The 72,089-nt window shown below is 34.7% G+C and overlaps 2 protein-coding genes across 11 annotated transcripts; one reads left to right on the forward strand and one right to left on the reverse strand.

Moving 5' to 3' along the window:
* Nucleotides 1-17,826: 17,826 nt before the first annotated feature.
* Nucleotides 17,827-52,156, reverse strand: LOC139971883 (uncharacterized). Of its 10 annotated transcripts, none has more exons than XM_071978688.1 (10): nucleotides 51,797-52,156; nucleotides 50,205-50,271; nucleotides 49,660-49,732; nucleotides 49,076-49,142; nucleotides 47,097-47,163; nucleotides 46,932-46,951; nucleotides 46,121-46,187; nucleotides 45,624-45,652; nucleotides 44,805-44,874; nucleotides 17,827-20,115 (listed from the first exon to the last, which is right to left on the reverse strand). In XM_071978688.1, exons 2-10 carry the CDS (start codon nucleotides 50,266-50,268, stop codon nucleotides 19,976-19,978), a joined length of 597 nt encoding a protein of 198 aa, XP_071834789.1. In that variant the 5' UTR covers nucleotides 50,269-50,271; nucleotides 51,797-52,156; the 3' UTR covers nucleotides 17,827-19,975. The 10 variants fall into 10 exon arrangements, with proteins under 10 accessions (XP_071834789.1, XP_071834788.1, XP_071834796.1 ...); XM_071978687.1 differs by having other exon boundaries at nucleotides 51,711-52,156; XM_071978695.1 differs by having other exon boundaries at nucleotides 49,704-49,732; nucleotides 51,797-52,153.
* On the forward strand, nucleotides 28,440-37,422 carry LOC139971856 (uncharacterized). Its single transcript, XM_071978630.1, has 2 exons — nucleotides 28,440-29,054; nucleotides 30,362-37,422. The coding sequence occupies exons 1-2, from the start codon at nucleotides 28,784-28,786 to the stop codon at nucleotides 34,972-34,974; spliced, it is 4,884 nt and encodes a 1,627-aa protein (XP_071834731.1). The 5' UTR covers nucleotides 28,440-28,783; the 3' UTR covers nucleotides 34,975-37,422.
* Nucleotides 52,157-72,089: the final 19,933 nt, after the last annotated feature.

Below are 72,089 nucleotides of genomic sequence, written 5' to 3' on the forward strand. Positions count from 1 at the left end.
ATAATTGTATTAACTGAACATTCTGGGGGATGATAAAACAATCTGGTTGAATTAAAATGCTTCCAGCTTCGTCTTTAACTGATTTAGCTGGCTATAGTCTTCTAGATTGAACTGCTTATGAAAGCATACAGAGAAGTCTACCAGATTCATCTTAGAATATAAACAGTGATAGCATAGGTTTATTTCCGGTACAATTTTCGTTTACATAGATGCCTATGTTCTTCTATAGACTATATAGTAAATATAGCATATATATGTGTAAGGGCGGGGTTGGGAAAGAATCTTTGTACAGAATGTATAGGATATATATATACTAAACAAATAATAGCCTATATATAGCCTATATATATTATAGATGGATGGATGGATGGATGGATGGATGGATGGATGGATGGATGGATGGATGGATGGATGGATGGATGGATGGATGGATGGATGGATGGATGGATGGATGGATGGATGGATGGATGGATGGATGGATGGATGGATGGATGGATGGATGGATGGATGGATGGATGGATGGATGGATGGATGGATGGATGGATGGATGGATGGATGGATGGATGGATGGATGGATGGATGGATGGATGGATGGATGGATGGATGGATGGATGGATGGATGGATGGATGGATGGATGGATGGATGGATGGATGGATGGATGGATGGATGGATGGATGGATGGATGGATGGATGGATGGATGGATGGATGGATGGATGGATGGATGGATGGATGGATGGATGGATGGATGGATGGATGGATGGATGGATGGATGGATGGATGGATGGATGGATGGATGGATGGATGGATGGATGGATGGATGGATGGATGGATGGATGGATGGATGGATGGATGGATGGATGGATGGATGGATGGATGGATGGATGGATGGATGGATGGATGGATGGATGGATGGATGGATGGATGGATGGATGGATGGATGGATGGATGGATGGATGGATGGATGGATGGATGGATGGATGGATGGATGGATGGATGGATGGATGGATGGATGGATGGATGGATGGATGGATGGATGGATGGATGGATGGATGGAAAGACATAACATATATATATTATATGTATGGCATATATATAGCCCATATATGTTATTGTGAATGCATATCTCTATCTAGATAGGCTATATGTATATATATGAATATATATATATATACATATATATATATATATATATATATAGCCTATATATATAAACGCCTATTTTCATTTATATATATGGTCAATTCCGTGGTGACTCGCGTGACATTTTTACTAAAATTCCTCTCTATTTGATATCATTAAACAAATAAAGAAGTTACCTGGGAGAAAAGCATTCATGTAGTCAGTGAAGTACGCCTTAATGCTTACAACAGTAGACAAAAAAATGTATACCTCCAATATCGGGGGTGAAATTGGCGAAAAACAAAACGCGACTCGCGTGACAGTTACTATTAGCAAAAATCAGAATGCACAACACAAATGTTCGATTTCTTATGTCTTATTAAAAATTTTCCAATCACTTTTTATAATCATACCGAAGTTGAAAAACACCTCTACCTCAATTGCTATGCAACTTTGAAAAAATGTTGTAACGCATGAAAATAACGATGAAGATGTATTGTGACTCGCGTGACAAGAAAACGTGACTCGCGTGACGAGTTCACTTTTCGAATAGTTCTAGACCAAATGCAGTAGTGAATCAAAGGTATAGATCTTGCCTAGTGAAATAAAACATTCATTGGTCTAAAAAGTGTCCAAAAGGTACTTCCCTTGGGAATGTCCAGATGATATTAATGTCCCCGAGTTACTTTCATGACTGCAGACAGTAGGTAATACACTGTACGGGTAGTACAGTTGTTCAGGCAATATATCTTGTCAATTAATATTTATAACAATATTTAGTCTGTTGAAGTCACTCATTTGAAAGTTATAGAAGAAAGAGATCTATCAAAATGTGATTCAAATTACCATTCTTATTTGTCATATTTGAATAAACCAAAAGTGTAATATTGAGAAGGTACATTTGCTCATAGGATTTTGGGAATGATTGAGCAGTTAAAACCTTAAGGTTGTCAAGTCATAGCACATGGCATTGCCAGATACAAATATAGATTATGTTTTTGTATATTACTAAAAAATCAATGACATGTGCTAACTTTCCAAATGTAGTGATAAAATAGGCATTATATTGCGAATAAATATTCATGATTTTAAATTCTGATATTTCAAATGAAATTTTTATAATTAGTTGCATTATGTGCATGTGCACATATTATTCAAGTTGCCTAATTAAAGGGGAATTCATATGATATCTTTAATCAGTGATTCATTCATCAAACTATAACATCCCTGTAATTTTCACACAGTAAATAGGTAGAAACACTATCTTGATTTGACGTGACTCGTGTGACGTGACTCGCGTGACATTCGTAAAGGGTGATTTTCTGCAAAATTTGAATATCTTCTGAAAAGGAAAATTCAGTAATCCTTTTGGTATCTATGATTATTTGGAGTAAAAGTATTGAGCAGGCAAGGAGAAAAAAAACAAAAACAGTAAATTTTGTTGACTCGCGTGACAGTAAATCGAGGGTGTTTTCAATTCACAACTATTGTCTAATGCCTTGATGTCAAAACAAAATTGAAGCTATTAAGTGAGCACTATGCTATAGCAAATATAATTAGTCCATAAAACTGATGATACCTATGATTACTATGTACAATTCTGCACAAAATGAAATTTCACTGTATTTTTCATAATTTAGTTACTACGGGAACCATCTGTTATTACCGACCCCATAATCAAACAAATAATGTTTCGGGGGTGAAAAAATTATTTTTAGTAACTACAAGTATTCTATTTATTGGAAACTTATACAATTTTAATGTACGATGATTTTAAATTTTTTGGTATGATGTTGACCTTATCATGGAATTGACCATATATATATATATATATATATATATATATATATATATATATATATATATATATATATATATATATATATATATATATATATATATATATATATATATATATATATATATATATATATATATATATATATATATATATATATATATACATATATTACCTGGTTTATGTGGACGTTGGCATATGACAGGGTTACGGGGACTACTAGATGTACACATGCTAGGCCCGTAAAAATTAAGTGGTTTTTGCTGTTATGGTGAGTGGAGCTATCTATACCTTCAGAACTGCAATTTTATTTATTGAGAGAAAAGTCGGTATACATGATAGTGTGGACATTATTATGTGGACAGTCCCCATAATCCCCCTGTATACTAACTTTATATACATTATACATAGCAGGCAATGTAAAAACGATTGTATATGCAAGGTGCACAATATGCGTACATTTTAATACTAAAAGAAAATCCAGACCAAAAGTCTAAACAAGTGGCGAATCCGTGGAATTGCATATCTAATCGCCACACACCAAATACAGACATAAACTACTGACAATACCCATGCAATCTACCCAATGTAAGGGAAATGTTAATGATATGGGTAGAAGCCTTTTGACCCTTTATAATGTACTCACTGTTTGCCATAATAGTGTATATGTATGACACAAAAAACAATTACCAAAGTTAAAATGAAGTATATTCGTTTTATCGAAATATGTGGTTAGCATGGTTATGGTCAGTGTGAATTAGATTAGCTGATCATTTCTGAATAAATTCAAGAGGAGCTTTGCTTTAGAGTCAATATGTTATACCACATCATGTGTATAAGATTATGTGGACGGTCCACATAATCCGCTCATACATTTACGATTATATATTCCAATTGAGATTACGTGTGTTACAGAAAAAAGGACGTTAATACTTCTATATGAATATATTCAATACATTCAATACAAATGATTTAAACAGATCTTCGAGTTCGGTAAATACAGGACATAAAACAGACCCATATTTGGCGGGTTGATTCCTTACTGAATCTATCGATATTTGGTGCGGGGTCCTTCCTTTGAACACAGTTATTTTGAATTAATGTAGTTGATAAATTTTAAGCCCTAATTTTGGTTTATAATCAATAAACAATACAATGAAATGTGTATAAGATTATGTGGACGGTCCACATAATCCGCTAGTACACTTACGATTATATATTCCAATTGAGATTACGTGTGTTACAGAAAAAAAAAGACGTTAATACTACTATATGAATATATTCAATACATTCAATACACATGATTCAAACAGATATACGAGCTCGGTAAATACAGGATATAAAACAGACCCATATTTGACGGGTTGATTCCTTACTGAATCTATCGATATTTGATGCGGGGTCCTTCCAAAGAACGGTTATTTTGAATTAATAGAGTTGATAAATTTGTAACCCTAATTTTGGTTTATAATCAATAAACAATACAATGAAATGTGTATAAGATTATGTGGACGGTCCACATAATCCGCTCGTACACTTACGATTATATATTCCAATTGAGATTACGTGTGTTACAGAAAAAAAAAGACGTTAATACTACTATATGAATATATTCAATACATTCAATACACATGATTCAAACAGATCTACGAGTTCGGTAAATACAGGATATAAAACAGACCCATATTTGACGGGTTGATTCCTTACTGAATCTATCGATATTTGGTGCAGGGTCCTTCCTTTGAACACAGTTATTTTGAATTAATGTAGTTGATAAATTTTAAGCCCTAATTTTGGTTTATAATCAATAAACAATACCATGAAATGTGTATAAGATTATGTGGACGGTCCACATAATCCGCTAGTACACTTATGATTATATATTCCAATTGAGATTACGTGTGTTACAGTTGAAAAAAAAGACGTTAATACTACTATATGAATATATTCAATACATTCAATACACATGATTCAAACAGATCTACGAGTTCGGTAAATACAGGATATAAAACAGACCCATATTTGACGGGTTGATTCCTTACTGAATCTATCGATATTTGGTGCGGGGTCCTTCCTTTGAACACAGTTGTTTTGAATTAATGTAGTTGATATATTTTAAGCCCTAAGTTTGGTTTATAATCAATAAACAATACAATGAAATGTGTATAAGATTATGTGGACGGTCCACATAATCCGCTCGTACACTTAAGATTATATATTCCAATTGAGATTACGTGTGTTACAGAAAAAAAAAAGACGTTAATACTACTATATGAATATATTCAATACATTCATTCAGTACACATGATTTAATTAGATCTACGAGTTCGGTAAATACAGGATATAAAACAGACCCATATTTGACGGGTTGATTCCTTACTGAATCTGTCGATATTTGATGCGGGGTCCTTCCAAAGAACGGTTATTTTGAATTAATAGAGTTGATAAATTTGTAACCCTAATTTTGGTTTATAATCAATAAACAATACAATGAAATGTGTATAAGATTATGTGGACGGTCCACATAATCCGCTCGTACACTTACGATTATATATTCCAATTGAGATTACGTGTGTTACAGAAAAAAAAAGACGTTAATACTACTATATGAATATATTCAATACATTCATTCAGTACACATGATTTAATTAGATCTACGAGTTCGGTAAATACAGGATATAAAACAGACCCATATTTGACGGGTTGATTCCTTACTGAATCTGTCGATATTTGATGCGGGGTCCTTCCAAAGAACGGTTATTTTGAATTAATGTAGTTGATAAATTTGTAACCCTAATTTTGGTTTATAATCAATAAACAATACAATGAAATGTGTATAAGATTATGTGGACGGTCCACATAATCCGCTCGTACACTTACGATTATATATTCCAATTGAGATTACGTGTGTTACAGAAAAAAAAAGACGTTAATACTACTATATGAATATATTCAATACATTCAATACACATGATTCAAACAGATCTACGAGTTCGGTAAATACAGGATATAAAACAGACCCATATTTGACGGGTTGATTCCTTACTGAATCTATCGATATTTGGTGCAGGGTCCTTCCTTTGAACACAGTTATTTTGAATTAATGTAGTTGATAAATTTTAAGCCCTAATTTTGGTTTATAATCAATAAACAATACAATGAAATGTGTATAAGATTATGTGGACGGTCCACATAATCCGCTCGTACACTTACGATTATATATTCCAATTGAGATTACGTGTGTTACAGAAAAAAAAGACGTTAATACTACTATATGAATATATTCAATACATTCAATACACATGATTCAAACAGATCTACGAGTTCGGTAAATACAGGATATAAAACAGACCCATATTTGACGGGTTGATTCCTTACTGAATCTATCGATATTTGGTGCTGGGTCCTTCCTTTGAACACAGTTGTTTTGAATTAATGTAGTTGATATATTTTAAGCCCTAAGTTTGGTTTATAATCAATAAACAATACAATGAAATGTGTATAAGATTATGTGGACGGTCCACATAATCCGCTCGTACACTTAAGATTATATATTCCAGTTGAGATTACGTGTGTTACAGAAAAAAAAAGACGTTAATACTACTATATGAATATATTCAATACATTCATTCAGTACACATGATTTAATTAGATCTACGAGTTCGGTAAATACAGGATATAAAACAGACCCATATTTGACGGGTTGATTCCTTACTGAATCTATCGATATTTGGTGCGGGGTCCTTCCTTTGAACACAGTTATTTTGAACTAATGTAGTTGATAAATTTTAAGCCCTAATTTTGGTTTATAATCAATAAACAATACAATGAAATGTGTATAAGATTATGTGGACGGTCCACATAATCCGCTCGTACACTTACGATTATATATTCCAATTGAGATTACGTGTGTTACAGAAAAAAAAGACGTTAATACTACTATATGAATATATTCAATACATTCAATACACATGATTCAAACAGATCTACGAGTTCGGTAAATACAGGATATAAAACAGACCCATATTTGACGGGTTGATTCCTTCCTGAATCTATCGATATTTGGTGCGGGGTCCTTCCTTTGAACACAGTTGTTTTGAATTAATGTAGTTGATATATTTTAAACCCTAATTTTGGTTTATAATCAATAAACAATACAATGAAATGTGTATAAGATTATGTGGACGGTCCACATAATCCGCTAGTACACTTACGATTATATATTCCAATTGAGATTACGTGTGTTACAGGAAAAAAAGACGTTAATACTACTATATGAATATATTCAATACATTCAATACACATGATTCAAACAGATCTACGAGTTCGGTAAATACTGGATATAAAACAGACCCATATTTGACGGGTTGATTCCTTACTGAATCTATCGATATTTGATGCGGGGTCCTTCCTTTGAACACAGTTATTTTGAACTAATGTAGTTGATAAATTTTAAGCCCTAATTTTGGTTTATAATCAATAAACAATACAATGAAATGTGTATAAGATTATGTGGACGGTCCACATAATCCGCTCGTACACTTACGATTATATATTCCAATTGAGATTACGTGTGTTACAGAAAAAAAAGACGTTAATACTACTATATGAATATATTCAATACATTCAATACACATGATTCAAACAGATCTACGAGTTCGGTAAATACAGGATATAAAACAGACCCATATTTGACGGGTTGATTCCTTACTGAATCTATCGATATTTGGTGCGGGGTCCTTCCTTTGAACACAGTTGTTTTGAATTAATGTAGTTGATATATTTTAAGCCCTAAGTTTGGTTTATAATCAATAAACAATACAATGAAATGTGTATAAGATTATGTGGACGGTCCACATAATCCGCTCGTACACTTAAGATTATATATTCCAGTTGAGATTACGTGTGTTACAGAAAAAAAAAGACGTTAATACTACTATATGAATATATTCAATACATTCATTCAGTACACATGATTTAATTAGATCTACGAGTTCGGTAAATACAGGATATAAACCAGACCCATATTTGACGGGGTGATTCCTTACTGAATCTATCGATATTTGGTGCGGGGTCCTTCCTTTGAACACAGTTATTTTGAACTAATGTAGTTGATAAATTTTAAGCCCTAATTTTGGTTTATAATCAATAAACAATACAATGAAATGTGTATAAGAGTATGTGGACGGTCCACATAATCCGCTCGTACACTTACGATTATATATTCCAATTGAGATTACGTGTGTTACAGAAAAAAAAGACGTTAATACTACTAAATGAATATATTCAATACATTCAATACACATGATTCAAACAGATCTACGAGTTCGGTAAATACAGGATATAAAACAGACCCATATTTGACGGGTTGATTCCTTCCTGAATCTATCGATATTTGGTGCGGGGTCCTTCCTTTGAACACAGTTGTTTTGAATTAATGTAGTTGATATATTTTAAACCCTAATTTTGGTTTATAATCAATAAACAATACAATGAAATGTGTATAAGATTATGTGGACGGTCCACATAATCCGCTAGTACACTTACGATTATATATTCCAATTGAGATTACGTGTGTTACAGAAAAAAAAGACGTTAATACTACTATATGAATATATTCAATACATTCAATACACATGATTCAAACAGATCTACGAGTTCGGTAAATACTGGATATAAAACAGACCCATATTTGACGGGTTGATTCCTTACTGAATCTATCGATATTTGATGCGGGGTCCTTCCTTTGAACACAGTTATTTTGAACTAATGTAGTTGATAAATTTTAAGCCCTAATTTTGGTTTATAATCAATAAACAATACAATGAAATGTGTATAAGATTATGTGGACGGTCCACATAATCCGCTCGTACACTTACGATTATATATTCCAATTGAGATTACGTGTGTTACAGAAAAAAAAGACGTTAATACTACTATATGAATATATTCAATACATTCAATACACATGATTCAAACAGATCTACGAGTTCGGTAAATACAGGATATAAAACAGACCCATATTTGACGGGTTGATTCCTTACTGAATCTATCGATATTTGGTGCGGGGTCCTTCCTTTGAACACAGTTGTTTTGAATTAATGTAGTTGATATATTTTAAGCCCTAAGTTTGGTTTATAATCAATAAACAATACAATGAAATGTGTATAAGATTATGTGGACGGTCCACATAATCCGCTCGTACACTTAAGATTATATATTCCAGTTGAGATTACGTGTGTTACAGAAATAAAAAGACGTTAATACTACTATATGAATATATTCAATACATTCATTCAGTACACATGATTTAATTAGATCTACGAGTTCGGTAAATACAGGATATAAAACAGACCCATATTTGACGGGTTGATTCCTTACTGAATCTATCGATATTTGGTGCGGGGTCCTTCCTTTGAACACAGTTATTTTGAACTAATGTAGTTGATAAATTTTAAGCCCTAATTTTGGTTTATAATCAATAAACAATACAATGAAATGTGTATAAGAGTATGTGGACGGTCCACATAATCCGCTAGTACACTTACGATTATATATTCCAATTGAGATTACGTGTGTTACAGAAAAAAAAAGACGTTAATACTACTATATGAATATATTCAATACATTCAATACACATGATTCAAACAGATCTACGAGTTCGGTAAATACAGGATATAAACCAGACCCATATTTGACGGGGTGATTCCTTACTGAATCTATCGATATTTGGTGCGGGGTCCTTCCTTTGAACACAGTTGTTTTGAATTAATGTAGTTGATAAATTTTAAGCCCTAAGTTTGGTTTATAATCAATAAACAATACAATGAAATGTGTATAAGATTATGTGGACGGTCCACATAATCCGCTCGTACACTTATGATTATATATTCCAATTGAGATTACGTGTGTTACAGAAAAAAAAAGACGTTAATACTACTATATGAATATATTCAATACATTAAATACACATGATTTAATTAGATCTACGAGTTCGGTAAATACTGGATATAAAACAGACCCATATTTGACGGGTTGATTCCTTACTGAATCTATCGATATTTGGTGCGGGGTCCTTCCTTTGAACACAGTTGTTTTGAATTAATGTAGTTGATATATTTTAAACCCTAATTTTGGTTTATAATCAATAAACAATACAATGAAATGTGTATAAGATTATGTGGACGGTCCACATAATCCGCTCGTACACTTACGATTATATATTCCAATTGACATTACGTGTGCTACAGAAAAAAAGACGTCAATACTTCTATATGAATATATTAAATACCTTCAATACACATGATTTAATTAGATCTACGAGTTCGGTACATACTGGATATCAAACAGACCCATATTTGACGGGGTGATTCCTACCTGAAACATATCAAGATATGAGGGTGTGTAGCCCTTATTCAGAAGACCGTTATTGTGAATTAATGTAGTTGATTAATTTTTAATATTTTAATTACGGTTTTAGTTGTAATCAATTAACAATACAACATCATACGTATAATATAATGTGGACGATCCACATAAACCGATTATACAATTACGATTATATATTTCATTTAGGATGACGTGGATTATTAAACAAAGACCTCAATGCTACTATTGCATTCCGGGGCTCTTTAGCACAGCAGAGAATACTGAGAGATGTTCCTTTACGGAAATGTCGTGGTTATATTCCGTTTTTAACTGCATGGTTAACCGTAGTAACTAGAGACCAAGCCATATTACAGTAACAAGAAAATAATAAATCTCTGGGTACAAATATTTAGTAAATGTGAATGCGAACTTATATAATAGATTAATTTCAAAAATAGTCACGGTGGTGACACTCTGGTACATATAATAAGCAATAAAACAATACAACATGTGACGTAAAATCTCTTTAACTATTTCATTAACAACAACAACATTATCCCCCCAAACATATGCAAATATGTCGTAGACATTAAACTCACTGATAATACCGTTTTACTAAACCCATAACTCTCTTAATTAGACTATAAAACACATCAATAAGCATTTAACCATCCTAAATTACATCCCACTTGACTATAAATATTCATGACATGGCTGGCTATGTAGCTAAGTGCACCGCTTACTACGGATGAGTATAAAAACCATTCACGTTACACTACTATCCTAATACACACTATTTTCTTAACAGCTTCGTTTTAAACAATTAATATTTGAATGGTTATGAGTATTATCTTACAGGATAAGGGTAATAGTAAGTTTTATTTTCACAGGCTTTTTAAGTCGGGGGGTAAGGGTGCGGGGGGGGGGGCGGCAGCAATACCATCCATAACTTTGCACCGGTGGTCATTGAGGTCAGTTTACAGGAGTGGTTCATTTCCAATGTTTCCAATTAAAGTTGAGATCAAGTTTCATTACAATGTAGGTAAACCGACTTCCATGCACAAGTTTAATATGATATGGCTATCTATATTTAATATCAATATTTCTATGCTCAATGCTCAATAAGAATCAATATGCTATACAATATCATGTGTCTCAGATTATGTGGACGGTCCACATAATCCGCTCATATACTTACGATTATATATTCCAATTGAGATTACGTGTGTTACTAAAAAAAAAACGTTAATACTACTATCCAGATACATTCTATAGACCAAAAGAAAATATTTAGGTTGTGATCTTTCTTAACCAGCTGCTTTTATGACAATTTTTATAAACGGTCAACAGTATTATCATACTAATATTAAGGGTAATGGATTGGGGTTATTCTTTTGGGGTTTCCTATAATAATCCCAACCCATGTAACGAGGATTGTTGATGCCAGCTTACAAATGTTTTTTTTTTTTCCAATGATCCCAAATAACGATTTGTTGAGAATAAATTAACCTAAAGGAAAACCGTATGACATGCCAAAAAATACATATTTGATAACGTTATCTGTTTTTAATATTAATCTTGATATGCTCAATGATACATGATTTAAACAGATCTACGAGTTCAGTAATTAAAGGATATAAAACAGACCCATATTTGACGGGTTGATTCCTTCCTGAATCTGCCGATATTTGGTGCGGGGTCTTTCCTTAGAACACAGTTATTTTGAATTAATAGACTTGATCAATTTTCAACCCTAATTTTGGTTTATAATCAATAAACAATACAATGAAATGTGTATAAGATTATGTGGACGGTCCACATAATCCGCTCGTACACTTATGATTATATATTCCAATTGAGATTACGTGTGTTACAGAAAAAAAGACGTTAATACTTCTATATGAATATATTCAATACATTCAATACACATGATTCAAACAGATCTACGAGTTCGGTAATACCGGATACAAAACAGACCCATATTTGACGGGTTGATTCGTTACTGAATCTATCGATATTTGGTGCGGGGTCATTCCTTTGAACACAGTTGTTTTGAATTAATGTAGTTGATAAAGTTTAAGCCCTAATTTTGGTTTATAATCAATAAACAATACAATGAAATGTGTATAAGATTATGTGGACGGTCCACATAATCCGCTCGTACACTTACGATTATATATTCCAATTGAGATTACGCGTGTTACAGAAAAAAAAAGACGTTAATACTACTATATGAATATATTCAATACATTCAGTACACATGATTTAATTAGATCTACGAGTTCGGTAAATACAGGATATAAAACAGACCCATATTTGACGGGTTGATTCCTTACTGAATCTATCGATATTTGGTGCTGGGTCCTTCCTTTGAACACAGTTATTTTGAACTAATGTAGTTGATAAATTTTAAACCCTAATTTTGGTTTATAATCAATAAACAATACAATGAAATGTGTATAAGATTATGTGGACGGTCCACATAATCCGCTCGTACACTTACGATTATATATTCCAATTGAGATTACGTGTGTTACAGAAAAAAAAGACGTTAATACTACTATATGAATATATTCAATACATTCAATACACATGATTCAAACAGATCTACGAGTTCGGTAAATACAGGATATAAAACAGACCCATATTTGACGGGTTGATTCCTTACTGAATCTATCGATATTTGGTGCTGGGTCCTTCCTTTGAACACAGTTATTTTGAATTAATGTAGTTGATATATTTTAAACCCTAATTTTGGTTTATAATCAATAAACAATACAATGAAATGTGTATAAGATTATGTGGACGGTCCACATAATCCGCTCGTACACTTACGATTATATATTCCAATTGACATTACGTGTGCTACAGAAAAAAGACGTCAATACTTCTATATGAATATATTAAATACCTTCAATACACATGATTTAAACAGATCTACGAGTTCGGTACATACTGGATATCAAACAGACCCATATTTGACGGGGTGATTCCTACCTGAAACATATCAAGATATGAGGGTGTGTAGCCCTTATTCAGAAGACCGTTATTGTGAATTAATGTAGTTGATTAATTTTTAATATTTTAATTACGGTTTTAGTTGTAATCAATTAACAATACAACATCATACGTATAATATAATGTGGACGATCCACATAAACCGATTATACAATTACGATTATATATTTCATTTAGGATGACGTGGATTATTAAACAAAGACCTCAATGCTACTATTGCATTCCGGGGCTCTTTAGCACAGCAGAGAATACTGAGAGATGTTCCTTTACGGAAATGTCGTGGTTATATTCCGTTTTTAACTGCATGGTTAACCGTAGTAACTAGAGACCAGGCCATATTACAGTAACAAGAAAATAATAAATCTCTGGGTACAAATATTTAGTACATGTGAATTCGAACTTATATAATAGATTAATTTCAAAAATAGTCACGGTGGTGACACTCTGGTACATATAATAAGCAATAAAACAATACAACATGTGACGTAAAATCTCTTTAACTATTTCATTAACAACAACAACATTATCCCCCCAAACATATGCAAATATGTCGTAGACATTAAACTCACTGATAATACCGTTTTACTAAACCCATAACTCTCTTAATTAGACTATAAAACACATCAATAAGCATTTAACCATCCTAAATTACATACCACTTGACTATAAATATTCATGACATGGCTGGCTATGTAGCTAAGTGCACCGCTTACTACGGATGAGTATAAAAACCATTCCCGTTACACTACTATCCTAATACACACTATTTTCTTAACAGCTTCGTTTTAAACAATTAATATTTGAATGGTTATGAGTATTATCTTACAGGATAAGGGTAATAGTAAGTTTTATTTTCAAAGGCTTTTTAAGTCGGGGGGTAAGGGTGCGGAGGGGGGAGGGGGGAGGGCAGCAATACCATCCATAACTTTGCACCGGTGGTCATTGAGGTCAGTTTACAGGAGTGGTTCATTTCCAATGTTTCCAGTTAAAGTTGAGATCAAGTTTCATTACAATGTAGGTAAACCGACTTCCATGCACAAATTTAATATGATATGGCTATCTATTTTTAATATCAATATTTCTATGCTCAATGACACATGATATAGACAGATCTATAACTTCGGAAAATAAAGGATATAAACAGACCCTTGTTTGACGTAGTGATGATTAACTGAAATATTTCGAGATTTGAGGGTTTGGCCCTTGTTCAGAAGGCTGTCAGTGGGTATTAGATTAGCTGATCATTTCTGAATATATTCAAGAGGAGCTTTGCTTAAGAATCAATATGTTATACAATATCATGTGTCTCAGATTATGTGGACGGTCCACATAATCCGCTCATATACTTACGATTATATATTCCAATTGAGATTACGTGTGTTACTAAAAAAAAAAACGTTAATACTACTATCCAGATACATTCTATAGACCAAAAGAAAATATTTAGGTTGTGATCTTTCTTAACCAGCTGCTTTTATGACAATTTTTATAAACGGTCAACAGTATTATCATACTAATATTAAGGGTAATGGATTGGGGTTATTCTTTTGGGGTTTCCTATAATAATCCCAACCCATGTAACGAGGATTGTTGATGCCAGCTTACAAATGTTTTTTTTTTTTTTTCCAATGATCCCAAATAACGATTTGTTGAGAATAAATTAACCTAAAGGAAAACCGTATGACATGCCAAAAAATACATATTTGATAACGTTATCTGTTTTTAATATTAATCTTGATATGCTCAATGATACATGATTTAAACAGATCTACGAGTTCAGTAATTAAAGGATATAAAACAGACCCATATTTGACGGGTTGATTCCTTCCTGAATCTGCCGATATTTGGTGCGGGGTCTTTCCTTAGAACACAGTTATTTTGAATTAATAGAGTTGATCAATTTTCAACCAATAGAGTTGGTTAATTTTGGTTTATCATCAATAAACAATACAATGAAATGTGTTTTAGATTATTTGGACGGTCCACAGAATCCGCTAATACACTCACGATGATATATTTCAGTTGAAAGTACGTGTTACAAAAAAAAAAAGACGTTAATACGATGTGATTTCTTTCAATGCATTCATTACACAGTTCTAATAAAAAATAAAGGATATAAACAGACCCTTGTTTGACGGAGTGATGATTTCATGAAATCAGGGACGTAGCTAAATCCTGATGATTAGGAGGGGGGTGGGGGTGTAGGCTGAAATTCCAACTGGATAGGTTTTGGAGCCAGAAAATTTCGGCTGCTGTTTGTCCCCCCCCCCCCCGCTCTACTCGCCAACATTCACATATTGAATACCACTGGCCCTCACTTCACAAACTTCTTTATCACTCTGGTTAAGCAAAGCAGGTAAGCAACTGAGTAAAGTTATCTGTTTGAAGGCTTATAGACTAATGACTGCAAAAGCTATGTTAATGTAACAAAAGGAACACTTTTTATTTTCAACAAATTATATTCGACGACAAAGTGAGTTACCCAAAATACAGAGCTTTTATTGGCACGCTTAATATTTTTTCTTTGAGGGGGGGGGTGGGGATATTTATCACTCACATGAAATGTTTTAATTGTTCACTTCATTCCAACTGAGCATTCGGAATGAAGTGAACAATTAAACATTTTGCAGAAAAATGTTGAGTTGACGAGATACGATAAGTTGGCAATTAAACATTTTTCAGAAAATGTTTCAATTGCTCAGATGGAATGAAGTGAACGATCGGAAATTTTGCAGAAAAATGTCAAACTGACGAGATAATGATAAGTTGTCAATTAAACATTTTTCAGAAAATGGTTCAATTGATCTGTTAAAGCAACTGAGCAATCCAACATTTTCTGATTTTGATAACATTTTATCTTGTTACTGAAAAATGTCAAATTATGGGGCAAAGTTTTTGTTATGTTGACGGCACTTTTAAAGCTTCCGTAGATTAGCATTGAGCGTTTTTTGTATACATAGGGACAATGTATATCCTGAACTTACATGAAGCTAGCGAACAGGGAGTATTCAAAATCGTACGAAGTTTTGTATGGTGGAGTATAAAGATCGCGTGATACAATTTCTCAATGTGACAAGGAAAACGTGGTAAAAATGACTGATTGAAGGTCAATGTTGACCGAAAATTTTAGGTCACTCACAAATTACAAGAATATGTGAAAATGAGAGTGCGACAGTCGGAAAAATGAGAGTGCGACAGTCGGAAATTCTGACTGTCGCACTCAAATTTCCAACTATCGTCAGTTTTACCAAGATTGGGGGGGGGGGGGGTTATCTATTTTTAATTTGAATCTATTTATGCTCAATGATGCATGAATTAAACAGATCTACCAGTTCGGTAAATAAAGGATATTAACAGACCTATATTTGACCGGTTTAAGTCTTCCTGTAAAATATCGAGATTTTATGGGTGGGGCGTCCCTCCCAGATTCTTCTTGTTGTGAATTATAGTAGTTGATAATTTTTTAATATTTTCAATTACGGGTTTGGTTATCTGGAAATGGTATTTATAGTAAGCAGTATACTTTTCTGTATCGTACATATATTGCGATGGGTACTTGTCTACATTTAACGTGCGATTCATCGCTATACGTTCATGATATAGCCTAAGCCTTTGGTATACTTTCTTCTAATATCACTTGACGGCTTATTCAAAGAAATCGGCAGTGCAAAAAAAACGGACTGTTTAAATTTTATCTCTGACTAATCTATGAACAAGAAAATAGACCATGGGAATCGTACAAGAGAACATTTAAAACGGGGGCGGGGGTTGTAGGAGGTTGGAAAAGGTTTTGCACAAATTTAAGCAGAAATTACTGAAAAGGTATCAATCCCCTCCCCGATAAAGTGTTACTTCATTCTTTATTTTTGATGCGAATAATCTATCTCTAAATCTATCTCTGACTAATGTATGAACAAGGAAATGGACAATGGGAATCGTAAGAGAGAACATTTAAAGAGGGGGTAGGGGGGGGGGGTTGTAGGAGGTTGGAAAAGGATTTGCCCAAAGTTAAGCAGAAATTACTGAAAAGGTATCAATCCCCTACCCCATAAAGTGTTACTTCATTCTTTATTTTTGATGCGAATAATGAAGATTAAGTGTGCCTTTTATATAACTATATGAAGGTACAAACATAAACTTTTAGAAAAAAACACCAAGTAAACATTGATTTTCATGTTGACATCATTTGAATTTCAAGACATCTTTTATATGTACTCAAAATTCGAATTATTGTTAATTGTTTGTTTATTTATATAGGCCTTTATGTTTAGATGGGGCAACAAAAAAAGAAGTTTAAGGTATGCTGTACATAGAATGTCTGAAAACAATTTGGAGAGTCCAGACCTCCAGGAATTAGTACTTTTTTTAAATCTTTACGAAACTTTCCTAACGATAGGATTTATGGGGCCAATGCAGCAGACCTGCCACGAACACGTTAATGCACATGCATATTTGGTTGGTTGCAAACTTTCAGGCAAATTTTGAAGAAATAAATACTAAAAAAAGGTGTAACAAAAAATATACAAACACTGATCACTGTATTTATCATCAACATTTAGGAAAACATGCATGCATTCCATTTCTGTCATTTTGCAAGCTTATTATTGATCAAGGACTGTCAAAATAAAAAAAATTGTACATCATAAATTTCAAGATTGAACATATGCAGTACATATACTTATATGCAGCTGTGCAATGTCGTTTGTGTTGGTTGTTAGCGATACTGCTGTCATGGTGGTTGAATAATTATCCTCTTCGACATTGTCGCGTGTTATGTTTGCTACTCGCTGTACGCCTTTTGAGACAGCGTAGAGCATGAAGCAGAAAACAATGCGAAATTTACAGAACCTTTAGAAAAGACATATTTTACATGGAATTTTTTATTCCTGTCGAAAGCAGCGCCATTTGACTTCCTCCCTAGCATGATAAATTTCTGACACCTTCAAATAGTTTCAGTTAGGCTTATTGAATAATTCAAGATCAATATCAATATATTCGAAGCGAATTGCTTAGCAAAGATGGTAATATAAAAGGAGTTGTATCAAAGGTATACGACACATAAAAAGCAAAGTTTGTGCCTTCAAATTCTTATTGAGCAAAGCAAAAGAAAACCAAGAAAAAGATCATACACAACAAATATCATCAGGTTGCTTTAAGTTGGTTTATCTCTTCCAAATAGTTTACAAAGGTTAATTAAAATGAAAGAAGTACAGTGTTACACATGAACACAGGATATTGGTCTTGTTTTAATTAACATTTAATAAAAAAAGGACTACCATCTCAAAATATCAAAATCTTAACTGATATGAACACCAAAACATTTAATAAAAAAAAGCACTACATCTCAAAATATAGACTGATATGAACATTAAAACATTTATAAAAAAAGTACTACATCTCAAAATATCAACTGATATGAACAACAACAAAGAATGGGCAAGACTACACCAATGGTGTTGTCATCTACAGCAAAATATATAATGAAAACCTGCACTCAATTTAATCCCCCTGCCTGTCCCCAAAGCCCCTCCCTGCTCACCTCAATACCCAATATTTAATAGTCTTACTAACACAGTTATAGCAATCAAACTTTCAGCTTTGCATTCATTCAAATGTATGATGTTGACTAAGCTCTGCCCACTAGTTTAATAATATGCATAATCTTACTGACATACAATTTGTTCAATAGTTCCTGTGCACCACATAATACATGCTGTAGGAAAAGGACAATATACATTAGGCAAAAATATAACTATGTCATATGACGATCTTTCAATATGTTATCATCGGACATTAATCACTCATTAATATGAATGACATATATATGCAAAAATGACAGGGGATAAAGGTAATGGTCCAATTGAAATATTTGTACCACAATGAGAGACATATGTCTATATAAAAAATATCAATTTTAAATTTTGGCACAAAACAACTTCATTTGCACCATCTTCCATAGTTTACTAATACCTCAGTTTATTAGTAATGCTATAGATTGAGAAATAATAAGCAGTTCTCCCCAATCCCTTCACCTTTAATTCATTACTTTATTCAGTCCTGAGAGACCTGCAATAGGTTATCGATATGCCACCATCTGCATCTCCACTCTTCCAACATGAAGAGTCTCTTCCAATATCATCTGTATCAGTTTGTACAATAATGGGTCAAATATCTTTTCCAACAGATACATTGTCCTGATTCCCAATAAATTAATTGGGGGATTTTTTTTGGTTAGGACGGGATGAGCTATGAGTTTATATTGGACGGGGTAGATCTAATATGTGTGAGGTGAACTTAGTTTCCATAGAGTAAATTTATCTTTGATGAAGAAAATTTCTTTTTGAAGAGTACAGTAAGTTTTGATGTGATTTAGTAAATTTATATTTGATGGAGTAAATTTATTTTTGATATCCAAGTAATTCTTTTTATGAAGAAATTTTCTTTTCTATGGAGAAAATTTCTGTAATGTGTAATGTAATGTAATTTACTTTTTGTTCTTGTTTTTGTGGTAATGGCCGTCCATAGCCACTCTCATCCAGCTCAAATAAATGACTTTGTAACTGTTCCAAGTAGTTATTTTTGCCCATATATGGTGGCTAAGTCATATGGATGATTTTCAGCTACACATGCCTACAATGCCTCATGCTTCTTTAAACCAGTCAAACAGCTTTCATGGAGCAAAATAAATTTCCATCTTTTTGGGAATGGCTTCCACCAGGGAGCTGCTTCCATTATTGAGCTCCAAGCAACAGATGACCAGCTCAATGTATTCAGTTGGAAGGTCTTTATTGCTGTTCAGTTCATTGTGTCCTGTACATAGATGGAGGATCAAAAGAAACAAAAGCAATGTATTTACACAACAAGTTTGGTATAGTAGATATAGTTATTACCTAAATTAATGCTCCTGAAACAGCAATCAAGTTTTATGATGAATGAATTAGCAGTTCAGAACAGTTTTTATCAAAATAGAAATAAAAATTATCATTGGGAGAGAAGGCTATTGGTTTGAACCCCAATTGTCATTGCGTCTTCACATTTCAGTAAAGAAATAATCCAGATATGGAGCATATTGTTTGATATTAAGTCATGTACAGGTACTTAAAAGTTAGGAATTTAAGCCAAGTCAGTATTAAGTGATATACTCCTATCAAAAGCAGATCTTACCTTTTTGTCTGGTAAGACTATTTACTGGGACACTATAGTGGCCATAGTAGCTATAGTGGCCAGCATGTGTGTTATGCAGATCTTACTTTTTGTCTGGAAAGACTATTTACTGGGACACTATAGTGGCCATAGTGGCTATAGTGGCCAGCATGTGCTTGCAAAAAAGCAAAAAGCAAAAAGAGGGACACTGTAATGGTTAACATTGAAAATTGGGGTGTCTACAAAGACCTAAGACCTGCAAAAAAGGTGACATCCCTATGTTCCGACGTCTCTATGTTCCGAAGTCTCTATGTTCAGAGGAATACGTTCCGATAATTTTTTTGGACTAATTTTTTTTACCAACATTTTTTCGTACCCAATTTTTTTGGGGGACTTAATTTTTTGGGACTCAATTTTTTTGGGGTACTCATGTTTTTTGGGACCAACATTTTTTCTGACGTGACTTGTTAGGACCCACCAATTTTGTTTTCACAAAAAAAAAGGGCCCAAAGTTTGTTATGACCCAAATAGTGCTTGTCCGAAAAAAAATTTGGTCATGAAAAATTTTAGAGTGAAAAAAAATGTTGGGTCATAAAAATATTTTGGTCCAAGAACATTTTGGTCCGAAAAAACTTGGTCCGAAAACATGTTGGTCAAGAATTTTGGTCAAAAAAAATTGTCGGAACATAGAGATGTTTCAACATAGAGACGTCAGAACATAGAGATGTAACCCCTGCAAAGCTAAGACCCTATCATCTGCAAAACTAGGACCCTTTTACAAACTAAGACCCCACCTACTGCAATGGCTAGGACTATATTGCTACAAGTCCTCCTCATCTCAAAGTTCAACGAACGTGTCATAATGATCAGCCCAATGCAAGCTGTGTGAGAGTTTGACCAATACAGTTATTAACCCTGAAATTAATCTTTTCAAAGTGGTCTATGTATGGGGATGGCGAGACACTTTACCTCACAATAAATTAAGCTGTTTTGTCAATGGCTAGGCTAAAATTTAAATAAGATTTAAGATAAACAGGTCAGTACAATTTGGTATAGATTTCAGAAGTGATGACAATAATGACACAATGTCCTTGTGATGATACATAATGGGATCATAGGGTTCACTGAGGGGAAGCAATGGAAACTAATAACTCTCAGATAATTCTTACATGAAATGAAGGGAGACTTGATCACAAGCTTGTGTGGCAATAAATAACTAAGTGGTATTAGAGGTTGGAATATTTAACAGTGAAATACTGATGGTGTAAATTGTAAAATACATCCCTGAAATGCAGGCTATGGAAGGTCTTTGTTATGGGAATTAAGTAACAAAGAGACAATATGCAACACATGCAAAGACTGGACCATACAACGAAAGGTAGTTTGCATGTCGATTGAACTGACAGTTTTCCAATCTTGAAACTCAAAGTTTTTTCGTTCTTGATTGAACCATATTTGAAGTCAGATAGCAGTGCATAGTGTGTGAATGGGGAGGGGAGAGTGGGAGGAGGAGGGGCGTTTTCCTTGATTTAATGGTTATTAATTACATACCATGTATGTATTAAGTAAAGCTATTATCGTTCATTTGAGCTGGGCAATGATTACAAATGATTTATTACAAAAACTAATAAGGATTTTCAGTAATGAAAACCACGTTCACCACTGTGCTGCATGGTGGGCATGTGCACGTATAGAACCCACTTTGATTTGAGGAGAGGGGGGGGGGTTTAAAGATTTGCCCGAAAATTTAACCAATAGAAAGAGCAAACTGGTGACGTTGCAAATTTGTATGCAATCGGACCTCTGCTGCATGATATAACCATTGACTTTAATGAAAATATAGAGAGATCAGTTACTCACCAACAGCAGCCTACTGTATATATAGTGTGCTGTTCTAGCTATTCTGCGGGATGCCCTTCTAACCCAACAAGTGGGATGGTTCTCCCACCACACCTGCCTGATCAGATTTGGTATGATAAAGCTTTCTGCTCTGCCAAAGCAAAACTGTTCATTACACTTTTCAAAGAATATCGATACAGGGGTGATGTTTTGTTTATTTTTAAAATGTCCTCCTTTGTGACATTACAAATATATTATGATGTGGTTAAATGCAACAAATTCTTAAAAATTAAACCCTATTAGAAAGATCTGCTGTATGAGCACCATGCCGTAGCTACAAGTTTCATACAATCTAGCTGCTGTCATTGTGAACTGTAGTCTGACTGAAAAGTAGCCTGCACTGCTGAAAGCTTTTCTTCTTGTTATGTGTAAACCAAATTCAGTAGCATGTGTCCTTGCTGTGAGCTTACACTCTAAACTGTAGATTGTGTATACATTTTGAAAAAGGATAGAATTTGTTCAGTATGACAGATACAAGCAGGTAATTTTCAGTGTTAGTTAGTTTAGTGTAGGCATGCTAACTTTAAGTGCAAAAGAGCAGGTATTTCAATTTGACACAATTTCTTTTAGCATTTATTTTGTAACATGCCTAGGAATTGACTCTTGTGCAATTTGCTTGAACCAATTTAAAGTTTTCATAAAGTATGTACTTTGAATCCAACATATAGTGACAAATAAAGTAACTGATAGGGACCGCTCATATTTTCCCTCCAATTTATATGAATTATGCCTGACACACCTACAGAATGTACATACCACATTGAATACTGCACCAGTTCTTGGATACAAGAAGGAGGGGGGGGGGGTGGTTGTATTTACTTGACTTTCACACTTTTTCCAAGTCAACATACAATACCAACAAAATTGCAATTGAGTCTAAGCTCTATGATCATATTTGGAATAGCGCTACTGTATATCAAGCATTGTATTTATTTATTATTATATAAGTTGAATGACTGGAGTCTGCAAGACAGGACACTGACAAAATATATCCTAGAGACTAGTGTGAAACAAATTTGACCAATGAACCTAACTGTTTCAAACAAAACTTATCCCAAATCAAAGTTGGTATAAATGAAAACCGCGAGATAATACTTCAATTCTAATTTTGTGCCTGTTCAACACTTTTGAGGTAAACAGTACTGCAAGACCATTCAAAACTTTTTCAGCAAAGGAGCAACCTTTCCTCTGCTATTAGTATTATATTTCCATGTGTACTGTGAATCTGTGACTGTGAAACAAGCCAGAAGCCTCCAAAATGTTAGCAGCTTTCAGTTCATTGAACAATAAACAAGAGACAGACAGAACAGTGGGCACACTGTCCTTTTTGTTACACCTATGACCTTGATGAGGGCTCTTATCAGGGAGTTGTTAATGGAACAACTCACTGGTATTATCAAGCTGTGCAATGTATACCTGAGAGATATCAATGGCATCTCACTGCATGTATACTCCACTGTTGAATCAGGGAGTTGTTGTTCCATAACAACTCCCTGGTTGAATGTACATGCGCTACATTTGTACACAGGTATTGTATGTACAGTACAGCTACCTGCAGTGTAGGGATGAACTATATACTGTATAAACAGTTTCAAGTCTGGGCTACTTTTATATACACAAACAATAGGCTCAATAGCAATTGTTACCTTGTTGCTAGCATAGTGGTCAAGAACAGAACACAATGTACAGAAAAAATATAATTACTAGACAAAAAGTAATTTGAATGGGAATATTAAAAAAACCCAATGAAGTATGATTTACCTAAGTTTAATACATTTGTCTATTTGGTTCCTGGGAAACGCATTCCCAAAAGTGTGATAGAATTATTGGAACACGACATCTACATGCTACCAAATAGCCGTTACAGGCCATGAGACCGAAGGGCAGCAAGACTGAAGGTCTACATGATTATCACATACCAGGACTACAACATGAAATCGGTACCCAACACACTATACTATATACTGTACTGTATGTACTGTACTGTATATACTCAGAATAGGCCTTATGTACTGTCTGCTAGTTTTTTCTGTGAAATATGAAGTGAATATTGGAAAATTTTAATTCAAAGACTTGCTTTCAATACAAAACACATGTATATTTTAGCCCAGACATAGACATTAACTTGAGTTGTCACTTGAAATTATCACATACCCAGGACTACAACATGAAATCGGTACCGAACACACTATACTATATACTGTATATACTGTACTGTATGTACTGTACTGTATATACTAAGAATAGGCCTAATGTAAGGTCAGCTAGTTTTTTTCTGTGAAATATGAAGTGAAAATTGGAAAATTTGAATTCAAAGACTTGCTTTCAATACAAAACACATGTATATTTAAGCTCAGACAAAGACATTAACTTGAGTTGTCACTTGAAATTATCACATACCATGACTTCAAAATGAAATCAGTACCCAACACACTATACTATATACTGTATATACTGTACTGTATGTACTGTACTGTACTGTATATACTAAGAATAGGCCTTATGTAAGGTCTGCTAGTTTTTTTCTGTGAAATATGAAGTGAAAATTTGAAAATTTTAATTCAAAGACTTGCTTTCAATACAAAAGACATGTATATTTAAGCCCAGACATAGACATTAACTTGAGTTGTCACTTGAAATTAACACATACCATGACTTCAAAATGAAATCAGTACCCAACACACTATACTATATACTGTATATACTGTACTGTATGTACTGTACTGTATATACTAAGAATAGGCCTTATGTAAGGTGTGCTATTTTTTCGTGTGAAATATGAAATAAAATATTGGAAAATTTTAATTCAAAGACTTGCTTTCAATACAAAACACATGTATATTTAAGCCCAGACATAAACATTAACTTGAGTTGTCACTTCAAATTAACACATACCATGACTTCAAAATGAAATCAGTACCCAACACACTATACTATATACTGTATATACTGTACTGTATGTACTGTACTGTATATACTAAGAATAGGCCTAATGTAAGGTCTGCTAGTTTTTTTCTGTGAAATATGAAGTGAAAATTTGAAAATTTTAATTCAAAGAATTGCTTTCAATACAAAAGACATGTATATTTAAGCCCAGACAAAGACATTAACTTGAGTTGTCACTTGAAATTATCACATACCATGACTTCAAAATGAAATCAGTACCCAACACACTATACTATATACTGTATATACTGTACTGTATGTACTGTACTGTATATACTAAGAATAGGCCTTATGTAAGGTGTGCTATTTTTTCGTGTGAAATATGAAATAAAATATTTGAAAATTTGAATTCAAAGACTTGCTTTCAATACAAAACACATGTATATTTAAGCTCAGACAAAGACATTAACTTGAGTTGTCACTTGAAATTAACACATACCATGACTTCAAAATGAAATCAGTACCCAACACACTATACTATATACTGTATATACTGTACTGTATGTACTGTACTGTACTGTATATACTAAGAATAGGCCTTATGTAAGGTCTGCTAGTTTTTTTCTGTGAAATATGAAGTGAAAATTTGAAAATTTTAATTCAAAGACTTGCTTTCAATACAAAAGACATGTATATTTAAGCCCAGACATAGACATTAACTTGAGTTGTCACTTGAAATTAACACATACCATGACTTCAAAATGAAATCAGTACCCAACACACTATACTATATACTGTATATACTGTACTGTATGTACTGTACTGCATATACTAAGAATAGGCCTTATGTAAGGTGTGCTATTTTTTCGTGTGAAATATGAAATAAAATATTGGAAAATTTTAATTCAAAGACTTGCTTTCAATACAAAACACATGTATATTTAAGCCCAGACATAAACATTAACTTGAGTTGTCACTTCAAATTAACACATATCATGACTTCAAAATGAAATCAGTACCCAACACACTATACTATATACTGTATATACTGTACTGTATGTACTGTACTGTATATACTAAGAATAGGCCTAATGTAAGCTCTGCTAGTTTTTTTCTGTGAAATATGAAGTGAAAATTTGAAAATTTGAATTCAAAGACTTGCTTTCAATACAAAACACATGTATATTTAAGCTCAGACAAAGACATTAACTTGAGTTGTCACTTGAAATTATCACATACCATGACTTCAAAATGAAATCAGTACCCAACACACTATACTATATACTGTATATACTGTACTGTATGTACTGTACTGTATATACTAAGAATAGGCCTAATGTAAGGTCTGCTAGTTTTTTCTGTGAAATATGAAGTGAAAATTTGAAAATTTTAATTCAAAGACTTGCTTTCAATACAAAACACATGTATATTTAAGCTCAGACAAAGACATTAACTTGAGTTGTCACTTGAAATTAACACATACCATGACTTCAAAATGAAATCAGTACCCAACACACTATACTATATACTGTATATACTGTACTGTATGTACTGTACTGTATATACTAAGAATAGGCCTAATGTAAGGTCAGCTAGTTTTTTTCTGTGAAATATGAAGTGAAAATTGGAAAATTTGAATTCAAAGACTTGCTTTCAATACAAAACACATGTATATTTAAGCTCAGACAAAGACATTAACTTGAGTTGTCACTTGAAATTAACACATACCATGACTTCAAAATGAAATCAGTACGCAACACACTATACTATATACTGTATATACTGTACTGTATGTACTGTACTGTATATATTAAGAATAGGCCTAATGTAAGGTCTGCTAGTTTTTTTCTGTGAAATATGAAGTGAAAATTTGAAAATTTTAATTCAAAGACTTGCTTTCAATACAAAAGACATGTATATTTAAGCCCAGACAAAGACATTAACTTGAGTTGTCACTTGAAATTATCACATACCATGACTTCAAAATGAAATCAGTACCCAACACACTATACTATATACTGTATATACTGTACTGTATGTACTGTACTGTATATACTAAGAATAGGCCTTATGTAAGGTGTGCTATTTTTTCGTGTGAAATATGAAATAAAATATTGGAAAATTTGAATTCAAAGACTTGCTTTCAATACAAAACACATGTATATTTAAGCTCAGACAAAGACATTAACTTGAGTTGTCACTTCAAATTAACACATACCATGACTTCAAAATGAAATCAGTACCCAACACACTATACTATATACTGTATATACTGTACTGTATGTACTGTACTGTATATACTAAGAATAGGCCTTATGTAAGGTGTGCTATTTTTTCGTGTGAAATATGAAATAAAATATTGGAAAATTTGAATTCAAAGACTTGCTTTCAATACAAAACACATGTATATTTAAGCCCAGACATGAACATTAACTTGAGTTGTCACTTCAAATTAACACATACCATGACTTCAAAATGAAATCAGTACCCAACACACTATACTATATACTGTATATACTGTACTGTATGTACTGTACTGTATATACTAAGAATAGGCCTAATGTAAGGTCAGCTAGTTTTTTTCTGTGAAATATGAAGTGAAAATTTGAAAATTTTAATTCAAAGACTTGCTTTCAATACAAAACACATGTATATTTAAGCTCAGACAAAGACATTAACTTGAGTTGTCACTTGAAATTAACACATACCATGACTTCAAAATGAAATCAGTACCCAACACACTATACTATATACTGTATATACTGTACTGTATGTACTGTACTGTATATACTAAGAATAGGCCTAATGTAAGGTCAGCTAGTTTTTTTCTGTGAAATATGAAGTGAAAATTGGAAAATTTGAATTCAAAGACTTGCTTTCAATACAAAACACATGTATATTTAAGCTCAGACAAAGACATTAACTTGAGTTGTCACTTGAAATTAACACATACCATGACTTCAAAATGAAATCAGTACCCAACACACTATACTATATACTGTATATACTGTACTGTATGTACTGTACTGTATATACTAAGAATAGGCCTTATGTAAGGTCTGCTAGTTTTTTTCTGTGAAATATGAAGTGAAAATTTGAAAATTTTAATTCAAAGAATTGCTTTCAATACAAAAGACATGTATATTTAAGCCCAGACAAAGACATTAACTTGAGTTGTCACTTGAAATTATCACATACCATGTAGTCAGTGGGCCGACCCCTAAAATCTTACACTTTCGTTGCACCCCTAGAGTCACTAAGGTTTGACAGTCAGAATGCGTTCATATTTTACTCCTTTTGTCATTTCAACTTGTTGTCCAGAGTGAAACGAGTTACTTTTCGAGAAAACAAGCGTTAAATAGGTACTAATTTATACCTGTGTACGTTCCGATACTGTGAAAGTCACCTACCTCGCGTAGCAATATTGACGTTTTAAGCCAATGGTTAAAGGCAGTTTGTGTCTCGTGATCATGTCACCTGACGCTAGAAAGGCTTTGTTGTGGTTTTCAACTTATATCGATCGGCGTCATACCGTTTACCGATACGAACGATGGATGAATGTGTTTGCCATTCTCGAGCAAATAGTACTGAAAAATTGACAAAATTTTCCGAAAAAAGCTGGAACACCTTTAGAACCTGCGCGAAGCAGTGGAGAGATATCGGCCATACTAGATTCAGCCTTATTGCCCTTCAATCGGAGAGTATTTGGACAGGGAATCGAGAGTACGATTCGTTTCGTTATCACAGAGGTTGCTACCAGGACTTCACCAATAAAACGAACATCAGTAAAGCAAGGAAATCTCATGATACTACTTCGGAAGGTGATTTTTATTAATATGATTCCTAAATTCCATCCCCGTACACATATCCAATCAATTTTTAAATCATAATTTTTCCCGTGAGAATCTTTTGACTTACTCTTTTCGAGGCCTGTAGTGATAGGCTTAGGCTCGTATTCGTAACGTGCATATCTATAGACCTAGTGATATTTAACGTAACGAGTGCCTCGAGCATTTGTAAGCCTAACGTTGGGGCATACCGTATACGCCTGGCCTGTCGTTACTAATTTAGCTCATATTTTGAATCCGAACATCAGCTTTTTAGTGCAAGATAGCTTCCTTTTTTTTTAACTTTACATTTTGTTCTTCCTGACTGTGTAGGCCTACCGCTTCTTGTGTTTATAAACATTTTCATTACAATGAAATTCAAGAGAGATGGGGTTGGGTGGACCATTGAGGTGTAGGATAATGATGTGCGTAGGCTATGTACTATCCTGTGTTGTCTTGTATCCCCATCTAGCCATTGGTTATCCAAAACTTATCTTTGCCTATGAGCTGCACCAGACCCTGGATTATGCACATGTCCTCTCTCTCACTCGATCCTTACAATATGACACAGTGCTACTATGATTATATTTTTTGCTAGTCAACAACAATACAGTATGTGTAGTTAAGTCAGCTCTCCCAGATGTGTAGCCGATATCCTCATAACCAAGGCTTCAGTTATTCAATTTCTATATATTCTATGATTATGGTTAGCATTCTGGCCCAGGTATATCTTGTTGTCCTTAGCGGAGGCTACAACGGCGGCTTCAATGAAACTATATCTATGATATTTGAATTTAGGCCTATTCTTTGTCCATTATATCATATATTTTATCAGCGACAGCAGTTTCTTTACCATATTTGGCAGGCATACATGCAAATATTAGTGTTGAAATTATTTACTTTCATTCATCCTTTTTTTTAATTGGTCATTCTGATTATAAATTTTAACCACCATCTGTCATATGGGTAAAAGTTTTCCTTGATATTATTTGTTGAGTGCAATGATGATAACATCTCCTATAACTATACTTTTGTGACTGCTAGTAGGTTCGGTGGGTGGGTGGTAATTCATGTTTGTGTTAGATGGATGAAGAAGAGAAATTCCATGTTGATGCTCTGGTAGTCTAAACAGTAAACACATAGATATACTGTAGTATTATAGTACTTGAAAACTTGCACTATTTTTAACATAGCCTCTGCATAACCATGGTTTTCTAAAGGAAAGGCATTATTTAATTCTGTAACTATATATGTATAGTTGAGCGTTCCTAAGTATTTGTTCCTATTTTGGTATTTTTCAGAAGAAACAACTGATGCTCCACCGCCTACCAAGAGGCAACGACGTTCATTCTCCCAACCCAGCCAAGCATCTGCGACCAGAATACTACCACGTGAATGTATTTTTCATCTGGTATCAACGTCAAAACTATGTGGCAAAAGCGGTCACAAATTTATCAGAGACAGGAAAACTGGCAGCAGAAAACAAGAAAAACTTGTCCAATGCTTAACTTTGGATGCAGAAAGACGATTGAAGTCAGCAGCTCTGCAGAGCAATGATGAAAAGTTATTGTTCCAAATAAGAGATAAAGATTTGATTGCTGTTGAAGTTTGCTACCACAGAAACTGTTATTCTTCATATGTTAGAACACATGGAAATGTTGATAGAACTAACCAGCAATCAGCAGAAAATCAAGAAACTGATGCTGAAGCTTTTGAGGATCTTGCTCTTTATGTGGAAGGAACAGTCATAGTGAAGGGGGAAGTTTTGAAAATTTCAAAACTTATGGAACAATACATGGGCTTTGTTCATGCTAAAGGTGGAAGCAATGCACAATTCAGGACAGAAAAACTGAAAAAAAAACTGCTTGCAAGGTTTGGGCCTAAAATCACATTCTGGCGCCCCAAAAAAAGAAACAGATGTGAGTTGATTTACTCAGACTTTCTTCCAAAGGGAGCTCTGCTTGAAAAAAATGTGGATTCAAGTTCAATGAGCGAAGGTTCAGATTGTACTGGAATGAATACAACAAATCCAGGTCAAAGTATACAAGTACAGGAGACAAGAGATCTCTACCACGCTGCTCAAATTTTACGGAGGAGTATGATGGATATTGGTGATGGACTGCAGTGGCCACCAACAAGCAACCAGTTGAATAGCTCTGATGTAGATAAAATCATTCCTTTGCAACTCCATAACTTTCTTGCTTTATTGATTTCACCAGACTGTGAAGAGTTGATGTTTGAAGATAAGGAGAAGGTCAGGCTGCCTAAGGACATGATGGTTCGGGTAGAATCTATCTCTCAAGACATACTCTTTGCCCACTATCGAGGAAGAGTTGCCACTCCCAAACATGTTGCACTTGGAGTCAGCATTCGACATCTGAGCAAAAACGTCCAAATTTTGGGAATGATGAACAGGTTTGGGCATTCTGTTTCACTAAGCTACTTGCAGGAGCTTGATACTGCCATTGCGAATGAAGTAGTGAAGAAAAACAGTGTTCTGCCAGAAAACATTATGCCTTCTCAATATACCACTTTAGTTTTTGACAATATAGACCTGATGGAGGAAACACTGTCTGGAAAGGGCACCACTCATAACACCAATGGAATTGTTATTCAGAGGAATGCAGTAAGAGAGATAGAGGCCCATACCACCCCAGAAGTTAAACGAACAAGAGAACGTTCTTTTGCAAGCCCTATCCAGCCACTTCCACAGTACTTCCAAACTAAAAGGGAAGGACCAGGGGAATTTCAGTTGGATTCCTCATTGTTGACTGAAGACAAGTCGCCAGGTAGCGGTGCCCTTTCGTTAGATTTTGCTTGGCTGCTTCTTCGTTCCTACTCCTTAAACGATGCAACAATGCAAGAGTTGCATGAAGTGTCTACTGCTACAACAACAGATTATTCATTAGACATGCCCTCGACAAGTCAAGAAATGTCTGTGACCGGGCCAGCAGCAACAAGGCAGACTGCACAACAGACAGTACCTGGTTGGTCTGCCTTTAATTCAATGCAGACAGAAGATGTTCCCAAAATCAGCAGAATTGGTTACTTGCCAGTAATTCCAGCTAGTCCCACTGAGATGTCAACTGTATACTCCTTGCTTGTAAAATCGTTGGAAATTTGCTCAAAGCTAGATCAAGAAGAGGTAGTTGTTGTGCTCGATGAGGCAATATACTGTAAAGCACAGCAGGTTCTTTGGAAAGAGAAGGAGAAATTTAGCAAGATTGTCTTACGACTGGGAGCTTTCCACACAACCTGTGTTATGCTGGCAGTGATAGGGAAAAGATTCAGGGATGCAGGCTTGGAAGACATACTGATTGAATCGGGCATTCTTGCTTCTGGCTCGATGAATGGTGTGATGAATGGAAAGCACTACAACAGAGCAACCCGAATCTTCAAGATCGTTTACGAAGCTCTTCATCGTTTACGCTGGCAGTCATTTTTGGAGACACAGGACATGGTCGCACATGCAGAAATTAAGGACAAAGTTGTCGGTCAACTTAAACTCATCGGAAGTGATGCTAAAAAGCTTCAAAGGTACCTGACAAATGAAGACTTTCAGAAACTTCAGGACATGTACACTGAATTCTGCCTGGGTCATCAATCTGAGATGTTTTCTTTCTGGTCATCTTTCCTGGACATGATGCAAGATGTGCTGAATTTTATCAGAGCAACAAGAACAGGCAATTTTAAGTTACACCTTGCTGCAATTCGATCTATGTTGCCTTGGATGTGTGCATATGACAGGCACAATTATATGAGGTATTGCTCAGTTTACTGGTTAGAGATGATGGTTTTACCAAACACCTATCCCAGTGTTAGCCAGCAGCTACATTCAGGCGAGTTCGTTGTTCAACGCTCGAGAAACAACAAGTTTGGACAGGTGGCCTGTGACATGGCCATTGAGCAGACCTTCAATAAAGATACCAAGTCTCCAGGTGGAATTATTGGGTTTAGTCTTAAGAGTGGTGCTGTGGCAAAGTGGATACTGTCATCCCCAGAGAGAGCTGCAACTGTGGCCAAATGCAGAGAACTGGCAGGACTAAATGACAGCTCTGTCTGGCATCATAAGGACCAAAGTCGACTTCAGAGGGATGAGGAAGATGTCTTAAGAGTGATGGATACCGTTGAAGGTTTTGCAAATCCGTTCACTGAAGATTGCGACCAGCTAATGCATCTCACAGCAGGATATGTCCCTCCTCCTGAAGTTCATTCTGATTTGTTGAGTGCAAAAGCCATTGGTGAGGAAAGGTTTTTAAAATTTGTGAATGATAGGCTCTTGACAAACAACACAGACTTTTATTCCACACTGAAGCTTTCGAAATTGAAAACTTTCAACAGCATAAAGAAAGTGGTAAAAGTCTCTCCCACAGTTAATGTTCAGGAAGATCGAAATCTCTTCAGCTCGATATTGGTGATCAATAACAATCTCCAACGGAAAGTCGATCTTCAGGATATGTTCACCTACACTCTTGGAACCTATCCATATTCCCTCGCCACACCTGGAGGATGTTTGGTCAAGACTTGCAAGTCAAAACTTCTCCAACTCCTAGAAAAGGACCATGCACCAATGGAAGTCAAAAGGGTAGCTGAACAGAATCCTGCTTGGATATTTGATGCAATGGCTGTGTTACAGCAACTTGTTAATTGTGATGCTTCTACATTTGGTGAATTTGCAGAGAAAGTCCTAAGCATGCTTTTAACAGTCACAAGATCTTCAAGATGCAAAAGGGTGGATTTTGTTCCAGATAGATATCTACCATTGAGCATCAAAACTGCTGAGCGACAAAGTAGGGCTTCTTCAGGAGACATGCGAGTTAAAGTCATGTCAGCCGCACAGAAAAAACCAATGCAGTGGAAGAAATATCTTGCAAATGGCCAAAACAAGAGTGAACTTATCCAATTTCTGTTTGATGAATGGAGGAAACCACACTTTGCAAGAAAGCTACAAGGTATAAAATTGGTTGTTGCTCATGGAGAAAAGTGTCACTCTTTAACAAGTGATGGGACTCAAATATCATCGGTGGAGATTCCAGAATTGTTCTGTAACCATGAAGAAGCAGACACACGGATGTTTTTACATGCTGAACACGCTGCAAAAGACCATCCAGCTGTTGTTATAAGAAGTCCAGATACAGATGTTGCAGTCTTGGGTGTGACTCATTATCAGTCTATCCAATCTTGTTTGTACTTTGACACTGGCACTAAGAACAAGAGAAGAATTATTGACATTGGAAGCATATCAACATCGTTAGGCATAGATAAGGCAAGAGGCTTGCTTGGATTGCATGCATTTACCGGCTGTGACTCTGTTAGTTCATTTTACGGTAAAGGGAAAGCAAAGAGCCTATCCAGTTTCCTAAATGATGATGGTGCTGTTAGTGCCATGAATCAGCTTGGATCCCATGCAGTAGTAACTGAATCTCTGCTCATTGAGTGTGAAACTTTTGTTTGTAAGCTGTACGGTTCTGAAACAACAACATCAGTGAATCAGCTTAGACATGAGAATTTTACAAGAACTCAAGTGAAAAGCTCGCGCCTACCACCAAACAAGGATTCTTTGTCTTTACACATCAAGAGGGCAAATTATCAGGCATATATCTGGAGAAATGCTCTAAAAGCATTCCCTGAACTCCCTACCCCTATTGGACAGGGCTGGAAAATGGACGGGACTGGAATTGTAATTGCTTGGATGACATTACCTCCAGCTCCAAAGGCAATAATGGAACTTTTAAGCTGTCGTTGCAAAAAGAACTGCTCTACAAATGTTTGCCAATGCAAAAAAAATTCACTCAACTGCACAGAAGCTTGCACATGCAAGACATGTACCAATAGGGGAGATGCTGCTTCTGCTGGTTACAACGATGATGCTAATGATTATGGAGACAGTGATGAAGAAGAGATCTTAGAATAGAATTTCAACTTAATGGTAGTCTGCACTGGCCCCAAATTATAGCATGCTTAAATCGCTAGCAGTTTTGAAAAAATGACTTTCCTTGAGGTTTTTACTTTCCAACATGTTTTCAAACATTCTTATTCTAAATTCATATTTATATATCTGGCATATTTGGGGCCAGTGCAGCATTCCTTTAAAAGAATAGTCCAGGTCAAAATCTCATTTTGATATGTTAAAGAGGAACATAATCTAATCATTCTAGTTGACATTTAACTCCTATGTACCTTTTTTGAGATATTGACAGTTGAAGTTGCCACCTTTCGTACCATGATTAAACTTGGAACAAACAGGTGAGCTGTCATAGTTACACACTTAGTTACAAATAATGTTTTGTTTTTCTTTATTTTTCAGTCTATTGATTTCACCTTGGATTTGGTTACTAGTTTGTCTAAAGGGGATTTGAAGTTTATAAATTACCAATACCAATGGTACATTTATTTTATGGATCCATCCAATTGTGGAAAATTAAAAAATTAAAGGTACATTTTAAAGGAAAACAATTGTACAATAGGGTGTCTTGCTGATGTGCAAACATGTTGTCACTTATGGTGTTTCCTTATATGATAATAAGTTGTTCTGCTGATAAATCATGTTTTTGAAAGATAGATTTCAAACTTAAGTATAATTTATCAATGCAATTTAACCATTTTTTTTGTAATAGCAGGATCAAAGTTTGTCAAGTTCCAAGCAATGGCACACTTGTTGTGACTGATTTAATTACCAAATCAACCTGTTTTTCTCCTCATTTTTGAAATATGCCCTGGATGCTGCTACAAACACATGCCTCAATTTGTATGTTATATATGTGTTCTTTTTGTATGTACACCTTGACGTTTTCCAGAATGTGTATGGGGGGGGGGGTGGCAGGGGTAGAAACAACAAATTGAAGTGATGAAATACAGATCCAAAACGTTAATCATCATTAAATTGTTACCCAAGTTTCAATGCCTTTTTAAAAGTTGTATGTGGATGAATGGATGATAGGCTACTGTTGACCAAATTTTTATTTTTGATATCATAAAATCATTATATTTGACAATTCCAAGGGGGTTAACTTGTACAATAGGGTGTCTTGCTGATGTGCAAACATGTCACTTATGGTGTTTCCTTATATGATAATAAGTTGTTCTGCTGATAAATCATGTTTTGAAAGATAGATTTTAAACTTAAGTATAATTTATCAATGCATTTTACCCCTTTTTTGTAATAGCAGGATCAAGGTATGTCACATTCCTCAAGTTGAGACAACTTATGGGTAAAATTGATGATTTTTTATTTCAAGCAATGGCTCAAGATGTCCAATAACACTTGTCATGACTGATTTAATTACCAAATGAACCTGTTTTTCTCCTCATGTTTGAAATATGCCCTTGATGCTGCTACAAACACATGCTTCAATTTGTTATAAATGTGTTCTTTTTGTATATGCACCTTGACGTTTTCCAGAAAGTGTATGTGTTTTTTTTGGGGGGGGGGGTGGCAGGGGTAGAAACAAATTAGAGTGATGAAATACAGATCCAAAATGTTAATCGTCATTAAATTGTGACCCAAGTTTCAATGCCTTTTTTAAAATTTGTATGTGGATGATAGGCTACTGTTGACGAATTTTTTGTATCTCATAAAATCAATATATTTAACAATTCCCAGGGGGTTCTGACCGGCTGACCCCCTTTGGATCTTCTGTTGCATGATGCATTTATATTTAAAAAGGAATGAGCTCAATAAGTGAACTATTGAGCCAATGTATTTAATTACTTAACATCACTCAGTATTCCCCTCACAGATTAAGTTAAACTTACAAGAAACTACATGAAAAACATTTTTGTACATAACATAGCACAAGTCCTTTTGGTGGCATCTGTTAATATGCAACACAGCTCATTTCTTAACAATTTTCCTTCTTTGCAAAACTATTTTGTTATATTTCATATCATGTAATATATTTCATTTCAGGTCAAGGCGGTGGATGAATGGTTTGTTTTTCCAAAAAAATAACTGCACTTGTATTCAAAATATCAACAAATATTAATGTATTTCCAACAGTTAAGTATCCCTTGAGGTCATGACTTTGACCTTTGACCTTCGACCTTTTCACTTTATGTCCATGTTTTGGTCATTTGTATATTTCATTCGTATATTTCATTGTCTGCAGTTATCATTGACATTGCCTGAATTTTTATTTTTCAGCAAAAAATAAATAGCAGAACTACTATATGGCGTTACAGTGTGTGAATTTTCCCCCTCAAAATCCTTCGATTTCTCAAAGAGTAACTCGCTTTTCACTGGACAACAAGTGAAAATATATTGTTCAGGTGTTCCTCAACCATACCCAACCATCAAACCTTAGTGACTAAAGAATGCAACGGATGTCAATTTTTAAGCATATATTTGGGGTTCGGCCCACTGACTAATGACTTCAAAATGAAATCAGTACCCAACACACTATACTATATACTGTATATACTGTACTGTATGTACTGTACTGTATATACTAAGAATAGGCCTTATGTAAGGTGTGCTATTTTTTCGTGTGAAATATGAAATAAAATATTGGAAAATTTGAATTCAAAGACTTGCTTTCAATACAAAACACATGTATATTTAAGCTCAGACAAAGACATTAACTTGAGTTGTCACTTCAAATTAACACATACCATGACTTCAAAATGAAATCAGTACCCAACACACTATACTATATACTGTATATACTGTACTGTATGTACTGTACTGTATATACTAAGAATAGGCCTTATGTAAGGTGTGCTATTTTTTCGTGTGAAATATGAAATAAAATATTGGAAAATTTTAATTCAAAGATTTGCTTTCAATACAAAACACATGTATATTTAAGCCCAGACAAAGACATTAACTTGAGTTGTCACTTCAAATTAACACATACCATAACTTCAAAATGAAATCAGTACCCAACACACTATACTATATACTGTATATACTGTACTGTATGTACTGTACTGTATATACTAAGAATAGGCCTAATGTAAGGTCAGCTAGTTTTTTCTGTGAAATATGAAGTGAAAATTGGAAAATTTGAATTCAAAGACTTGCTTTCAATACAAAACACATGTATATTTAAGCTCAGACAAAGACATTAACTTGAGTTGTCACTTGAAATTAACACATACCATGACTTCAAAATGAAATCAGTACCCAACACACTATACTATATACTGTATATACTGTACTGTATGTACTGTACTGTATATACTAAGAATAGGCCTTACGTAAGGTCTGCTAGTTTTTTTCTGTGAAATATGAAGTGAAAATTTGAAAATTTTAATTCAAAGAATTGCTTTCAATACAAAAGACATGTATATTTAAGCCCAGACAAAGACATTAACTTGAGTTGTCACTTGAAATTATCACATACCATGACTTCAAAATGAAATCAGTACCCAACACACTATACTATATACTGTATATACTGTACTGTATGTACTGTACTGTATATACTAAGAATAGGCCTTATGTAAGGTGTGCTATTTTTTCGTGTGAAATATGAAATAAAATATTGGAAAATTTGAATTCAAAGACTTGCTTTCAATACAAAACACATGTATATTTAAGCTCAGACAAAGACATTAACTTGAGTTGTCACTTCAAATTAACACATACCATGACTTCAAAATGAAATCAGTACCCAACACACTATACTATATACTGTATATACTGTACTGTATGTACTGTACTGTATATACTAAGAATAGGCCTTATGTAAGGTGTGCTATTTTTTCGTGTGAAATATGAAATAAAATATTGGAAAATTTGAATTCAAAGACTTGCTTTCAATACAAAACACATGTATATTTAAGCCCAGACATGAACATTAACTTGAGTTGTCACTTCATATTAACACATACCATGACTTCAAAATGAAATCAGTACCCAACACACTATACTATATACTGTATATACTGTACTGTATGTACTGTACTGTATATACTAAGAATAGGCCTAATGTAAGGTCAGCTAGTTTTTTTCTGTGAAATATGAAGTGAAAATTGGAAAATTTGAATTCAAAGACTTGCTTTCAATACAAAACACATGTATATTTAAGCTCAGACAAAGACATTAACTTGAGTTGTCACTTGAAATTATCACATACCATGACTTCAAAATGAAATCAGTACCCAACACACTATACTATATACTGTATATACTGTACTGTATGTACTGTACTGTATATACTAAGAATAGGCCTAATGTAAGGTCTGCTAGTTTTTTCTGTGAAATATGAAGTGAAAATTTGAAAATTTTAATTCAAAGACTTGCTTTCAATACAAAACACATGTATATTTAAGCTCAGACAAAGACATTAACTTGAGTTGTCACTTGAAATTAACACATACCATGACTTCAAAATGAAATCAGTACCCAACACACTATACTATATACTGTATATACTGTACTGTATGTACTGTACTGTATATACTAAGAATAGGCCTAATGTAAGGTCAGCTAGTTTTTTTTCTGTGAAATATGAAGTGAAAATTGGAAAATTTGAATTCAAAGACTTGCTTTCAATACAAAACACATGTATATTTAAGCTCAGACAAAGACATTAACTTGAGTTGTCACTTGAAATTATCACATACCATGACTTCAAAATGAAATCAGTACCCAACACACTATACTATATACTGTATATACTGTACTGTATGTACTGTACTGTATATACTAAGAATAGGCCTAATGTAAGGTCAGCTAGTTTTTTCTGTGACATATGAAGTGAAAATTTGAAAATTTGAATTCAAAGACTTGCTTTCAATACAAAACACATGTATAGTTAAGCTCAGACAAAGACATTAACTTGAGTTGTCACTTCAAATTAACACATACCATGACTTCAAAATGAAATCAGTACCCAACACACTATACTATATACTGTATATACTGTACTGTATGTACTGTACTGTATATACTAAGAATAGGCCTTATGTAAGGTCTGCTAGTTTTTTTCTGTGAAATATGAAGTGAAAATTTGAAAATTTTAATTCAAAGAATTGCTTTCAATACAAAACACATGTATATTTAAGCCCAGACATAGACATTAACTTGAGTTGTCACTTCAAATTAACACATACCATGACTTCAAAATGAAATCAGTACCCAACACACTATACTATATACTGTATATACTGTACTGTATGTACTGTACTGTATATATTAAAAATAGGCCTTATGTAAGGTGTGCTATTTTTTCGTGTGAAATATGAAATAAAATATTGGAAAATTTGAATTCAAAGACTTGCTTTCAATACAAAACACATGTATATTTAAGCTCAGACAAAGACATTAACTTGAGTTGTCACTTGAAATTATCACATACCATGACTTCAAAATGAAATCAGTACCCAACACACTATACTATATACTGTATATACTGTACTGTATGTACTGTACTGTACTGTATATACTAAGAATAGGCCTTATGTAAGGTCTGCTAGTTTTTCGTGTGAAATATGAAATAAAATATTGGAAAACTTTAATTCAAAGACTTGCTTTCAATACAAAACACATGTATATTTAAGCTCAGACAAAGACATTAACTTGAGTTGTCACTTCAAATTAACACATACCATGACTTCAAAATGAAATCAGTACCCAACACACTATACTATATACTGTATATACTGTACTGTATGTACTGTACTGTATATACTAAGAATAGGCCTTATGTAAGGTCTGCTAGTTCTTTTCTGTGAAATATGAAGTGAAAATTTGAAAATTTTAATTCAAAGAATTGCTTTCAATACAAAAGACATGTATATTTAAGCCCAGACATAGACATTAACTTGAGTTGTCACTTCAAATTAACACATACCATGACTTCAAAATGAAATCAGTACCCAACACACTATACTATATACTGTATATACTGTACTGTATGTACTGTACTGTATATACTAAGAATAGGCCTTATGTAAGGTGTGCTAGTTTTTCGTGTGAAATATGAAATAAAATATTGGAAAATTTGAATTCAAAGACTTGCTTTCAATACAAAACACATGTATATTTAAGCTCAGACAAAGACATTAACTTGAGTTGTCACTTGAAATTATCACATACCATGACTTCAAAATGAAATCAGTACCCAACACACTATACTATATACTGTATATACTGTACTGTATGTACTGTACTGTACTGTATATACTAAGAATAGGCCTTATGTAAGGTGTGCTATTTTTTCGTGTGAAATATGAAATAAAATATTGGAAAATTTGAATTCAAAGACTTGCTTTCAATACAAAACACATGTATATTTAAGCCTAGACATAAACATTAACTTGAGTTGTCACTTCAAATTAACACATACCATGACTTCAAAATGAAATCAGTACCCAACACACTATACTATATACTGTATATACTGTACTGTATGTACTGTACTGTATATACTAAGAATAGGCCTAATGTAAGGTCAGCTAGTTTTTTTCTGTGAAATATGAAGTGAAAATTTGAAAATTTGAATTCAAAGACTTGCTTTCAATACAAAACACATGTATATTTAAGCTCAGACAAAGACATTAACTTGAGTTGTCACTTGAAATTAACACATACCATGACTTCAAAATGAAATCAGTACCCAACACACTATACTATATACTGTATATACTGTACTGTATGTACTGTACTGTACTGTATATACTAAGAATAGGCCTTATGTAAGGTCTGCTAGTTTTTTTCTGTGAAATATGAAGTGAAAATTTGAAAATTTTAATTCAAAGACTTGCTTTCAATACAAAAGACATGTATATTTAAGCCCAGACAGAAACATTAACTTGAGTTGTCACTTCAAATTAACACATACCATGACTTCAAAATGAAATCAGTACCCAACACACTATACTATATACTGTATATACTGTACTGTATGTACTGTACTGTATATACTAAGAATAGACCTTATGTAAGGTCTGCTATTTTTTTGTGTAAAATATGAAGTAAAAATTGGGAAATTTGAATTCAAAGACTTGCTTTCAATACAAAACACATGTATATTCAAGCTCAGACATAGACATTAACTTGAGTTGTCACTTGAAATTATCACATACTCAGGACTACAACATGAAATCGGTACCCAACACACATACTATACTGTATGTAGTGTACTGTATACTGTATGTACGGTTACATCTCTATGTTCTGACGTCTCTGTTCCGACATCTCTATGTTCCGACTTCTCAATGTTCCGACAATTTTTCGGGCTCAATTTTCATTGGTCCAAAATTATTTTAGACCAAATTTTTTTATGACCATATTTTTTTTGAACCAACTTTTTGCGGACCAAAATTTTTTTTGACCAAACTAATTTTGGTCCCAAAAAATTTGAGTACAAACAATTAAATTGCGGGTCACAAGCAATTTTCGGTCACAAGCACTTTTTGGGTCATAACAAACTTTGGGCCCTTTTTTTTTGGAGCATCCAAAAAGATTGAGTCTCCCCCAAAAAATTGGGTCCGTAAAAATTTTGGTCAAAAAAAATTATAAAGTCCAAACAAATTGTCGGAACAAAGAGACGTCGGAACAAAGAGACGTCGGAACAAAGAGACGTCGGAACATAGAGACGTCGGAACATAGGGATGTCACCGTATGTACTGTACTGTACAACATGAAATCAGTACCCAACACACTATATTGTACTGTATATGTTCTGTATGAACTGTATGTACCTGTACTGTATATACTAAGAATAATGTCAGGTCTGCTAGTTTTTTGTGTGAAATATAAAGTAAAGGTTGGAAAATTTTAATTCAAAGACTTGCTTTCAATACAAAACACATATATGCAAGCTCAGACATAGACATTAACTTGAGTTGTCACTTCAAACTATCATATACCAGGACTACAACATAAAATAGTACCCAACACACTGTACTGTTCACTAAGAATAATTTTAGGTGTGCTAGTTTTTTGTCTGAAATATGATTTCCAAGTTGCAAAATTTTAATTCAAAGACTTGCTTTCAATACAAAACACATATTCAAGCTCAGACATAGGCATTAACTTGAGTTGCCACTTCAAATTATCACACACCAGGACCACAACATGAAATCAGTTCCCGTATACCAAGAATAATGTAAGGTGTGCTTGGTTTTTGTCTAAAATATGAATTCAAATTTGGAAATTTTAATTCAAAGACTAGTTTTCAATATTAAACACATATTTGAGCTTAGACATAATTAGTTGATAACCCATATTGATTTTTGTGCTCATATAATGAATATTAATGAGGTCACAGGGTCAAATGTGAAAATAGTCAAAATTGTAATACCTAGACAATCATAAATCACAGTTTCATCAAATGTGAGTTTGTGATTGGTAGGTAGCCTACACACAGTGATGTGTGTAACAATGAAAAGTTGTGAATTCATGATGTGGGGTTTGCATTGTTTAGGTTACAAGTTTGTATGACCAATAACTTCACATGGCAATTATTGATCTTGCTTCATGATCATTATATACTCGGAGTGTTCCGTGTTAATCAAATCAACATGAAATGTTTTCATTCTGGTTAGCCCATATTGGTATGAGGGAAAGTCGTGGGTGCTTTTCAGTACCTTTACACCAGCCTTTCTCTTTTTGAACTTGCAACCTCAAAATAATGCTAGCAATGCATTTTTATATTCTTCTACAGCTCTTGTACCTATCCTGGTCTTCCAAAAGCCATCTCTTCTAAAATGAGTTAGACATATATTAATTTGCCTAGTATGAGCTTATGGACCATTGATACACTTGTTAAGATATGGATATTGAACACTGGATTATAGCCTAGATTAAACTAACACTGACACACACATAGACATCTTTTGACCGCTACCTCAGTCATGTACTACCAGTCACTTTTGAGTACCCCACCATGGGCGTCCCTTTGTGTGACTAAAGTTCAAACCCTCAGTCCCCAAAATATAGAATCACCTTCTTTATTATATTATAATATTTAATAATTGATTGATATTAATCTGCAATACAGAATGAATAGGTTATATTGTCCACAATATCCAAACCTGTGCACAATGAAGAAGGTACATTAAGAAATGTGGAGTTACTTTGCCAGATTTGACTGCACTAGAAAATCGATCATATTTAGGAAAATGTACAGGTTCTATATTCTACACAATCCAAACATGTGTGTACTTTAGCAACAGTTGCAGTGGGTATTTTTGAGACAAAAACCTAAGATTAATTGTGCTTTAACCTATATCATGTTCTGTAGTTCCTGGTAATAACTGAATGTAAGAACTGGATTCATTTCTAAAAGTACAAAATAGAGTGCACAGTAAGCATTGTCCACACAATCTGAAATTGTATAAGAGTACAATATTAGGAGCTCAAGTAAATACTAACATGGATTGATTGTGCTTGAACGTAAGGTCAATTATTCATTTGGACAAATATTGTCTTCAAAGACTGAAGGTGGAGTCACAGTGTTTAAATTTTTTTGTTCATGCCTATTTTGATTAGACCAGTTACAAGGTAAAGTACACATTAAGCATTGTCCACACAATCTGAAACTGTACAAGAGTACAATGTTAGGAGTACAAGTGACTACAAACATGGCTTGATTGTGCTTGCACCTAAGTTCAATTGATTCACTTACAAAACTATTGTCCCCAGAGACTGGAAAATGAGATATTAATGGTTAAGGTTAAGGTTGATTCAGATCGGGTAACTTACAAAACGACAATCGTAACTGAAGCAGTCATTAATCTTCTAATATGTTTGTTACACAATTAACTTCGAGTCATTGCCCTCAGTTAACCTACCAGTGATATTAATGTCCATCTTTAGGAAAAGGAATGGTTGGAACACTTCAAGAGCCCTTTCCATTGCCTGTTGAAAAAGCATATATAAAGTCATTAACTACATTGCCTTGATACAGCTGGTTAATGGAAAATAGAATCACTTGCTTTATTATATTATATTATTTAATAATTGATATTCATCTGCAATATAGAATGAATAGGTTATATTGTCCACAATATCCAAACATGTGTACAATGAAGAAGGTACAGAAGAAATGTGGAGTTACTATATGCCAGGTTTGATTCCACTAGAAAATCAATCATATTTAGGAAAATGTACAGGTTCTATATTCTACACAATCCAAACATGTGTGCACTTTAGCAACAGTTGCAGTGGGTATTGTTGAGACAAAAACCTAAGATTAATTGTGCTTAACCTATATCATGATCTGCAGGTCCTGGCAATAGCTGAATGTAAGAACTGGATTACTTTCTAAAAGTGCAAAATAGAGTGCACAGTTAGCATTGTCCACACAATCTGAAACTGTATAAGAGTACAATGTTAGGAGTACAAGTGACTACATATATGGCTTGATTGTGCTTGAACTTAAGTTCAATTGATTCATTTGGACAAATATTGTCTGCAAAGACTGAAAGAGGAGTCACAGTATTTATATTTTTATGTTCATGCCTATTTTGTTTAGGCCAGTTACAAGGTAAAATACACATTAAGCATTATCCACACAATCTGAAACTGTACAAGAGTACAATGTTAGGAGTACAAGTGACTACATACATGGCTTGATTGTGCTTGAACCTAAGTTCAATTGATTCACTTACAAGACTATTGTAAGCATTGTCCACACAATCTGAAATTGTATAAGAGTACAATATTAGGAGCTCAAGTAAATACTAACATGGATTGATTGTGCTTGAACTTAAGTTCAATTGATTCATTTGGACAAATATTGTCTGCAAAGACTGAAAGAGGAGTCACAGTATTTAATTTTTTTCGATCATGCCTATTTTGATTAGACCAGTTACAAGGTAAAATACACATTAAGCATTGTCCACACAATCTGAAACTGTACAAGAGTACAATGTTAGGAGTACAAGTGACTACATACATGGCTTGATTGTGCTTGAGCCTAAGTTCAATTGATTCACTTACAAGACTATTGGCCCCAGAGACTGGAAAATGAGATATTAATGTTGAAGGTTAAGGCTGATTCAGATCGGGTAACTTACACAATGAAAATCATAACTGAAGCAGTCTTTAATCTTCTAATCTGTTTATTACACAATTAACTTCGAGTCATTGCCCTCTGTTAACCTACCAGTGATATTAACGTCCATCTTTAGGAAAAGGAATGGTTGGAAAACTTCAAGAGCCCTTTCCATTGCCTGTTGAAAAAGCATATATAAAGTCATTAACTACATTGCCTTGACACAGCTGGTTAATGGAAAATAAAATCACATGCTTTATTATATTATAATATTTAATAATTGATATTCATCTGCAATATAGAATGAATAGGTTATATTGTCCACAATATCCAAACCTGTGTACAATGAAGAGGTCCAGGAAAAAATGTGGAGTTGCCATATCTGACTGCACTAGAAAATCTATCATATTTAGGAAAATGTACAGGTTCTATATTCTACAAAATCCAAACATGTGTGCACTTTAGCAACAGTTGCAGTGGGTATTGTTGAGACAAAAACCTCAGATTAATTGTGCTTAACCTAGATCATGATCTGCAGGTCCTGGCAATAGCTGAATGTAAGAACTGAATTACTTTCTAAAAGTGCAAAATAGAGTGCACAGTTAGCATTGTCCACACAATCTGAAACTGTATAAGAGTACAATGTTAGGAGTACAAGTGACTACATACATGGCTTGATTGTGCTTGAACTTTACTTCAATTGATTCATTTGGACAAATATTGTCTGCAAAGACTGAAGGAGGAGTCACAGTGTTTAAATTGTTTCATTCATGCCTATTTTGATTAGACCAGTTACAAGGTAAAGTACACATTAATCATTGTCCACACAATCTGAAACTGTACAAGAGTACAATGTTAGGAGTACAAGTGACTACAAACAGGCTTGAGTGTGCTTGAACGTAATTTCAATTGATTCACTTACAAAACGATTGTCCCCAGAGACTGGAAAAGGAGATATTTATGTTGAAGGTTAAGGCTGATTCAGATCGGGTAACTTACACAACGACAATCGTAACTGAAGCAGTCTTTAATCTTCTAATCTGTTTATTACACGTTAACTGCATGTCATTGCCCTCAGTTAACCTACCAGTGATATTAACGTCCATCTTCAGGAAAAGAAATGGTTGGAACACTTCAAGAGCCCTTTCCATTGCCTGTTGAAAAAGCATATAAAGTCATTAACTACTTTGCCTTGATACAGCTGGTTAATGGAAAATAGAATCACCTTTTATTATTTTAATATGATATTTAATTATTGATATTAATCTGCAATATAGAATGAATAGGTTATATTGTCCACAATATCCAAACTTGTGTAAAATGAAGAAGGTACAGTAAGAAATGTGGAGTTACTAATCCAGATTTGACTGCACTAGAAAATCTATAATATTTAGGAAAATGTACAGGTTCTATATTCTACACAATCCAAGCAAGTGTGCACTTTAGCAAAAGTTGCAGTGGGTATTGTTTGGACAAAAACCTAAGATTAATTGTGCTTTAACCTATATCATGTTCTGCAGTTCCTGGCAATAACTGAATGTAACAACTGGATTAATTTCTAAAAGTACAAAATAGAGTGAAGTGCACAGTAAGCATTGTCCACACAATCTGAAACTGTATAAGAGTACAATGTTAGGAGCTCAAGTAAATACTAACATGGTTTGATTGTGCTTGAACTTAAGTTCAATTGATTCATTTGGACAAATATTGTCTGCAAAGACTGAAAGAGGAGTCACAGTGTTTAAGTTTTTTCGTTCATGCCTATTATGATTAGACTAGTTACAAGGTAAAGTACACATTAAGCATTGTCCACACAATCTGAAACTGTACAAGAGTACAATGTTAGGAGTACAAGTGACTACAAACATGGCCTGATTGTGCTTGAACCTAAGTTCAATTGATTCACTTACAAAACAATTGTCCCAGAGACTGGAAAAGGAGATATTAGTGTTGAAGGTTAAGGCTGATTCAGATCGGGTAACTCACACAATGACAATCGTAACTGAGCAGTCATTGATCTTCTAATCTGCTTATTACACAATTAACTTCAATTCATTGCCCTCAGTTAACCTACCAGTGATATTAACGTCCATCTTCAGGAAAAGAAATGGTTGGAACCCTTCAAGAGCCCTTTCCATTGCCTGTTGAAAAAGCATATATAAAATCATTAACTACATTGCCTTGATACAGCTGGTAAATAGAAAATAGAATCACATGCTTTATTACATTATAATATTTAATAATTAATATTAATCTGCAATATAGAATGAATAGGTTATATTGTACACAATATCCAAACCTGTGTACAATGAAGAAGGTACATTAAGAAATGTGGAATTACTATGCCAGATTTGACTGCACTAGAAAATCTAAAATATTTAGGAAAATGTACAGGTTCTATATTCTACACAATCCAAACAAGTGCGCACTTTAGCAACAATTGCAGTGGGTATTGTTCAGAAAAAACTCTATAAGATTATTTACGCTTTAACCTATACAGTATCATATTCTGCAGTTCTGGCAATAACTGAATGTAAGAACTGGATTAATTTCTAAAAGTACAAATAGAGTGCACGGTAAGCATTGTCTACACAGTCTGAAACTGTATAAGAGTACAATGTTAGGAGCTCAAGTAAATACTAACATGGTTTGATTGTGCTTGGACTTAAGTTCAATTGATTCATTTGGACAAATATTGACTGCAAAGACTGAAAGAGGAGTCACAATATATATATTTTTTTTTTGTTCATGCCTATTATGATTAGACTAGTTACAAGGTAAAGTACACATTAAGCATTATCCACACAATCTGAAACTGTACAAGAGTACAATGTTAGGAGTACAAGTGACTACAAACATGTCTTGATTGTGCTTGAATCTAAGTTCAATTGATTCACTTACAAAACTATTTTCCCCAGAGACTGGAAAATGAGATATTAATGTTTAAGGTTAAGACTGATTCAGATCGGGTAACTTACACAACGACAATTGAACTAAAGCAGTCATTAATCTTCTAATCTGTTTAATACACAATTAACTTAAAGTCATTGCCCTCAGTTAACCTACCAGTGATACTAACGTCCATCTCAAGGAAAAGGAATGGTTGGAGCACTTCAAGAGCCCTTTCCATTGCCTGTTGAAAAAGAATATATATAAAGTCATTAAATACATTGCCTTGATACAGCTGGTTAATGGAAAATAGAATCACCTTTTTTATTATAATATGATATTTAATTATTGATATTAATCTGCGATATAGAATGAATAGGTTATAAATATTGTCCACAATATCCAAACCTTTGTAAAATGAAGAAGGTACAGTAAGAAATGTGGAGTTACTATGCCAGATTTGACTGCACTAGAAAATCTATAATATTTAGGAAAATGTACAGGTTCTATATTCTACACAATCCAAGCAAGTGTGCACTTTAGCAAAAGTTGCAGTGGGTATTGTTTGGACAAAAACCTAAGATTAATTGTGCATTTGTGCTTTAACCTATATCATGTTCTGCAGTTCCTGGCAATAACTGAATGTAACAACTGGATTAATTTCTAAAAGTACAAAATAGAGTGAAGTGCACAGTAAGCATTGTCCACACAATCTGAAACTGTATAAGAGTACAATGTTAGGAGTACAAGTGACTACATACATGGCTTGATTGTGCTTGAACCTAAGTTCAATTGATTCACTTACAAGACTATTGTAAGCATTGTCCACACAATCTGAAATTGTATAAGAGTACAATGTTAGGAGCTCAAGTAAATACTAACATGGTTTGTTTGTGCTTGAACTTAAGTTCTATTGATTCATTTGGACAAATATTGTCTGCAAAGACTGAAAGAGGAGTCACAGTATTTAATTTTTTTCGTTCATGCCTATTATGATTAGACTAGTTACAAGGTAAAGTACACATTAAGCATTGTCCACACAATCTGAAACTGTACAAGAGTACAATGTTAAGAGTACAGTACAAGTGACTACAAACATGGCCTGATTGTGCTTGAACCTAAGTTCAATTGATTCACTTACAAAACAATTGTCCCAGAGACTGGAAAAGGAGATATTAGTGTTGAAGGTTAAGGCTGATTCAGATCGGGTAACTCACACAATGACAATCGTAACTGAAGCAGTCATTGATCTTCTAATCTGTTTATTACACAATTAACTTCAATTCATTGCCCTCATTTAACCTACCAGTGATATTAAAGTCCATCTTCAGGAAAAGAAATGGTTGGAACACTTCAAGAGCCCTTTCCATTGCCTGTTGAAAAAGCATATATAAAGTCATTAACTACATTGCCTTGATACAGCTGGTTAATGGAAAATAGAATCACCTTTTTTTATTATAATATGATATTTAATAATTGATATTCATCTGCAATATAGAATGAATAGGTTATATTGTCCACAATATCCAAACCTGTGTAAAATGAAGAAGGTATACACAGTAAGAAATGTGGAGTTACTATGCCAGATTTGACAGCACTTGAAAAACTATAATATTTAGGAAAATGTACAGGTTCTATATTCTACGCAATTCAAACATGTGTGTACTTTAGCAACAGTTGCAGTGGGTATATTTGAGACAAAATCCTAAGATTAATTGTGCTTTAACCTATATCATGTTCTGCAGTTCCTGGCAATAACTCAATGTAACTGGATTAATTTCTAAAAGTAGAAAATAGAGTGCACAGTAAGCATTAAGCATTGTCCACACAATCTGAAACTGTACAAGAGTACAATGTTAGGAGTACAAGTCAAGAGTGCTACGAACATGGCTTGAAATTAAGTTCAATTGATTCACTCACAAAACTATTGTCCCTAGAGACTGGAAAAGGAGATATTAACAGTGTAGGATTTATACAGTCATCTGGGATGGCTAGAAAATCAAAACCGTACAAGAGTAGCCTACCTTATCTGTTTTATTATCTATAGATGAACAGTTGTTGGTTTGGGCCTAGTAAGTCTGATAGGGTACAGCTAGTGGCCAAACTAATATGGAGTAGCCTATGCATGATTTTGCACCGCACCAAGACCATCACGAAAACTATGACAGCTTTCGGGCGTCTATTTGCCACTCTGAGAAGCTGTCCATGAATAATGACTAAGGGTAACCTAGGGCCGGGAGTAAGGATAGGCCCACTTAAAAAGATAGTAACATAATCTCAGTGAATGTTCAACATTTACCCAATTAGTAAACCTTTTTTTGGTTAAGGCTTGTTTGTGCATGTAGGCACAACAACATTAAGTCCTTGGGGCAAACAGTGCATTTATTAGCACATTGTTTACATGACACAGTCTATAGTCTACATTTATTAGGACTGTCATTCTTCAAACTAAAGTAAACAAAACGCATTCACATGAAAGGCTGCAGTGTTTCCTTTCGAAAGATAACTACCACTATAAGCTACGAAAACAACCAAACTGACAATATATTTTTTTCTCGCCAGTATGCATGCATGTAGGCCTAACCTTTTTTTAAGGTCAGCGTACCGTAATTTACAACTAGTGTAAGCCAACACTCCAACAGAGTAATTAAGTTAGCCGTAGTACAGCCTAACGTTAACGTTAATATTATCAATACTAGCCGATGTAACTACAGTGTAATTCATAGGCTCTACGTTATGAAAACTTCTCGCTTCTTTCGTAGGTCTCTATGCCAAATGCAGAATTAATTCCGGTACTCTTTTAGGACCGTACCTATAATAATATCCAGCATGAACTTCACGATAGTGTTATCCGACACCCTATCGTTAGAGTTATACCATTTAAACAACTGTACTAACCTTAAATAAAGTTGAGTAAACTTCGGCCGTAGACTGTATTACGTAAAAGTGACGAGTAAGGTCATTAGCAAACTTGAAGGCGTCGGCTTTCTCATTCAGATACTGTAGCGACGGTGCTTGCTCACGCTCATTTAGATGTTAAGCTGCTGTACAAGATTATGTGGACCGGACTTTTGAGGGCGCTATGCGAATTTTGGAATGATTAAAATCACTTTCAACCGATTATGTGGACAAAAATAAAAGTTCGTAATTTCACTAGGAGCGTATGTTTTGTGGGGGGTAGAGCCTGTTTAGAGCAACTGCGTTACGTGGACATCGAATGTCCACATAATCGGTTGGTGTCCACATAGAGCGGTGGGATACTAACGAATGTCCACGTAATCCAGGTCGAGTGAGAGTATATATATATATATATATTTATATATATATATATATATATTTATTTATGTGTGTGTATGTGTAGCCTATAAATAGCATATATATGTATATATATATACATATATATATATATATATATATATATATATATATATATATATATATAAGAAAGACATAAGAAAGACATAACATATATATTATATGTATGGCATATATATAGCCCATATATGTTATTGTGAATGCATATCTCTATCTAGATAGGCTATATGTATATATATGAATATATATATATATAGCCTATATATATAGCCTATATATATAAACGCCTATATATATATAAACGCCTATTTTCATTTATATATATATATATATATATTTATATATATATATATATATATTTATGTGTGTGTGTGTGTAGCCTATAAATAGCATATATATGTATATATATATACATATATATATATATATATATATATATAACCTACATATAGCCTTTACATATATATATACTTGTCAATCACGATTATACATTAAGTTTAACAGTTTCCTCTTATCTTCTTATGTATTATATATATTTATTTGTTTGTTGCCATGACTCCAGGTGTGCCACTGTCTATTTTCTTTTCTTCTTTCTTTTGTGTTTTGTAATGATTGTCAAATTGAATTCACAACACCTTCATGGTTCTTAAAATAGAATTAAAAACAATTTCAACAGAACAAAAACGAAAAGGAAGGACACAAATTTCAAGAACTTAATGTACATCGGATTACGGTTCCAACCAAGCGGAAATATTAGAATAGCTCCCTTTTATAATCTTTCTCATACCCCGAACCAACTCGCTGGGTCTGTTGCATCACATTATAACCTGTAGTCAGCCATAAGCAAAATCCTGTTTGCTTAGTCGGTCGCTTCAGCTTCAAAGTAATAAACACAGTTTCATTGAAGCGTTTAATAAACATTTCAAAAAACGTCTCCCCGATAACTCAATATTAAAGGAGAAAAATTTGACAGTATTTATTACGCTGGAGTGGACAATTATCATCTTCAGCCATCTAATTAATTTTCCAGTTATGTTCGCATAATACAACTTGCTAATTTAAGGAGTTATTAACGCACACTAGTGACCTTTAGAATCTCCTCTTAATGTTAGTACAGCAATAAAAAGCTACGAGGTGTGTGGATGGTCACGAGAGAACGTCAGAGGACGAGAGAGGGAGAGATGGAGATGGAGAGGAAGGTGAGTGGAGAGAAAGAGGTATAAGGGAAGTGTTACTATGGTAGCATACTCCATAGAAATGCCCCATTGACTAACACACTAACCCGGCAAAGTAATGTGTTCTCTACTACATCACCCGATACACACAGAGAACACAGTTACTATTGTAAATCCTTAAAGTTTTGCACCAAAGTAAAAACTGGATCATGCTATAAATCGGTAGCTTGGGCTCTTAGTATTACAGTAAGAACTATGTGTAATTCCAACAAATCCAGTTGTTGGGATTTGTTGGGATTACACATATCCTCAGTTCTTACTGTAAACCTAATGGCACATGCTACCGATTTATCAGATTTGTCAGCACGATCTGCAGTATTGACTGTGATACAAAACTTTAAGATTAACAGTAGTTATTGTAATCTCTGTGTGAATCGGTTGAAAACCTTTGTAGTTCTCATTGCATAAACAATATTCCTCACTGGGTAGCTGAACCATTTGCCTTTCATGAAAGCTTCGGTTTTCGTATCATGGCCATGTCGATTCATCTTTCTATCAGAGTTCTCCCCACCCCACCCCACCCCACCCCACCATCACTGACAGACAGGATAATACCTAAAAACAACGAGGGTTCAGTACATCAATACATAAAGTGCATGGACGGTGCGACCTAAATAGTCAATATTGTTTTCACAAGTTGAAAAATATATTGCATCGAAGCCGAACCTCAATTTTACCCAAAGTCACTCAAAGAGGAAGGGAGACCATCGCTTTATACCCCTTCCCCTTGACGACATCAGCCCTTAGCCAACCCCCCCCCCCCCCTCGAAAATGCTGATTGCGCCCCTGTCCGATGAACTGATTTAATTAGTAATGTTTTCAAATACCATATATTGCCTTTTGACGGTCGAGTACGGTGTAAAATAAAAATTGTAACTGATGAAATTGAAATTATCCACTCATATTAATGCATCAAATGTAGGTTTAATGAGCAGGTAATTTGCAGAGACGTACATAGGATTTCAAATGTTGGGGCCGGACGGAGGTGGCAAATTTTAAATTTCTCCGACTGATTTTGGTAAGGGCAGGAACCTTCATGGACCGGTGTTAAGGTGGATGAGAAAAAAATGCAAATAACATGTGTTGTTGTGAAGTCTCGACATATATAATGTACACCAATACTAAGGGGTTGTGTATACAGTCACACGCGTCCCGCACTTTTGGTTCCCCTGTTTCCTTTTCGAACCCTGTTCGGTTACCCTCCAAAGGGTCCCTAAGCCCGCCCCCCCCCCCCCACTGAAAACTGTTATGTGTAGTACAGACCTGATTGTTATATCCTTCGTCTACTACTGTATCTTCGTAGTTTACTGCGTGTAGCCTGCATAATAATGATGTTGTTTGCATAAACAGAAAGAGAAATCAAGCGATACATGGGTAAGGGCCCCCGGCTGACCAGAGGAAGATAATGCACCCGGGATTATTGGGAGTGTTATAGCTGAGTGGTTAACGCATTGCCTGTGCCTTTCAATGATAAGGTCCCGAGTTCGAGTCAGTCCAAAATTAATGTATATCGTCCGGTTACAGATTTGTTCACAATTGACAATTCATAATCATGGACGTTAAATATGAATCTAAGAGACTGACTTCGGTCAGCTTGCGGCTTTGATAAGCCAATGATGGCTTCTTCGCGAGTTTCTGCTTGCAGGAGGATCTAAAATACATACATACATTATACTGCTTTTGTTCTTTAAGTACAAGGCACTTTTAGTAAGACCCATAATCCCCTCCCGCATCCCCCCCCCCCCCTGGTAGTATCATTCCAAACAACTAGCTGTCACACAATATATACTACTAAAGCATTCATTTCGTGTTGCATACCGTATCACTATATGCCGTTGGACTTGGTGATAGAAGATCGATTGAAAACTGTTCGAATCGAGCTCGACATGGTTATAAAGAAGGAAAGGAGTAGCACAAAATAACGCAAAATAGAGAGAAACTTTACAGAGAACAATACGAAGCAAGGCTGGGCTGGCATGTGAATGATGAGTTGCTATACACAATTGATATTAGTAATACAGCTAAATTACCTAATACATCCGTTGATTACGCAAATCAAGTAAATGTGATTTACAATAGGTTTGGATGCCAAGGTTGTTTTTTCTAACGAAGCTGTAGAGTTCACAGAAATTGTTATCAAGTCCTATGACGTATTCTAAACCATTTCATATTGTAATTGCAGATAAAATATACGTCATGCATTTTTGCAAGCTACCGGCCCAGATGGGTTGCTACCTCGGGTCTTGAAAAATTGTTCCAATCAACTTGCCAATATTTTTGCAATTATTTTCAATCTTCCATTCAGTCAGTACTCAGGCAGTATACCAGCTATATGGAAACGGTCGTACATTTATACCAATTCGAAGGAAGCCTCATATTACATGTATGAATGGTGTAAGACCTGTGACATTGACTTTAGTGGCAAATGAAAACGCCTGGCTTTGAAGCTTTTAAAACCTATAGTGGATAAATATTTAGATCCATTACAGTTTGCGTACAGGGCGAAGCGCAGTACTGCGGGTGCCTTTTTTTAATATAGTCTCGACAAAAATTGTATTCACATCTCGAGCGTACAAATCTGGGTCATTCTGCTAGAGTTATGCTTTTTTATCATTCTCTTCCGCTTTCAACATTGTTCAGCCCCGGCACATTTTTGCCAACAAGTTCCTCGAAATGGATGTACGGTCATGATGTTATTCTGTGGATTTTTAATTATCTTAGGACAAGATCCCAATTTGTTAATATCAGAACGTATCCCATACCGTTAGGCCCCGGTAAATAGCAACGGAACCCTTCAAACATCTTCTTAGCCTCTTTACATTTAGGCAGAGAAATAATCACAATCCCCACACCCCTCCGCCCTCCCCCGTCCCTCTCCGGCCTTAAAATTCAATATCAGCTGGACGTGATCCTGGAAACGTTTGGGTTAGGATGTTAGCTTGATCACTATGGGCCCCAAAGGCCGTCACTTTAATATCAATCAGTGTTATGACGATTCCCCCTGTTCAATACCCACACCACCCCCCCCCCACCCAATCATCGAAAAAGAGGAATTGCATGCAATAATATCAGAGACGGTAGAAAATGGCCCCAAAACATCTTTAGAATCACTTTTGTTTCTAATATGTGTGTTCCCTCGGGATCTTATGGAAATTTATCTTAATTAGTGTACTGACTCCCTAGTTTTATTAAAAGCAGTCCATTAACAACAAGAGGCCACAGCCAGGACAGGCACAAAAATAAAATAATAAAAAAAAAATTCTTCTTTGGTTGGATAAATCGACGATGATAAGTAGTGGCTTTCTTCCTAATGTCAACATCAACAACAAGTAAAGCGAAAAAGGCGTAAACATTCAGCACAGATGACAAGTGCGCATGCGTCAGCAAGGCCTCATTGTGCAGTGTTGAATTCAACGATCGCCCTTCGTGTGACACAAAGAGGTTGACAACAAATAAAAATATATTTAAAAAAAACTGTTTCAAACTAGTCAATAAAAATGAGACCAACGTATTCTATCATATGGTTATATATCTTATAGCATACATTATTGATTAAATGGTGTTACGAGATTTTCATGGTGTCAAGTCATCAAAAACTTGTCACTAATGAGTTCTAGCTATGGTATGCACAATATGTCCATAGAAATGATATACTACAGTCCCGTTTGGTTCATATTAAGCTGTAACATTTCTTATACAACGTTGTGAGACTATAATGCAAATAATATTCAAGACTGATATTGGCGGTAAAAATTACGTTGCATAGGCCTATACTATAGCTTCAGATTAAAGAAGCCACTGCAAATCATAACAGAAGATAAGTTTGCAAAGATTGAGTAAGTTAATTAAATGTTCAGCCAAGTATAAATTATACTAGTATTAGACAAACGACAAACATAATAATAATAATAACATCTGACTGATTGAAGGGTTTGTGGTTGAAGGGGAAGGTAACGAGGATCGACCAGACCTACCGAAACTGTAATTGACCCTGAGCAAAACATCAGTATAGCCCAATCCTGCTTTAAAAGAATTTGAAAGGGGAGGGGAGGGGGAAGGGGTGGGGGCTAAGTCGGATGAGGTATTACAACAAAGTAAAAAATGTTTCCTCTATAGAGTCAATAATAGGCTCAAATAAACGAGATCGGTCTTTGATAACGGAATAACTCATTCGCAGTAAGATCATTACTTGATTTCGTGTTGTTATCACTGCTGACGAAAACCAAAGTTGTCTGTGTTGTTTAGAAAATAATTTTTGATATATCTCTTTAACGGTAAAAGCTACTATGAAACAATAAGAAACAATAAATTTGTTATTAGGAAGCTTCCAATATCTGGCGCGTATATGAATCAGCAATTTAGAGTCTTTCATTAAGAAAACCTATTTTCGATAAAAATTTATTCTTCTTGTCGCCGTACATTTAGGCCACCAAGGTAAGTTTTTGTTATAATATAAAGAGAAACTGATCCCACTTAATATGCGAACCGGCATTAGGTAGATTGAAAATAAAACACAATCGATACAAGCAGTTAGATCGTAATCAATTAGATGCGAGAATAATAATAATGGCACCAGTTCCTTATTAAGAAATCTGGCAAATTAATATATAAGTTCGGGTTCTTATAAGATATGAGCCTGATTATAACCGGAGGTTATTCATGTTAACATTTTGTTTTGTGCTATTTTTTATTACCAACTAAAAACAAAAGGAAGGACATTGTCGGAACTTCTGTTTCGGCAAAAGCTGGCGAAATTCAATGCCCAGGGTGGCCTGTATTATATATATGTTTTATTTTGTTGGCTTGAATTTCGCGAAGCAGCTGGCATGTCTCTTGTACGTGGGAAAACGGGATTAAGGATTATATATTGTCGGAATAGATTACCAATTGGTGGTCCTTGAATATTGTTCTCCATCTAGAAAGGTTTTTGACAGCCTAGCCTGCTTTACTAGCTATATGTTTTCATGGTTTTGAACCAGGAACAAAAATTTATTTGTCATATACAAAGAATAAGAGTTATTTCAAAATATAAACCGTTCAAATTTGTGTCAGTATAAAGTTTCATAACAAGGAAACTTTATTAAAGCTGTTTACACTTTCTCGGATATGCTGGCTTTTACAGGGAGGTGGAAGGTGGAAGGGGGGTGGGGGATGGAGAGGTGGTACCATAAGGATGAATTTCCTAAAGTTTCTGTAACAACACGATTTACCAGACAGTCGATTCCAGATATATCTACTGAAACAACTTTCTATTAAACTATTATTTTAAAATAAGTTTCCGACTTGAGACATGCCCTTTTTGGTTCAAACTTCACGCAAACATTTGTCAGTTTTAGCACGAAATAGCACACGCCACAAACAATACACATCTACATAGTACACAAGCATATATACATATATATATATATATATGTGTGTGTGTGTGTGTATGTATGTATTATGTGTATACTATAGGACAACCTATAGGACAACCTTTGTCTAAATCGAAACACAACATACTTACACCTTTTCCATTTACCTAAGTTATGGGATTCCTTCAGGGAAAAAAAAAGAAAAATTAAGAAATTGGAATGACATTATGTTTGAGAAGAAAACTCACTGCTAAGTCGAAAAAGAACCATACGTTGGATATTCACAGTTACTCCATTTGCCAGTTTAATATATTCCTTTATCATTTAAGTGCTGTCTGCATGTCGAGCCTGTCAAATTCGCGCTCTCTCTCTATCTCTCTGCAGAGGGAAGGTCTTGCGAGGATTTTTTCTGACCCATTAATTTGTAAATTGCTGAAGGAACTGTCACAAACACCTGTCAATGTTTTGTGGAAAGTTAATCACAAGAAGACTCTTTTACATACGTGTGAGCTTACCATCAAACTTCAGTTGTCATTAACACTGTTTGTTCTTTCGCTACACATTTTTTTTTCTTCAAATTTTGCAAGAATCTAACGACCCACTCGTAAACATTTTGTCACAATTGACATCGGCAATATTTCAGCATTTGTTTTACTTTGGAATGTATTCCTCGAGTTGATGTGTTCTTTCAATCGTAGGGAAAGTATATATATAGGTAAAAGTAAGAGACAATTTTAGTCACAGTTGGTGCTCCATTATTTTTTGGCGGGTATAAATTTGCATAAATTTAAAATATCATATTCTAAGACATTCAATTACCAAAATTTGCATATTGATTTTTAACTGACGTCACAGTCAATATCGCCGTCTAGAAGCCCAGTGTGGATATAATATTTCACACATTACTCTATGGTGATGTGATACACACTTCTCAAAAAGAAAACCTGTCGCGAAAAAGTAACGGTGAATTTTTCAGACTCTCACAAAAGAAAATGAGGTTGTTTTCGGTTTGGTTATTCTTCCTCGAGTGTCCAACGGGAATTGTCGACGGTATATTCGGCTATATAGCAAGACCTGGTCAAAAAGAACTTGACCAGACCATTGGAATATTATTCACAACAAGCAAAACAATTTGATCAAACTGAGTCACTTAGAATTCGTGCCAGAAGATAGCAATGCATGAGCAAAAAGTTAACAAATTCGTTTCTGTTCACAACATTTTCGTCGCCCATACACTTTTCATATATAGTATTTTTAATCCAAAGTTCTATATTTTTGTTACAGCCCTATTACTTCAATAGTTTGAAATGAAATGAAATTGTTATGGGAAATTAATATCACACAATATTAACATATAGTCATGAACATGAAGTCGCTTTTCTCGTTTTTTTTGGGGGGGGGGGGTTTCTTGCTTGAAGAGACAATATAGTAACAGGAAATCTGCTAGATATGCTTAAACGGTCACAAAGTTACAACACGCTATTCAGCATTTCTTTGATTATCGTATCGAATAATCTAGACTATTTCTATCAAGGTATACCTAATTCTGTGACGTACTTCGTTTCCATGGTGACACAAATTTGAACAAGAGTGTCGTCACTAGATTTGATGACGTTATGCGTTCTCTTTTTTACTTCTCTTTATAATCCCTTTAATGAAGAGATTATCATGATGCTATATAGCAGGGTTTCCCTAACTTTATCCCCCCCCCCCCACGAACCCCCTCTGGATGTCAGAGTTGTCCACGAACCCCCAACTTTTCACGATCTGAGTCATTATTATACTATAATACGCAAAACAGGGCTTCGTAAAAGATCAAGTTCATAGTGTAATATTGTAATGAAAAAAAAAACAAGTGATGAACAAATATTTATTTAGAAACCTTTAAGATCAGATCAGCTCTTTATCTTCACGACGTTCTGTCATACGTACACCAACTTCACCAAAGTCATGCGGCCTGTGTCTGTTTCAAAATTCAGTTATTTATCACATGTACGGTACGGTACTACTATGGCAACATATGCGTTATGGAACGCGAAAATAGTTTGTCGATAGGTACGACTTTTGTACAATACTATTTATATGATAATCAGATTTTAGTTCAACAAAAAGTACTCCAGTTTTGACTTTCAGAAACGTCTCACGAACCCCCTGGGATGGACTCACGCACCCCTGGGGTTTCATGCACCCCAGTTAGGGAACCACTGCTATATAGAACCTGAATGGTAAACGTATAACTTTGTCACAAAGGCGATATTTCGTTCAGGCCCAGGCCAGGGTGGGGGCATTGGGCCGTGCCCCTGTGGATAGTACTGCCCCTTCCCCCTATTTTCGCGACCACCAACATGTATACAAATGTTCACAAGTTTCAGAACACGATTATTGTTGCCTTTCTTAAATTGTTGGTTCCTGAAAAATTGGTAAACCCGAACAAGGATCATTAACGTATGTGGGGCGCTCTTCATTATTTGGAAAATCGTAGTTTTGCATCACTTTAAGGACACGTTATGATTGAAAGCATGGAAGTAGGATGGGGGGGACAATAGTTTCCTTATTGTGTGGCGGGGTGTGGGGCAGAAATATTCCCTTTGCCTCAAATACTGTAATTGCTTTGCGTGATAACTTAATATGATAAGGCCCGCTCCCTTCCATCCCACTTTCAAAATAGTTGCTGCAGACTAGCGATTTCAACTGACAGAGATCCTCAGCCTAGGTTTTACAATGCCTGTGATAATTCGACATCATTTTAAGTTCCTGGATAGTTTTGTCACAAATATAAATAATTCACAATAATTTTTTTCATGATAATATTCTAGAGTAAGGCAAAATATGTCACCAAACAGAGCTATAGCTTTGGTCGATACAGGTGGCAAAAGCCTACCGTGGAATTACGACCTTCCTTACCGGTTTCGAACCTCTGGATATACAATCATTGACAATACTCTGGATATACAATCATTGACAATAGCCTATAGTGGTTAGGGTGTCCGCATATAAAGCGGGAGGTCGGGGTTCGAGTCCCAGTGGAGGCTGGAATTTTTATAATTTTATAAATTATAGAGAAAGAAAGTGAGAGAGAGAGAGAGGGGTGGGGGGATTGACACAGTGATCGTATTAAGTGGCATCGCTCTTCGTCGATGTATAACTTGTGACTGAGTACTAACCTTTAGCTGCAAATGCACGAATTTGCGATATGTAAATACTATTTTTTAATTAGTAAAGTAGATGTAGTAGTTATAGTTCTCACTACGTTTTAAAAGTCAACATTTCAAAATCACGTTTTGATTTCCGACTATAAGCATCTTCCCATCTTTAGGATGATGAAGTGGAAGAACGCACTGCATGGTAAATAACTGCTTTAGTTGTCACCCTAGCCAAGTTTCTAACCCTCGCCCTCACGCCCCCCATCCCCTCCCCCATCATCCTCCCCCCTTCCTCACCCATTGTCTGTTTATCATATTACCGGGCTCAATCATCACGCATGTATCTGTCTTGAAGCTTAACTTCTAAAAATAGAAATTCATTCTACAGAAATAGACTAAATAATATTAATACGTTTATCGAAACCTAAACGACAAGTACAAATGCTTCATCTTTACTTTTTCCAAATTTTACCTAGACTACTAAGAAATCATAAGTTGATATATATAAAAAAAATGACGTAAGTGGAACAGAAATGATTGTTAATAAAGAAAATGATTCTAAGTGTAGACATGTCATGATAAAAATGAAACAACTGCCTATTTTCTACGAAAAATGATCAAAGTATAAGGGAAAGCTGCAGAGATGATCGTTTTCGACTATTTTTTTTATTTATCCATTAAAAATTTCTTTTCAAGTTTTATTACCTTGCCATATGGTTGTCAGACCACGTGGTAATAAAATATTGATAAATTTATGAGACATTTTGAATAATTAAATAACATAGAAAGTAGGAAAAATCTCAAGTCAGTCAGTCCAATTCTCATTTTGTCGGAAGCCACAATATAATGTTAAAAAGCAAAAATAGTGCCATATTTTAATAGATATATTTCTTTATCAGGCCAAGACATTCATTACATTATGTAGACGGGTAGCTAGACTTTCGGTCTCTAAGGATTCTATTTAATTCACTAACAAAGACAAAAAGATGAACATTTTTGTAGGGGAACAGAGTTAATTAATTCACGATGATATCATCAATTAATTGGCTCCACTTATCTTACGGTTTTATATTTCATCGCAAAGGAAGGCACCATTATGTCAGTTTGTGTACAAACTTGGATCGTAAGAACAAAATAATTTTGTGTTATTGTTTTTATTAAGTTTTACTAATTTATGGTTTTTGCAGACGACTACATACAATTAATATTCAGTGAGAAAATTGTTTCTAAATTCTCTCCTAATTGAAATATCAGGCATTCGTTTTCGCATGCACGTTTAATTAATGTAACATAATTTCGACTGATTTCAAAAGACTTCTTTATACCCAACACCCGGCTAATTGAAATTATATCATCGATTGTGTATAGAAGGTTACCAAGAGTGTCCATTATTTATTCATAGACGCCATGAGTATTAATGTGTTGTAATATAAACGTACACCTAATTTTCTACATCCATCGCTAGGAAAAAAATACGTAGGAAATGTTCTTCGTAGTGAATGGTATATATGCGTAGGAAGTATGTCGTTTGTTCTTCGAAATGCAATTCCTAAACATCCACAATTAAGCCTAATTGTGAAAATGAAGTACAAAGTCACTCATAACATCTGTTGGCTTCCCTCATGTCTACCCCTCCCCCACCCCAAAACACCAGATAGCTTTAAAGAAGCCGATCCTGCATGATGGTAAGCAACTCAAGTTTGTTATATCTGGGGCATACATACAACATTTTGCAGTGGGGGGGGGGGGGTGATATATCGATTTCGGACCGACTAGCTTTGTTGAAAGCCTAACTCTAGTGCATGTCCAGCCGAGTTGGGTTGTCCAAGATAAGTGGGAACCAAATCAAAATTTCTCAGAAGCCTGGTGGGGATCTTGGGATCGAATACTTCGGAAGCTACAGCATTTTCAGATATTTCATGTTCTCTCATAGCAATTTACTTTAGCATAAATATATGTATTATGATGAGGAATTACTCTGACATTTCGTTGTATTCGACCGGTACTCCAGAGCTGTAGTAAGGATCCAGCCCCAGGAAGCTGAAGCGTTTTTCAGATATTTCCTTGCTTTTTTCTCTCATTCGCTTCTTGTCTCTCTTAGAGAATTTCAGCAGGGACTTATACGTCAGAGAGAGAAAATAATGAGATAGTTTAAAGCCTGACATTTCTATCGATGATGGATCTTCTTTAGAAGCAATTCTAGAATGGACACCTTAGGGGCTTTAAGGTGACCAGACGTCCCCGATTTTTGGGGACAGTCCCCGATTACAGTGTGTTGTCCCCGATGAACAAGTGTCCCCGAAAATGTCCCCGATTCGTCAAAATGTTCAGGAATTTCGAAAATATCCCACATTTTTAGTAATTAATAATTGTAAAAACAAAATTTAGTCAAGTGTGCAGTCGCAGAACGGAACTAACCAGTATTTCAGGTGGGCCAGTGTAAAGTGCTAGATCGATCTAGCCTAGCACTCTTTCGTAAAGTAAGTAAATTTCATCTAAGAAAAAGCTACATTTTTGAAAATAAAATTGATTTTAAAAGTGCTTCTAAATATCACCATTTTACATCAAAGCACCTTAGGCACTTGAAAATTTTCCAAAGGGGAAGGGGACACCACCTCCCCTTAGACCCCTCCCCCATATCAGTCACGCAATAAATGTCCCTGATTCCAGTCAGGTAAATATGGTCACCTTACCTTAGGCCCACTAATTCTTCCTTACTATAGGGTTTTCAAATTTATGCAAGCAGGGTGAAAAAACTTTGTACTGAAAATATCTTAGTTGTACAATTCTGTCGGAACTTTTTTCCTTAGTCTGGCAAACCACTCTAACTCGACATCCTTTTCGAAATACCAATCGTCTGGCAAAAAAAATTTGGGGGGATGATCAGTTCGTCACGCGTTTTATGGAGTTATTTACATCCCATATAGTAGTTTTAATGGAACATACTTAAACTTAGACCCTTGTACTCATTTTACTCATAACAAGGAGAATTCTACTTTGCTCATGCTCATGCTGTTGTACTCAAAAAAATAAAAATCATCAAGCGACCAGACATCGAAGTCATTGACAATCATGTGAACCTGAATCAAGTTCACTGGCAAACTTCACACTATCAGGGTAGTGAGGCTAAGATTGAACTTCATCCAAATGTAGGATGTCTGCTTTTGTTTAAATCGTCTGCAAAGTCACGATCGCAACAAACCTCCTTTAAACAAACCTCATCTCCATCTGTATATGAACCTATTTATAATTGATAGAGCTTATGCACTATGCATTATTTCATAAATTGACACATGTAAGTTTCTCGTGCTCTGATTGAATGAAATTGACGCCTAATGTGCCATAAGTCCTGAAATCGACAAATGTCGAATAAAATTGACATATGTCGGTTTCTCGTGTTCTCATTGAACGCCCAGTGTCACATGCTGTTTTGGAGCGCTCTGATTGGAAGAAATCGACATATGTCAATTTAAATACGCGCACCATAACCGTCTATTCGTTGCTTTCACAAGAACATTTCACTCATTCACAAATACTTGAACCAGGCTGTCAGGAGAATAGTTGAAACAATATATATATATATATATATATATATATAAATGAAAATCGTAATGAGTTGGAAAATCAAGAACAGTGAAAAAACTTTCAGCCTCCACCGGGATTCGAACCACGGGCCTTCCGCTCTGTACGCGGACACTCTAACCACTAGGCTATGGACGCTGATTGTATGTCCAGAGGTTCGAAATCGGTAAGGAAGGTCCCAATTCCACTGTAGGCGTCTGTCACCTGTATCGAACAATATAGTTCTGTTTTTGGTGACATATTTTGCCTTACTCTAGAGATCAAACATGATGCTAACCAACTCGAAATCATTTGTGATTCCTAAAGCCGGATCTCGAAAGAGATACTTTGTATATATATATATATATATATATATATATATATATATATATATATATATATATATATATATATTATTATTATTATATTGACAAATAAGGAGTAAAGTTTTAGAAAATATATTGGAATTTTATGGGACCTTCGTCAGCAATACTTGGCAGTCGAATGAAAAGTACAAAATGTAACACAATGAAAATATGACGCTAGATAAGTGTAAGTTGCATTGATGGAATTAGAACCAAATAAACCATGACTATACAGGAAGCGGATTAAGTTTAAGTGGTTTAAGTGGTTAAATGGTTGTCTGCCACATAATCAAGAATCTCTTAAGTCTTTCTTTTATCATGTTAATTCTTTTCATGATAATTTTTAATTGCAGTCCTATAACACAATTTTTATTATAAGATGTTATTTCGTGTGCGGGTGGAATAGGGGTCCCACCCCACCGGATCCCCACCCCCACCCCAACCGGGTAAAATTAACGGTAGTTAAATGCAAAATTGTTCTTAACATTGTTGTAGAATTTTCAGCTGATCAGGTTGTACTGTACATATATGTTATATATCAATGTACTCTATAGTATTTGTTTTCTCTTGAACATTCTGTTTGCCAGTTGCGAGGAAGGGAGGGAGGGAGGCGGGGGGGGGCTTCCCCTGCCTTCTTTCCATATAACAAGGTAGAAGGAACCGAAATCGTTGCACTGTAACAGCAACAAAGTACAGCAACTGACATAGCGCTGTAAGTTGGTGCACTGTTTTAAGATAAAGTATTTGCATTTTGAATACCACATGTTCACGACTATCGTTTAATGAGAATAATTTGGAAAACATTCGTTACCTTAGTAACCAATGACGACTGCACTGATAACATTGTAGTCTATCAAAATTGACAAAAGACCTCCCCCCCCACCCCCCCTCCAAAAAAAAAATCAGTTCCCTATATCCATTACTTGTTATATGCCTCCTGCCAAAGACGACAACCTTGAAAACACAAATTTTAGTTTTAACTTTTCTCAGAAAACTGCCTCAACATCAGGATGTGAACAGAAACATAGCCTACATACAAAAGATTGACTGATATCTTAAGTTACAAATTAATTTATTGCTGTTGTAAACGATCGATCTAAGCAAGCTTATGATGTTGCCAAAAGTAACGAAAATAAAGCTATTAATCATTCGAAATAGTCATTTTAATATAACTTATAGAACAGTTTATAATTGCATTGAAAAATGATTTACAAACGAAGTGGGTGGTGAAACTATAACAGAACATAAATAACATGTTCTAAAAAAGTTAAGAATATTTACCATTTTCTCTGTCAAAATTGAAAGTTACAAATTTATTTGGTATCTTTTATTGCGTCGGAATATAAATAAATGATAGTAACATATATTGATTATCATTTATTATGAATCATTATATCTGATTTCAAGATTTTCACTAGCTTTATCTCTCTTTTATTGCAAAATCTATTATTTAACATATATATATACGCCGAGTACAAAACGGGAAACGAAATTAAATGATCGTAATGAAATAAAATCATTTGGTTACCAAAAAATCATGTCATCGAGCATTTGCGGGCGTTATATTTATGTTTTCTGAAAATGAAAATGACTGAAATGTCTTTATTATTTACCGTGTTTAGGCATATATTCATAAGTTCTGTTGGTTACCGAGAATACGTTCACACACGTTTTAGAAATGATATGTCTGCGAGATAATTCTCTGTTTTCTTCTGTTTTTTTTTATAACTTTCTACAGTTCTTTATAACTTTTGATTAAGCGATTTTTTTTCTCAATAAAGTGCTATTTTTCATGTACAAAGTCGTTCACTTACATTCCATTCTAGATCCACTCTTAGCAACAATATTACAAGAAACGACTGTTCTTAATAGTCTATCACTGTGACGTCACTATGAACAGATTTAAGCATGATACCTGTACAATTCTATCACGCTGAAGATTTTGTCTGTAGAATTACGACCCTTGATTTCAGTGTCAAATTGAAACTAAGAATATGTCTTTTCGGAGCATTATCAGACTTAAGTGCGTCCATACTCGCATTCTAGCAGTTATCTGTATTCGTATCGCCGCTCAGTCGAATGTGCAGTTGTACTTGGCCATTTTGGTAAAATGTTAATACTCTATAGTTCATTACACCAGAAAAATATATAATTAAGTGAGTGATCGGAAGTAAAACAGCCAATGTTTCGTTTTTGCAGAGTTTCGAGCAAAACTAGCTCTTCTTCAGTACATGATCACCGGAAGTGACAAGGAGTGACAGGAATTGAAACTTTCAATAGGAAAAGAGTGTCGGCATTTCAGTGACGTCAGTTCGACTTACAGATTTCTGCTAGATTTGCAGAAGATTTTGGAAAATTGACTTATCTGGGACGCAAGGTCGTTTCTGAGGTTTAAACCGAATGGTGCAATTTTTTATTTATTTTTTATTTCCCAGAATTTTTCTTTTCCTTTTCTACATGTCTGTCCAAGAATCGTTTTGGTCAATGGTAATAACAAGTAAATTCTCAAACAGTCGCATTTAGGCGCACACTTCCTCGGTGTTATTAATAAGAAACCGGTGATTATGCGCGAACACGACCGTTGCCGCTGTCATTACTTACAAAACGTCAAACTTGGACACATTTTAGCGGGGGGAAATGTGTACACGGCTATTATGCACAATGTCATGCCAAATTTCGCTTAAATGTCATATATCCATTTACGGATTAAATAACTTTCAATGTATAGAGCGCGTTACCTGTAAAGGTCAGAAGGTCAGTGATTTTCTCAGGTTCAACACTGTTGGTGGCAAATGGTAAGGCCCCTTTACTTCAAACTTTGAAGGTTGTATGTTCATGTGCCTCCAATATGATGCCATCACATTAGCCATTTCAATACATTTTGGCATGAGATCTGCTTGTTCATGCATGTATCGCCTATACTTGTTTCTGTTTTTGCTTTATTTTTCCTTCTTTTTGCTTTCCAGGTTTAGCTTTGGATTGGTTCATCAAAACGAGAAGTATTCTGTAGCCGATCAATCATTACTAACGTTAATTAATATTAATTAAATTAATTTATAAATCTTATGAAATTGCCTTTAGACGTTTTTTTCTCTCTCTCTTTTCCCCAGCTATCTACTGGAGAGGACATTTCTTTTGGGGAACTAACTAAACTTTACAATATGTATCAATCACCATCAATCAATCTTGACGCGACCTTGCGGCGATTCATAGACCCGCCTAGTTGTTGAATTGTTATTTCTGCATTGAATCTTTTAAAAACAGTAACCAAAAACATTTTGTATGTTCGTAAATGTATACAAACGTATGTGTGCCCAACAACCAAACCAAAACCCAACACATTCATTTCATTTGAAACAGCTTGCCGTGGCCTATATTTGGTATTTCGGTGTATACTGAGATATCATTCACCAGAGATAATAATATTTTGATCCGACAGAAGCTTAACATGAAGAGGTTCAGCCGGTTCATGGAACTAGGGCCCCCGATGTCCAGGGGCCGCCAAGAGTTGGTTCTGAAATTTTGAGACAACAAATCACAATTGGTGGTCATAGTTTTACATTAATAATTGTATGAGTACAAACATATAAACTCCTTAGTCTAATTTATTCCAATAACAACTGTCTTTTTTTCTTTCTAGTTGAAAAATTATTAACTGAGCAGTTCAATACCAAATTTATCATTGTGACTTTATTTCTTATGTCACATTTATAGCTATGCGCCAAGTTTTGTTTAGATGTAAAAAGGGCAAAAGGTCCCAGCTATCACTATTAATCCGCCCCCCCCCACCCCTTTAAACTTATCTGAAGCCAATCTATACACTTCTTCTCGATGACATACCGTATATAAAACTACAACACGCCCTCACAATAGTATAAGTTCAGTGGCCATGAGTTACCAATGAAAGTACGTAGTACAAGGTAGTCAGATGCCTATACTCTAAAAGGACTAAACTGGTCGTAAAGTGGAATCTTCACGTAACATTCTCCAATAATTTCATATTTTTGCCATGCCACATATAACACTTTATGTATTTGCATGCGATTACATAACGGATAGTGTACGAAAAGTTATAGATAACTAAGATTACTATAGTTGAAGAAAAAAAAACTTTCCTGTGGGGAAACTATATAAAATGAACTATATCTTCTACGAATATCTTTCAACCCTGATAAAGTAATTAAATCTGACAGTTTCGTGTTTGATATCTAAGAAAAGCGGCCGATTTGGCAGAGAATTACTAACAAATATGATAGAAATAGCTTAACTATCTTCTTCTTATTATTATTATTCGTTATTATTTCGAGTAGCTGTCTAATCGGATCACTCCTTAAGAAGATTTAGTGTCAATTAATATTGATTACCGGTTATATCTTGTTTCGTAAAAATTTAGTTTGAAGCAAAATATTAAATTCATTTAAATTGAAATATCAGACCAGGTGACGAAGAATAGCGTACTTGTGGTAAGAAAGGCGTTCAATTGAGGTCGCTATTTCCCTTTACAACGTGTTTGCAAAACAACAACAAAATGGGCTTTACTTCATGGCAACTAATGGTATGTCGCGGAATATGTCTAATATTACAGCTATGTAGTAAGCGCATTTTTTGCTGCACGAATGTTCCCTGTGTTAACGTTGAATATTGTGTCTGTTTTAACTTTTCATTCAAACGGTTTTCACCACAAGCTACAACCTGAGTCTTATTATCTTTACCCACCCATCCAACCCGTAATCACACCTACAGGTACAGCTGAGATAACATATTGCTACGGAAACGTGATCACTACTCATGGGGGAGGGTTAGGTTCAACTATTCATACGGTACAGTACAGTGGAATAACTAAATTATTGACACATATCTCAAAAACGTAAATTACAAAACAAATAATCAATATGATCAAATAATAATAGAAACTTGAAAATACGATGAGGGATATTGTTACCCGGCTGGGTTCGCGGTTTGTACTGGTTCTTTGCCCTTAATTCAAATGCTGTGGTGATGTAGCAATTATGTTGTATACTATATATCGTGCTTATCACATTTATTAATATTTTTTGGCTTCCATGCATGGCCACAGACATCACAATTAATCGTGTTATAATATTCGGTGTGTATCATGGCCACATCATGATATAATCTTAAGTTAACAGAACGTTGAGTAGCCCTGAGTAATAGATGTTTGCAGCTGTTTGCTAATAACAACCTCATAAGTTAAGCTCTTGATATCCAAGTTAGCAACCGCGTGTCGTCGTCATGGTTTCATTCATCATGAAAAACGTGAAGGTTAGCTAGATAGGATTCGCATAAATTTAAGGGGAAATCAACGGTCTACCGTGCGTTTATTGCAGGATATGCACGAACGGGGAGGGGGAGGGGGAGGGAACTCAAGCGATGCACGAGGCCGTAGGCCGAGTGCATCCAGCGATAGGGTCAAATACCTATAAGTCAGACGTTACGTTATAGTGTTAATATCGGCGATGTCCTGGCATTGGCTAGTCAACAGTGGTGTGTAACTGTCTTCCACTGGTTCGATTCCTTGGATCGCTGTTCTCAGGACATTTGAATATTGCCTCTTCTGTTAATTCGAGGCCTCCAATAACTTCTGATACTATTACATACGTTAGGCCTAGTTTTGTTTTGATGGCCAGTTAACGCCATAGTATAAGGCCTAATAACATTATTTCCAGTGTTGTTCATGTGAACTTTTGTTATTACTCGCACTCTACGGTTAGTATACTTAGGCTGAAAGATAGCTTTCTCGGAAATTCTGGTCATCATTTGGTCAAGGTTTACACCAAGGGGCTAGTTGTCATACCATTATTCATCTGATTCGTGTCGTCAAAGAAGTTCTGTGATTTTTTTGACTTTGAATAAGCTTAGGCAGCTAGCCATCATCGGGTTTAGGCATACCGATATTTGTTTTCTAACTTATATTAAACCACCGGCGAGTTTACCGTGCATGATGATGACAACGAGCCAATCAGATTCGAGAATTCGAGAATTCGAAAAATAAACAATTATTAATGAACTTGAGATGCTAAAACTATGATGGCGTCTTCATGAAATATTCACGACTCTGTTCGTAATCAGTAAAAGTACTGCACTTACGAACGGATCATCCGAAGTCATAATATGGTATGGAAGCCATTATCACCCGTTCAAGTTCCACCCGGTACCATAACGGTTTTCATCCAGGAATAACCATTTTTTATTCCATCCGA

The sequence above is a fragment of the Apostichopus japonicus genome, chromosome 8 (genome assembly GCF_037975245.1).
Source record: "Apostichopus japonicus isolate 1M-3 chromosome 8, ASM3797524v1, whole genome shotgun sequence".
NCBI classification, from domain to species: Eukaryota; Metazoa; Echinodermata; class Holothuroidea; order Aspidochirotida; family Stichopodidae; genus Apostichopus; species Apostichopus japonicus.

Excerpts from the sequence above, each read along its gene's own strand:
- LOC139971883 (XM_071978685.1), bottom strand. The coding sequence starts at position 50,298 with ATGACTTTATATATGCTTTTTCAACAGGCAATGGAAAGGGCTCTTGAA. Across the intron at positions 49,143-49,659 it reads TTCAAGCACAATCAAGCCAT|GCAATGGAAAGGGCTCTTGA; the intron begins GTATGTAGTCAC and ends CTTTTTCAACAG. Across the intron at positions 45,653-46,120 it reads GATGGACGTTAATATCACTG|ATTGTGTGGACAATGCTTAC; the intron begins GTAGGTTAACAG and ends ATACAATTTCAG.
- LOC139971856 (XM_071978630.1), top strand. The coding sequence starts at position 28,784 with ATGGATGAATGTGTTTGCCATTCTCGAGCAAATAGTACTGAAAAATTG. Across the intron at positions 29,055-30,361 it reads TCATGATACTACTTCGGAAG|AAGAAACAACTGATGCTCCA; the intron begins GTGATTTTTATT and ends GGTATTTTTCAG.